Below are 72,089 nucleotides of genomic sequence, written 5' to 3' on the forward strand. Positions count from 1 at the left end.
TATGTACTACAGAATGCCTTTCATGTTTTTCCCCTTCTCATGTTTCTTATGTTCTTCTATGCAACTTTCTGGTTGAAGGTTCATTTCCCACTCAGTCCCCTCAACCTAGTTTCAGCACCCCATTCTCTTCTTTTCAGATCCCTTTGACATGGATTTATCCCTTTAATGGATTCACTAGAAAAGAATGTCTTTGCTACTGACTGCACTAGAATTTCAAGTTATCTCTGCATCACGGAAGGAGCCCAGACAGTTAGAATTTAGAGGGATGGCAGCTCAAAGGCTGAGGCCAGAACCTCATCCTAGTGCTGAAATGGTGTTCTGTTAATGTGTATCTCATGCCCCCTATTTCTTATTAATAAAGGACTAAATAAGGGGCAATCCAGTGTTTCCATTGCCAAAAGAAAATGTTCCCCTTTTAATTAATCAATGTAAATGGGCTTTTACTGGAAAATAATAGGGAAGTATTTCTAGAACCCAAGATATAATGTTACATCAGGGAATATCCTGCCCTATTTTCATTTTAAAATGGAAAATTAAAAAACAAAATGCGGAGACACTCGGTCTGGCCTGGCTGAGATAGAGCTCATTCATAAACTGTTGCAAAACAGGTGCTTGTTTTGTAAACTTGGGCCTTTTATTTCTCAGTACATTTTTGCTACAATTGATTTGCATTTAATCAAGTAGGATCTTTGATCAAGTAAATTATCTGGATGGAATGATTTGTGAAAAAAGTAATAACATAATCAAAATCCATTTTTTCTTATTTATATTTATCTTTTCTTTATGAACCAATGCAATTATCATTCAGCTGGGCACTAACATAAATATTGATTAAAACAGGAACAGCAAAAGAATACTGCTTGGTTTGGCTTCACTTCAACTTACTTCTCAGTGCCCTTCCTGATGCAAAGGTTATCTCTTTTTTCTTTTCCCAGCTGCTTTTGGTATGAGTTTTTCTCTCAAGACAATCTAATTTAAAATTGATCCAATTGGATTGATCCAAAACCACCTAATTTTCCTCTCAATGTCACATAATCTATTGCTTAATGTAGACATTTATATACTATTATATACTGTGTAAACCAAGGCATCTGACTTAATTAAAGAAAATCAGGAGGCACTAGTATTTCAAAATGCCAGCTGAGTACACTCATTTTTACCTTTTTTTTTTTCTTCTATACCCATAACAGCAACTCCTAAGAGTGAAAAAAAGATGGGACAGAAATGTCTACAGATAACTGATTGAAGTAATTTTTGGAGTGTGGGATCTATAGAACTGTGAATTATATTAGTGTCAAATTTTTCACCAGAATCAGTATATGTTAAAAGGTAATGACTCTCTACTTCTTTTTTAAACTTTTATTTAATAAATATATATTTCCAAATTACAACTTTTGGATTATAGCAGCTTTCCCCCCCATAACCTCCATCCCACCCACAACCATCCCATCTCCTTCTCCCATCGCATTCTTCATCAAGATTCATTTTCAATTATCTTTATATACAGATCAACTTAGTATATACTAAGTAAATGTTTCAACAGTTTGAACCCACACAGAGACATAAAGTATAAAGTACTGTTTGAAGACTAGTTTCACTGTTAATTCTCATAGTACAACACATTAAGGACAGAGATCCTACATGGGGAGTAAGTGCACAGTGACTCCTGTTGTTGATTTAACAATTGACACTCTTATTTATGACCTCAGAACTCACCTGAGGCTCTTGTCATGAGCTGCCAAGGCTATGGAAGCCTCTTGAGTTCACAAACTCTGACCTTATTTAGACAAGGTCATAATCGAAGTGGAAGTTCTCTCCTCCCTTCAGAGAAAGTTACCTCCTTTTTGATGGCCCGTTCTTTCCACTGGGATCTCACTCACAGAGATCTTTCATTTAGATAATTTTTTTTTTGCTACAGTGACTTGGCTTTCCATGCCTGAGAAACTCTCATGGGCATTTTAGCAGGATATGAATGCCTTAAGGGCTGATTCTGAGGCCAGAGTGCTGTTTAGGACATCTGCCATTCTGTGATGACTTTTTACTTCAAACTCTGAGGGTAAAAATTATTTAAACTTATAATTCTAACCTTATCCAATATTTAAATTTATTGTGAAGGTAAAATAAAGTTCTTTTTAGGGAGGCAACATCTTAAAATTTTACTTTTCTGAAGGTCTTTTTGAATAGGGTAATTAGAGTTGTTGAATTCTGAGAAAATGAATATAAGTAAGAAAATGGGATCAAGAAGTGGTTGAAGAAGCCCAAGAAACTGGGCTTATTCCAGTTGGAAGAGTGGAGGGAAAGTCTTGTTTCCCACAATCAGTGAACCTTGTGCTAATAAGACCATTCCCTGAACTGATCCTCATGACCAGGATGCAATGTGCTGATTGATTTATATATATATATATATATATATATATATATATATATATATTTTAAGAAAAGAATTTTGCTTGAGTGAGGACGATTATACTCTAGCCATAGGCTGCTGAGCAAAGAAGGAGGGACCGAATGGATTGTGGGGGAGGCAAGCACATTTCCCTGTGATGGGGCTGGCACCTGTGTAGTAGTAGGTTGGGCCTCTGCCATCCCATATGGGCACCAATTCAAGTCCCAGCCGCTCTACTTCAATCCGGATCCCTGCTAATGCCTGGGAAAGCAATGGAAGATGGCCCAAGTGCTTGGTCCCCTGCACCCACATTAGAGACTGGGGGAAAGCTCCTGGCTCCTGGCTCCTGGCTCCTGCCTTCAGATTGGCCCTTGAGGACATTTGGGGGAGTGAACCATCAGATAGAGGACCTCTCTCCCTGTCACTGTCTGTAACTCTGCCTCTAAAATAAATAAATAAATCTTTAAAATATAAAAAATCATTTTAAAAATAAAATAAAGTGACTTTATTTTATTGTGAAGAGACTTTCCTCTTCCTTCAGTTTATATTTGAGGTTTAGAGTTTCCCTACACAATATAACAGACACTAACCAGGTGTTTGGTTTATTCACAAGTAAAATTTAATTAATGACGATTAAATATAATTACAGCTTTGGTTTCCTGGTTGTATTAGACATATTTCAGGTGCTCAATAGCCATGTGTGGCTAGTAACTAACATACAGGACAGCAGAGATTATACAAACGTCTGTTATCACAGACATCTTGAACAGTGCTGTTAGAACATGAGCAAAATGTTGTTGTTTTCTATGAAACATTCTCATGTTTGGATGTGTTTTACCTATGACAACAATGTCTCTTTCTTCCTTACAGCTTGCAGTATAAATAGCAGATGTGGAGATTTCTCATCTTTTGTTGATATCTTATCTCTTCTTTTGGAAGTTAACTTTTTTGATAGAAAACTTCCAAGAATGACTAGACAAAGACTGTGAACTTGAACAAGATTTTAGTGAGTCAGCATTTCTTTGTGGTTATTCCTTTATCCAAAACTTTTCTTACGTGTCCCTCACGCTGGGATGTATTTCATGCTGCAAATACCTCCCACAAGCAGTATCCACCATGTAATGGTTTTCAAGGTACATAATCCGATTACACTGGTCTTGTGTGTGTGTGTGTGTGTTTAATGAGGATATGGATGGTATAAGCATGGATGTAAAACTTGGTAGTTAGCGAGTAAATGATTCAGTAGATATTGAGTTAGCTAAATTTAGAAACTGATTGCTGGGCCGGCACCATGGTTCACTTGGTTAATCCTCCACCTGCGGCACTGACATCCCATATGGGTGCCAGGTTCTAGTTCCGGTTGCTCCTCTTCCAGTCCAGCTCTCTCCTGTGGCCCAAGAGAGCAGTGGAGGATGGCCCAGGTGCTTGGGCCCCTGCACTCACATGGAAGACTGGGAAGAAGCACCTGGCTCCTGGCTTCGGATCAGCACAGTGCTTTGGCTGTAGCGGCCATTTGAGGGTGAACCAACGGAAGGAAGACCTTACTCTCTTTCTCTCTCTCTCTCTCTGTCTATAACGCTACCTGTCAAATAAATTAAAAAAAAAAAAAAAAGAAACTGATTGCTAAGATATTTTTTCCCAGAGTAGAAGGAAGCTATCTTGAGGTGCTAAGGGAATATGTATCTTGAGGTGCTAGGGGAATTTCATATGTCCAGAATACACAAGAGGAAGCTTGTAGAGTGAACTGTGTTCTTCCTTGTGTCTGTTTCTACAGGCATAAAGAAAACCTTTTGAAATAGGGAGTAATGGGAGTTCAATGTTAGAGGTTTACTAGTGTTAAGACATCAGCTAAGAATGAATGAAACAATAATATAACTATCATTTTCAGAGCACTTAATATGTGACAGATACTGCTTCAACTGTTTTTACTTGTAATATTGTTTATTATAGCCAGCATATATATGAAATAACTACTAGCATTATTCTTCATTTCACTATAAGGAAATAAAAAGGCTGACAGATTAAATAACTTTTTCTAGGGCCAGCAAGGCTATTAAATGGTCTTATACAGGTAGACCAGAGTTACAGATCAAACCAAGCAGCCAGCCCTGTAACTTAATCATGGTGAACTGACTAGAAGATGCCATCAAACATTAGCAGCTGGATCACACGTCACTACAGGTTTTGAATGTTTACCTGTTAACCAGGAAGCAAACTCAGGCAGGGCTTTTTGAGGTTTGTTGGTTGTCTTTATGAATCCCCTAAAGCTGGAAAAGATTTTAGTTATAAAAAAATCTACTTAAGGCCGGCGCCGTGGCTCAACAGGCTAATCCTCCGCCTTGCGGCACCAGCACACCCAGGTTCTAGTCCCAGTCAGGGCGCCAGATTCTGTCCCGGTTGCCCCTCTTCCAGGCCAGCTCTCTGCTGTGGCCCGGGAGTGCAGTGGAGGATGGCCCAAGTGTTTGGGCCCTGCATCCGATGGCAGACCAGGTAAGCACCTGGCTCCTGGCTTCAGATCAGCGCGGTGCACTGGCCTCAGCGCGCCAGCAGCCATTGGAGGGTGAACCAACGGCAAAGGAAGATCTTTCTCTCTGTCTCTCTCTCTCTCACTATCCACTCTGCTTGTCAAAAAATAAAAAAATAAAATAAAATAAATCTACTTAAGAGTCAGAAACTGAAAACATAATCAAGTGAAGCAGTAATCTATGAAGCAAAAGTTAGTGAAAAATGTATTCAATATTTTTAAATCTATATTAAATTAAATCTTGCCCTATATTGTCAAGAATTAGAGGTTGCTCTCATTTTTGAAGCATCATAATTTTATGAGAAAAAATAACAGGTTCATGTACTTGTTCTGTTATCCACAAACATAGAGACTGATTCTCTACTTTGACTTCCAAGAAAAAATACACAGATGAGCTTAAATATTTCTGTTGTCTTTATCTAGCTATCTATCAATCATCTATTTATCTGTCATCGATATCTGTACCTATCATCTATCTATCCATCTCCATTACCTCTATATTTATTATCTCCACCTCTGCCTTGCCTCCAACTCCATCTCTGTGTTCATACATCTCTATGTCTATCTCTATCTCTCTGCAAAACCCAGAAATCAGTATTTTTAAGGTTCCTCAGTTTATTCTCATGCATAGTGAAGCTAGACTATGGCTCTTATAAAAGCCATTCTTCAAGTGGAAGAGTTAAGGAAACAGCAGGCATATTTTCAGAAAGTAGTAATAAAAATCTATAATTGGAGTTTTAACTCTTTTGAAATTGTGGTACACAGTTGAATACCAAATATTTTGGCAGCACACTTGAAGCAAAGTGGAATTCAGAGTTATGGTGTCATTCATTTGCTTCTCTCTTCAATACTGCCTCACAGTTTGATTCAAACAGTTTACTGTTCTACAGTCTCATATATATAAAAGACAAAATATTCACACATTTCATTAGACATGTCACATTAAACATATCATTTAAACAACTTGTATCCTGCGCTGTAGCATTTCTTGTAACTGACTCAGTTTAAGATCTAGCTACCCAGGGCTTCCATTCATGTCTTTCTTTGAACATGATGTGAACTGACTTGAGCCAATTGATCATTCACTGTTGTCAAACACTTTTTGCAAGCACCGGTTCTACCATATTCACCCATTAAATGTAGATGTATGTCTTTCCCAAACTTTGCTACCAGGAAGTCTTACACCCAATTCTGCCAATTATACTAACATTTGTTAACAAAGGCACAGATTTAGTTATATAATCTTTATGTGTTGGTTACATAATCTATGTTAGTTATTAATCTATGTATTCCTTTTGCTGTCTGCAAGGTATTTTATAAAAAGTTTCACCCCAATGCAAACTTGAGGTCAGAGCCAGCCCTCTATAGGTTATGACAAGTGACAGAAACGCTACCAGTACCTACATAATCAACAGTGACTCTAAATCTTGAGGGCTATTGAGAATTGGAATGGCTGGATTTTTGGATTCTGACACATCACAATCCATTATACTGATTTCCTATGTGCTGATGCACGTGCCTTCTGAGTTAGATTTTGATAAAGATATTGAAATGTTAGAGAGACTGTTATAGGGGCAGTTCCTGAATGGAGTATTTTAATTCCTAACTTCCAGTAAAACAGGTTAAAATTAACTCACGTGTGACCCAGACACAACTGACAGTATGTATATTTGTATAATCATGAGTAAAAGCATTAAATTATACAAATTAGTATAATTCTGGAAATGCAGTTTAAAAAATTTTTATGGAGCCCCATTCTTTTTGTAACATTTATGTTTTACTTGTTTTCATCTACTCGAAAGGCAAAGTAACAGACAGAGAGAGACAGACAGACAGACAGAGACAGAGCTAGAAACAGAAATCTTTCATACTCTGGTTCACTCTCCAAATTCCTATAACAGCCAGGGCTGGGCTAGGCCAAAGCCAGGATCTTGGAACTCTATCCAGTTTTCCCACATGGGTAGCAAGGAGGGATCCAAGCACTTGAGCCATCATCAGATGCATCCTAAGATGCGTTAGTAGAAATGTGGGTCAGAAGAAGAGTAGCCTGGACTCCAACTGGCCCTCTGATATGGGACATGAACAGATCAAGCTGCAGCTTAACTTGCTATGCTCCAATACTCTTACAAAATGCCATTTAGAGGTGATTCTTGTTATTCCAATTTAGTATGACCTGTTCATTAAGAACATTAAAGATAAAAATTAGTATTTGAGTCAGGAGCCAGGAACTTCTTCAGGGTCTCCCACATGGGTGCAGGGGCCCAAGGACATGAGCCATCCTCCACTGCTGTCCCAGGTGCATCAACAGGAAGCTGGATTGGAAGTGGACCAGCTGGGACTTGAAGTGGTGCCTGTATGTGGTGTCGGCACTGCAGGCCGGGGCTTTAACCTGCTGTGCCACAGCACTGTCCCTGGCCACTTTTCCAGTGGACCTATTGAGCCCTGAATGGCTATGGCACAAGTCTGACTGGTATCATATAACCATATAATCTTATCCATATAGTTATTAAGAACCTTGTAGGGGCTGGCACCGTGGCTCACTTGGTTAATCCTCCGCCTGCAGCACCGCCATCCCATGTGGGTGCTGGGTTCTAGTATTAGTTGCTCCTCATCCAGTCCAGCTCTCTGCTGTGGCCCAGGAAGGGAGTGGAGGATGGCCCAAGTGCTTGGGCCCTGCACCCACATGGGAGACCAGGAGGAAGCATCTGGCTCCTGGCTTCAGATCGGCGCAGTGTGCTGGCTGTAGCGGCCATTTGGGGAGTGAACCAACGGAAGGAAGATCTTTCTCTTTGTCTCTCTCTCTCAATGTCTAACTCTGCCTGTCAAAAAAAAAAAATCAAGGTGACTATGTCCAAGATATGCCTATGCTATGGAAGAGAGTAGCCATAGCACTGTTCAAGAATATCTGTATATCCTCCATAAAGGACTTGTAAATGCTTAAGTGAGAGATGTGCTTTCTAGATTCTCTCATGGAACATAGTTAGGGGTTGGGTGTGTACATGTCACACATGACAAATTCATTTTGCCACTGGGATTCTTCCCAAAGCATTTAGATTCTATTTTCCACAATATGTGAGAGAAGCTCTGAAATCTCATTTTCATTAACTGTAGATCACCAAGGAATCCAAGTTTCTGTCAAGCTGCTAGAGCTACCCACAGCTGCACAAGCTAACACATTGAATCCAAAATCTCTATTGACTGTACCATATGAATAAATTCAGCTCAATATCATATTATACTCTGTCATTTTTGTTCTAAGATCCTTGAAATACGTTCTCACACATTTTCTACAGAATTTTTTAAGATATATTAGAAAACCCTTACAATTCTTGTGCTCTAGATGCTATATACTCATGGGCTGTGGGGAGTGATTCTGTCCCCTGTAGTCTGATAATATTGGACCCTAGCTAGAGATCTGGTAGCACCACGTGATGGCTGTGCTGCGTATTGAGAAGAGCAAGGCATCTTCCCACAGTGAAGTCACCCAGGTTTTTTATACAGAGGATGACTAGTGAGGTATTGGAGGGTACACAAATAACACATTTTCCACAATATTTTTATTTGAAAAGAAGAGAGACAGAAAAATATATCCTATCCAGTGTTCACTTCTCAAATGCCCACAACAGCGTGGGCTTACCATGCTCAAGTCAGGAGCTGGGAACTCAATCTAGGTCTCCCAAGCGAGTAGAGCCGTTATCTGCTGCCCACCAAGGTGTGCATTCACAGGAAGATGGAATGGAAGCACAGCCGGGACTCTGACCAACATAAGCACTATGTTTTTAGATGAAGGCATACCAAGTGGAGTCATTTTTTTTTTTTTTGACAGGCAGAGTTAGACAGTGAGTGAGAAAGAGACAAAGGTCTTCCTTTTTCCATTGGTTCATGCCCCAAATGGCCACTATGGCTGGCGCGCTGTGCCAATCCGAAGCCAGGAGCCAGGTGCTTCCTCCTGGTCTCCCATGCTGGTGCAGGGCCCAAGCACTTGGACCATCCTCCACTGCCTTCCCAGGCCACAGCCGAGAGCTGGACTGGAAGAGGAGCAACTGGGACAGAATCTGGCGCCCCAACCAGGACTAGAACCCGGGGTGTGGGCACCACAGGTGGAGGATTATCCTAGTGAGCCGCAGTCTTAACCACTGAGTCTTAACCACTCAGTGGAATGCCTTTCCCACCACTAATTTTCATTATGCATGTATTTCAAAAATTTTGCACCAAAATAAATACCTTTTAATCCATTTTCACAAACTTTTTGAAGTGACCTCAAAATGTGCTTAAAGAAGAAAAATAATCATAATTTTTATTTCTAAGTAATAGCTGAAACCTAGCCCAGAAAAGTTAAAGCCTGAATTTCCTCAAATTTTAAAGCTAAGCTACTTGCAAAAATCTGCTTGTAAAAAATAAGCCAATGAAATAGAGAAAAAGTTAGAATCAATATATTAGTTAGAGGGCTATCACATGTACTATGTCCTTTAATCCTGGCCACTCAATAGAAAGAGAAATATTCTCATTTCAGAGACAAGAAAACTGAGGTCCAGGCAGATTAAATGATCTAGCCAGGTTAGTAAGTACAGAACTCAGTTGAAAAGCTGACTTTATTCCTGTGAGGTTAGTATCCTTTCCACTTTATTATTTCTTAGTAACAGCTAAATCACGTTGAAGTACTTACTTATCACCTAAATAAAATCTATTCACAGGGAGATTCCATCAATTATTCAGGCTACTGGAACAATTAAGAGCTATGATAGGAGAGAGTTTATAATTACTTAGGTAATTCATTGATTGTCTATTTTATCTATTTTATCCAACATATTGTAGTAATTATCTGGTCCCTTTTTTCCTTTTATCTGTTTCGTGATGCAGAAAAACTCAATTTCTCCCACAATATTTATAGCCTTTTTCCTTCTGTGTCATTTTCTAATTGTAACAGGGTCAGCTTCAATTTGCCATATGGAAACTTAATTGAAAATAAGTGGATAATCCAGTCCTCTAAAAGGTCAGTTCTGTAAGGAGAGAAAAAATAGGTCAAGTTAATAATTTAGCATCATCTGAGATATACTGCATTTCTTATTTTATACACATTTATGCTAGTACTTCCCGAATGCTGTTGCTGAATTTGAGAATTGCAAAAATCATGTCTTTAAAGTGTCCTCTAAATTAAAGTGCTGAACAACTCTGGGGCTTTCTGCTTTTCTTATAGGAAGACATTAATTTAATTTTATAGTATTATTGAGAAGTATATTAGTTGAGACAGTGCAGTGTCAAGCATGAGGCCAATATCCCAAAAGAACAAAAACATAAAAAAAAAATCAAGAAAGTTCTTTGTGATTTCCCCCATTTTTGAGTTGTATGATGTTGATTTAAAAAGAATCTTACATATTCTCAAATTTTGTGATTTACAACTTCTAAAGAAATATTTTTCCAGCAATAACCACCTTGCAATAGCAAGACCCTGCATCTTGAATGTCCCCTGCTACATTCTCCTTGCCCCCTACACTCTAACAACCCCTAATGAATTTTTCTGTATTTTTTTAAGATTTATTAATTTATTTGAAAGAGTTACAGAGAGGCAGACACACACAGAGAGAGAGAGAGAGAGAGAAAGAGAGAGAGAGAGAGAGAGAGAGGGGAAGAGAGAGAGAGAGATTTTCCATCCAATGATTCACTCCCCAAATGGCTGTAATGGCCGGAGCTGGGCCAATCTGAAGCCAGGAGCCAGGAGCTTCTTCTGGGTCTCCCACGCAGATGCAGGGGCCCAAGGACTTAAGCCATTTTCCACTGCTTTCCCAGGCCATAGCAGAGAGCTGGATCTGAAGTGGAGCAACTGGGACCTGAACTGGTGGCCATATGGGATGCCAGCACTGCAGGCAGCAGCTTTACCCACTATGCCACAGTACTAGCCCCCAACTAATGAATTTTTGCAAATACACTTCCAAAAAATCCTCGGGCTTCCATAAACAGTTTTAACATTTGGAACTGGTCCAATCCCCTTTTCTTCAGAGGAGAAAATATGTGCAGGGATGCCAAAGCCTGAAACCCAGTTTTTAAAAGGCAGAAGCAAGCAGGAAACAGGGCACAGTTCTAATGCCTGAACTTTCATTCTTCGGCTCACATTACAGCAATTCTGTCATTGAGTTCCTTTTTAAACCCCAGACAAGGGTAAAGTTTGGAGTACACACGACTTCAGCATTTGCCAAAATAACTCACTTTGAAAAAAAAAGTTGTAGAGTCATCTTTCCTGAAAGATGAAAAATGTTGACCAGATGCCCATTCATTCGTAGCCGGTAAACAGCTTTGGACTCTTCAGATTTTGCTTCCTCTCAGATTTTGATACCCTTCACCATCTTAGTTAAAACTCCAGAGTAATTGTTCAATCCTAGTATTGTGATTGGGTGTGGATCAAGTGAAATTGCAGTTCATTTTTTATTTATTTATTATTATTTTTATTTGACAGGTAGAGTTATAGACAATGAGAGAGAGAGACAGAGAGAAAGGTCTTCCGTTGGTTCACCTCCCAAATGGCTGCCGTGGCTGGCGCTGCGCCCATCCGAAGCCAGGAGCCAGGTGCTTCCTCCTGGTCTTCCATGTGGGTGCAGGGGTCCAAGCACCTGGGCCATCCTTCGTTGCCCTCCTGGGCCACAGCAGAGAGCTGGACTGGAAGAGGAGCAATCAGGACTAAAACTGGCGCCCATGTGGGATGCTGGCACCACAGGTGGAGGATTAACCAAGTGAGCCACAGTGCAGGCCCCTGAAATTCATTTTTTAAAATCAACTTTATTAAAGAATAATTTGCTGGTAATAAAATGCATGCACTTATAACGTTTGATGAGTTTTGACAGTAACATGCACCAGTGACCCTCCTTATAATGATTTTTTTTTAAGATTTATTTATTTGAAGTGCAGACTTACAGAGAGGCAGAGGGAGAGAGGGAGGGAGAGAAAGAGAGAGAGAAAGGGAGAGAGGAGAGAGATTTTCTATCCGTTGGTTCACTCCCCAGAGAGAGAGAGAGAGGAGAGAGGTTTTCCATCTGCTAGTTCACTCCCCAGATGGCCACAATGGCCAGAACTTTGTGGATCTGAAGCCAGGAGCTTCTTCCAGGTCTCCCAAAGGAGTGCAGAGCCATCTTCTACTGCTTTCCCAGGCCACAGCAGAGAGCTAGATCAGAAGTGAAGCAGCTGGGACTCGAACTAGCTCCCATATGGGATGTTGGCACTGCAGGTGGTCACAGCACTAGCCCCATCCTTGTAATGATACAGAACATTTCCATCACCTCCAAGATTCCTCAGGGTTCATTTATAATTCATGTTTCCTTTTGCTCTCAAACAATGCTCAGTTTGTTCTTTGTCACTATAGGCTCACTGGCTCATTTGCATTTTCTAATAGTCTTAAGTTTTCTTGTGTCAGGTTTTTTTTTTTTTCATCCATGTTGATAGTTCTGTTTTTATGCATTGAGTAGAATTTTATTATATGGATATACCACATTTGGTTTATCCATTCAATTGTGAATGGGCACTTGGCTTATTTATTGCTTTGGGTCATCATTAATGTAGCACCTGCACAAGTACTTATGTGGAGGAATATCTCATTGCACTTCTGTAAATACTTAGCAGGAGAATGGCTGGGTTGGATAACATATGTTCTTTTAAAAAAACTATCAAATATGTTCTAAAAAAGTTTGCCATTTTATACTCCCATGAATTGTAAATGAACACTCAACCATCCTTGCCAACACTTAGTATTGTCAGTCTTTTTCATTTTAATAAGTCTAATGAATATGTATTTGTATCTAGTTATGGTTTTAATTATCATTTCCCCAGTGATTAAAATGGTTGAGCATGCTTTTAAGAATTTGCTGGCCATGTGTATATCTCCTTCTTAAAATATTTATATATTTGAAAGGCAGAGTGACAGAGAGACAGAGAGAGATCTTCCATCTACTGGTTCACTCCCCAGGTGACAACCACAGCCAGGGCTGGGTCACAGCCAGGAGCCTGGAACTCCTTCGGGTCTCCCATGTGAGCTGCAGGGACCCAAACTCTTGGGCCATCTCCTGCTGCTTTCCCAGGTGCATTAGCAATGAACTGGATCCAAAGTGGAGCAGCCAGGACTTGAACTGGTGCTCATATGGGATTCTGGCAGTGGGTGCACTCCACCACAATGCCAACATTGTACATTTCCTATTTTGAAGTACCTGTTCAAATCTATGACTGAGTTGATTGCCATATTATGAAGTTGTAATTTTTCATTAATTTGGGATAGAAGTTCTTGTCTAGGTATAGATTTTGTTACTAGCAGAAGGGTAGTTCTTACCATCTACGCCTTGGAACCATTAATGATCCTTATGGTGTATTTTGGGGAGACACTGTGTGGTTGACAAAGTAAAAAACAAATCAGAACATTAGACATTATTCCATAATTAAATTTCAAAAACAAAAAATGCATTATACATTATTTACTTTTGATAGATATTATCTTTTCCTCAAACCAGATTGTAAACTATGTATTTCCTAGTCTAAAAAACCAGTATTACAGTTAATGCACAGAGGTTTTCTTGACAATCCTGCTATTTTAAGGTCTAGTTGAACATACACATATACACATAAACACAAACATACTCAGTGGAATTAAATGACCCCCCCCCACCATATTTGTTAAGTATTTGTCTTTTTATACAAATGGATATTTTTCCCAAATGTGAAAAACCTGCTTAACAATGATCTTGCCATTAGCTCATAAAACAGCCATGACTGTTTGTTCATTAGAAAAACAAGGTAGATTCAGCTCATTCCCTTGCCTGATATGCTAAGCAATAAGGTTGAAGCCAGAAGAGCTTTTACAACTCATTGATACAGCCCTGAAAAATGGAGAATCCACTGCTAATGCTGAGAGACCCTTGAGTGCAGAACCAGGCAGTGCAGTGATAAACATCTGACATTTTCATTTGCAAGTATTCATGTTTCATTTTAGATAATGTTCCCCTATTTACTTCTTCAGCAGCAATGCATCAAATATCCTACAGTGTAATCCTTCTCTCAGCACTTATCAATGAACTATGAAATAGTATTAAATAGAATTAATTAGAAGTTTTAATGAATCATGTCTGTCCTCATTTATTATACAATGTAATTTTCAAGGAGTGATTAATTACGAGTTACAGATGAGTGAATGGTTAATGTAGTTTGTTAACCTTACTAAGGAGCGACTGTACACAGCAAGCTGCTTCTCCTCTGTTGATTAGCACATGGTTATGTACCCCCATCCGTTTAAGTGAATGGAAAGGTTTTAGTGACTTTGCAATTAATGTGCTCTGTAAGCTAAACATTTGCTCTTTTATTTTGCTTCCTGTGCATTATATGAACACTGTTGGGAGTCAGAGTTAGAATTTAGCCATCCTCATCTTGCTGTGTGTCTGCTATCAGCTGCAGATATCACGTCCACCTGAGCTGCGTGATGATTTTAAGTAGAGCCCATTTAATATAAGGTGCCTTGTTTGAAATGAGTCTCCCTGCGTATTTTCTTGAAGAATGTACCAATTTACCACATCATTACTGTCATTATCTAGAAAGTGGTACCTGACTGTCCTTCATTTTCAATTTTCCTACATAAAACTTTCAGAATCTGATTAATGGCCAAGCTGACAAACTCTAGAGGCTAAATACACAGTAATTTTGCAGGCAGGAAGCTATTGAAACTGGCATATGGGAATTCCAAAGGCATCGTTGCCTTCTGAACAGCACACTCACAAAGGACCATGGATGGTATCCTTGGGGATGAGTTGACATCTTAGAATACCTTATTCTCTGTTTCCTCATTGAAGAACCCGCAGTTATAGTGCTGTACAGGAGGGATACCTTCACAGCATACCTCTACTACGTTTCCATTTGCTAACCAAAATATACAGAGTTAGCAGCTCATTTTTGTTGTGCCAAACATGCACTGGATTTTTTTGTTATGAAGCTATGGGAGTAGATATCCCCAGGTTTAGCTAACCTAAGTAGATAGGGCAACAATATTTGTATCATGTGAGCCTTAACAATTTTCATTATTTTTATACACATTTTCTCATTAATTTTGAATAAAAATTCCACAAGTGAAGAAACTGTGATTAAAATATGTTATCTGACTTATCCAGAAATCCAAAAGCAGTGAACTGATGGATGAACATAGTATTAAAGATGCCATAAATCTTTATTGATCACTTCTATGGTCTGAATGTTTGTGTCCTCCCCAGATTCATGTGTTAGAAAGTAATTGCCAAAGTGATGGTAGCAGAGCTGGGAGCTTTGGGGAGGTGAGTGGGTCATGAAAGTAGAGGGAGGGATTAGCACCCTTACAAAAGTCCTTCCAACCATGAGAGGTCAAAATGAGAAGATGGCACCTATGAAGCACAGAGCAAATGCTCCCCAGACAATGAATCTGTTGATGCCTTGAGCTTGGATTTCTCACCCTCCAGAATTATGAGCAATACATTGCTGTTGTTTGTAAGTTGCCCAGTCTAAGGTTCTTTGTTACAGTTGCTCAAATGGACTAAGACAAGCACCTAACATGAGAAAAGTACCAACTTGTGTGGGATTGGGGAAATAGTTTGGATAAAACAAAGTCTTTCCCATCATGAATCTTAGACACCAATAGGGGAAATAGTATATAAATAAAATAATAAGTCATGTAAAGGAAATTTTCTACAGAGAAACTTGGGATGAAGGTTATTTTAGATAGGATGATCAGAGAACACATCCTTAAAGAGATGGCATATCAGAACAAAACTGACTGACAAAAAGTAATTGGTTACATGAAGAGAACATTCCTGGTAGAACAGAAAATCATGACCCTTTGGAATGTCGGAGGAAGTACAAGAAACTGACGTAGCTGGAGAGAAACGTAGCAAGAGAGAAATGAAGTTGGACAGAGAGAGATAAGATCATGTGATTCCTTTGGAGACCTGGGACAAACACTTTTAATTTACACTCAAGAGATAATGGGTACTGACAGGGCAGGGTGTTTCTAATCCAGTTCTGTCCAGAATTTTTAGGACATGAGAAATAGAAGATAATGTGCCAGAACATCAGGTAGTATTTTAGTTCTCATTTCTCATTATAAAGAAGAAAAGCAAATGAAAAAGAATTTCCCCTAGAGCCTAGAATTTGAAGCTATTAAGGTAAGAGTGTGGTGGTAATGTCCTATCTTCATATGGGCACTCAACTTTCAAGCAAGCGATGCTCCTTGAAGTCAAGGGCTATGTCTTACGTACTTTCTGTTCTGTACTGCACACAAATTAATGTCTCACTTTTCTGATCAGATCTCTCTAAAATGAACTGAACGGCCTGATATCTATTTTCTCTGCCCAGTCTAAGTCTGTAGACTCTTGTTAGGAGATGTCACAGTATTTGAAACTGTTGTAATAGCACAGAAGTGTGCAGAAAGAAGCCCTCACATAGCACTAGGCTTCACAAAGTATGTGCCATTGGTCCAGGCATCCAATTTGTGTGTAGTGAGGTATTGTTAATCCTTGAAGAAAGTATATAATAATGCACTTTTTGCAGTGTTTTTCTTTGCTTAAACTTCACCTACTTCCTCAAATAAAGCTGTAAATAACCATTGATGTTAATCTTGCAAAGCTAAAGAAAACCCATTCCTACTTCTACTGTACCAGATTCTGACAAATTCAGGTGGGGCTGCAACACCACTTTTTATTACAGGAGTAAGGTATTACCCAGGATTGTCAACACCATAAGCTCCTAGGAACCAAAATTTTCCATCAAGAAGCTTTTCAAATAATTCATTTGTAATCACAAAAGCAAAGTTGGTCTAGAATGCTACATGAAATTACATGGTGTAATCTGAAATACTAATGAATTTTTGTTGATTTCAACATGGCCTAATTTGACAGGAGGGTGGGAACTCCAGGAAATGAGTAGCTGCAAATATAGGAGCATAAGAGATGATGATAACTTATTGTTCATATTATTAGTTTTTTAAAAGTCTATAAATCTCTATTATGCATATCATAGACAAGGAGGTGGAAAAGAGAATGTTCCTAGGTTATTGAATCTGAGATAGCTTTTTTTGTCTTTGTTTTTCAGTCATTAACATTTTTCAGTCTGTACTGTCCCATATGGTAGCCACTAGCTCTATGTAGCTAGCACACACTGAATTGTGCTGTGTGTGATGGAGAAATTTAACTTCAATTAACCTAAGTCTAGAATATTATACTCAATTCTGTTATTGGAAATATTTGGACATGTTTTTAACAATGTGTTAATGCAAACCTACCTTTCCACCCCTCCATTCAACATCTTTTGAGATCTATTTTGTATCTGACTACTAAATCTTCAAGGGAGACAATGTATCTGTTGGAATTGCTCAGAATCTGGGAGGATAAACTGATGGAGAAATAAGAAATTACACACAAATGAAGCACAATTTATGAAGATAGGTTGTGAAATGAGATTCTGGTCTTGAGAAGTTTACATAGTAGTTGACAAAACTGAAAGGGAAGAAACAACATTCAGCATTATAATATATGCAAATTTAAACTATATGTTGCATTGTATAAACATACATCAAAATCATCAGATACAAAATTTAGAGTGGAAGTTTAAGGAAAAAATCACTGGTAAGCTCCTAATTTCATTTTTAGTAGACCTCATTTTTAAGTCAGCTTTAGGTTCAAAGAAAAACTGAATGGAAAATGCAGTGTTTACTCCCTGTCCTCACACACGCACAGTCTCGCCCACTATTGAGATTCCCCTCAAGAGAGTACTTAACATTTCTTACAATCGATGAACCTATACTGACATACCATCACTCAAATCCATAGTTTACATCAGGGTCTACCCTTGCCATTGTACATTCTGTGGTTTGCTTTCTAATTTCTAAAAGGTTTTATTTATTTGAAAGGCAGAAATATAGAGACAGAGAGAGTTCTTCCTTCCATTGGTTCACCTATGTTAATGTCCACAACAGCCGGGACCAGGTCAGGCCAAAATCAAGAGCTGGGAACCCAATCTGGGTCTCCAACATGGTGGCAGGATACAACCACCTGAAATATGGCTGTTTCCTCCCAGAGTGTGTGTTAGTAGGAAGCTGGAATCAGAAGTGGAGCAAGAACTGGCACCCAGGCATTTTTTTCTTTGTTTCTTTTAAGATTTGTTTATTAATTTGAAAAGCAGAGTGACTGAGGGTGGGGCATGGGGGTTAGGAAAAGAGAGAAAGAGAAAATCTTCCATCTGCTGGCTCACTCCCCAAATGGCCACATCATCCAAGTCTGGGCCTGGCTGAAGCCAGGAGCCAGGAACTTCATCCTGGTCTTCCACATGGGTGACAGAGGTCCACATACATGAGCTGTCATCCACAGCCTTCCCAAGCCCATCAGCAGGAAGCTGGGTCAGAAATGGAGTAGCTCATACTCTATATGGCATTCTAGTAAGGGATACTGGCATCACAAGTGGCATGTTAACTGCTATACCAAACACGTGTCCCTCGATGGATTTTGACAAATGCATAATGACTCATCTTCACCAACATAGTGTTAAAGAAAAACAAATTAACTTACAGTATTAAAGAACAACAATTTAACAAAGTTTATTTGAACAGGAAACGTTTTCTAGAACTGAGAAACATTCTAGAAGGAGAGGTGGCTCAGAATGCTCCACCCCACCACGTGAGCAGATTACATTTGTAGCAAGAGAAAAGGAACTGACTTACAGAAACAACCTGACTGCTGCAATTGGCATTTGCCTTATACGTTCCTATTTTGTCAGCTTTCACTCTCTGATTGGCTGAAGGTTCAGCTGCTATAATTGGCCAAGACTAAGTTGCTTGGTTACAAGTGTGTATCTTAGGTTGTGTTACTAATTACTTTCATAACAAGTGAGGGTACAATTAACTATGTATGGAGACCAATTGGGGCCAAATTTTATCATCCTAGTAGGGAGCCAGGTTTAAGCCAAACAACTCAGTTTAACAATAGTATCATTTTATAGTTTGATATACAGAATAGTTTCATTGCTCTAAAGGTCCTCTGTGCTGTGCATATTTATTTTTCTCTCTCCACCAACCCCTGATATTCTTATTTTCTCCATTTAGACATATTTTTTAACTTTAAAGCTTATGTACATCTAAAAACTTCAAATATTTCTGATGGAAATGAAGCATACATTTTGACATGTGTTAAGTTTTACATATCAAATTTTAAAATCTGTATGACAAATGTAAAATGTCTCAAAAATTTTTCATTTGATTGTATGTTGAAGAAGTAACAGTTTAACTGTAGTGAATGAGAGTTTGTCTTTAAAATTAATTCCATTTATTTCATTTTGTTTTTTCAATGTAGTTACCAAAACTTTAAATAATGTATAGCTTGCATTATACTGTGTTCTCTAGAGTTGTGATAACTCCAGGAATAACGTTAATTGGGAGATCAAGCATTTCTCAGACATTATATATAAACTGTCTCTCACTCTATTAAGTTATTATAAGTTAAAAATTTAAGAAATTTTTCCAAGAAAATGTAATTAAGTATTGATTAAGATGAAATATTCATAGATCAATGTGTGGAGTCAGTGAGGCAATACAGGAAAATGCAACATTTGAACCATAAATGTACAACGTGAGTCCCCTGTTTTGTCTGATTATCCGTGGGTCCTATGACCCCTCTCTGCCCGTAACATCACCCCTCATAGTGTCCTTGGGTCTTTGGTGCTTATTCTCCTCCATATGGGCCCTTAATTTAATAACAAATGCCAGAATTTCCCCAAGAAATGAAATTAGACAGATATGAACTAGTTTATTTTTATCCCAAGCTGGACATGTTTTCTTTCTGCCCTGTCATCCACTAAATGTGATATCCGAAGGAAGGAGGAAGAAAAGACGCTGCAAAAGGTTTTTAGAGTGAGAACAAGTGGAAGATTATACACCTGCACTCTATCTCTTCTTTAGGTCTTAGATTCACTGATGCTGAAAGGGCGAAATAGTACTTAAAAGTGCTCTATTGGCAGGTGCTCTCATTCAATCCATAATTCTCTCATATCTGTCCTTTAACAATGCTGGGGTGTGGAGGGAGAGGCAGGAATGGAGTACTTAGAAGGGTTCTTTTCATGCCTGCGAAGCTCTCTCCCAGTTCTTGGATCCTGCATATGATGTGCAGAAGGACAAGAGGAAGTGTTGACTGAATTCTGAATGGCACATTATTGCTGTGTTCCAGCACACATTCTCAGACCAGCTTTGTTTTGGTCTCTAAATCAGATGATTTTCATTAGATATCTGAATTAATCTGAATAATTAAAATTATAAACTTATTTGTAAGGAGCACAGAAGTTCAGCTTCTTATAAATAGAAAGATAGGACATGATATTTCTAAGAGCTGAGAAGGATGTCTGACAAATGTCATTTAGTATCTATCACCCTCTTTCCTGTCTCAGTGGAAAGATGGTGTGGATTTCTTTAACTTTCAGTGTCTAGTTTTAAGAAATTAAATAGCTGAAGAATTGTGAAGAACATTTGAAGAGTGAAGTAATTGTCACTCTTATTTTAAAGATCCATTAAGTTGAAGAATCACTCCCTGTTCATCCAATGCCCCATGCTAATTCTCACTTGGTGACAGTTCCTTCTGTCTGGAGTAGTCTTCCCACCCAGCACTGACAACTCCTCATCTAACTCCTTTTCATCCTTCAAGTCTTAGTTTAAGTGCCATGTTCTCAGGGAAGCTGCATATAGTATAGTATAATATGAGGGGTCTTCAAAAGGCTCACTTAAGATGCATATGATAAAAAATGCAGCAATTTAAAAAATTTTGCACCAAAATAAACATCTTTTAATTCTATTTTCCCATGAACCTTTCAAAATATTCTCCTGTAAAGTCAGAATTAGTAATTAGGATTCTAATTTCCTCTTTTTAAGATTATTTATTTGAGGCCGGCGCCACGGCTCAATAGGCTAATCCTCCTCCTGCGGCGCCAGCACACCGGGTTCTAGTCCCGGTTGGGGCGCTGGATTCTGTCCTGGTTGCCTCTCTTCCAGGCCAGCTTTCTGCTATGGCCTGGGAGTGCAGTGGAGGATGGCCCAAGTGCTTGGGCCCTGCACCGGCATGGGAGACCAGGAGAAGCACCTGGCTCCTAGCTTTGGATCAGTGCGATGCACCGGCCACAGCGGCCATTGGAGGGTGAACCAACAGCAAAGGAAGAGCTTTCTCTCTGTCCCTCTCTCTCTCACTGTCCACTCTGCCTGTCCAAAAAAATTATTTATTTGAAAGGCAGTGTGTGTGTGTGTGTGAGAGAGAGAGAGAGAGAGAGAGAGAGAGCCAGAGCCAGAGAGAGAGGTGGGAGGGGAGAGAGAGAAAGAAAGAGATGAGATCCTTCATCCACTGGTTCATTCTCAAATGGCCAGCAGCCAGGAACTCCATCCTGGTCTCCTGAATGGGCTGTAGGGACTCAAGTACGTAAGCCATCACCCTCTGCTTCCCAGGCACATTAGTAGGGAGCTGAATCAGAAGCAGAGTTGCTAGGGCTTGAAGCAGCACTCCAGTATGGGATGCAGACATCCCAAGTACAGCTTAACCCAGTGTGCCGGAACACCGTCCTTGGAATTTTCATTTTTAAAACTAGTGAAGGCAGGACAGTAAGGTGCTGGGAGAAAGTGCTAATGGTTGAATCATCTATATATACATACCACTCTTTGGTATAACCCGAAGGTGTCTCTAAACTGCATTTACATGTTGTGCTACATATCTTCATAGCACAGGATACACGTATAATTATCTGCTCAATACTGTTCTCAGGGGCAAGATTACAGTGAAAAGCAAGAAGGCTGTCAGTTCAGAACAAAATTAAGCTACATGAGAGAAAATATTAGTCTGAAGTTAATTCCTAATGCCTAGCAAAGTTCCTGGAATATGTTAGGCACTGAATAGATATTTATTGAATGAATAAATAAATGCAAGAATGAAGAGGTTATATGTCTTGTTCATCAGCAATACTTTACTATAAAGGATATTTGGGGGAAATAGACCATAGCCTATTTATACGGAAAGACAGAACTCAGGCCAGCGTTGTGGCGCAGTGGGTTAAAGCCCTGGCCTAAAGTGCCAGCATCCAATATGGGCGCTGGTTCTAGTCCCGGCTGCTCCTCTTCCTACCCAGCTCTCTGCTGTGGCCTGGGATAGCAGCAGAAGATGGCCCAAGTCCTTGGGCCCCTCACCTACGTGGGAGACCCAGAAGAAGCTCTAGGCTCCTGGCTTCGAATCAGCGCAGCTCCGGCCATTGCGGCCAACTGGGGAGTGAACCAGTGGATGGAAGACCTCTCTCTGTCTCTACCTCTCTCTGTAAATCTGTCTTTCAAATAAATAAAATAAATCTTAAAATAGCCGCGGCTCAACAGGCTAATCCTCCGCCTTGCGGCACCGGCACACCGGGTTCTAGTCCCGGTCGGGGCACCGATCCTGTCCCGGTTGCCCCTCTTCCAGGCCAGCTCTCTGCTGTGGCCAGGGAGTGCAGTGGAGGATGGCCCGAGTGTTTGGGCTCTGCACCCCATGGGAGACCAGGATAAGCACCTGGCTCCTGCCATCAGAACAGCGCGATGCGCCGGCCGCAGCACGCTACCGCGGCGGCCATTAGAGGGTGAACCAACGGCAAAGGAAGACCTTTCTCTCTGTCTCTCTCTCTCTCTCACTGTCCACTCTGCCTGTCAAAAATAAAAAAAATAAAAATAAAAATAAAATAAAAATAAAAATAAAAAATGTTCCCTTCTACTGAGGCAAAATTATGTATAGTTTAATGGGGTAGTATAACCATGAGGTTACACAGAATGAACCTAATTCTCATTTCTTGATGGAAAGTCCCAGACATTTAAAGAGATTTTGTGCTTCTAAATCTTCTCCTTTCTCTTTACTCAACAGAATTGTGATAATCTTCCCAGTACTGGAACCTGCACATAGAAGCAATGTCCACCTATCCATATTCCCATAATCACTAGGATGTTTCTGTCTTCAGGAATCTCTGTTACTTTGGGTTAAGTTTCAGAAAAGCAGAGAGCTAGAAAATCACATATGGTGATCTTTGAAATGGAAAGAAGCTTAGAAAAAAGAAATCTAAATATTTGTTCTTGGAAGTCCTCACATGAGGTGACTTTGTTAAAAAGTCAAGAGTTTTTAAAAAAAAAAGGAAATTTACTTTTCTTCAATCTATACCAGTGTTTGGGAAGGAAATTCATTTTTACATTCTACCTCATAGTGGCTCTGACTCACCCATCAGAGCTGTGAATACAGGACTTACAGTAGCAGAAGACAGAACAGATAGACTATGTGCATATTTTTTAAAAAATTAATAGATTAATCTTTGTTTCCCTGATTGCATGACTTGGTTCTGAGATACTACTGAGTCTTGCTCATTTTTATTCTGTGGATGCATTGTTGACCTTCAGTGTCTGTTCCCACAGGCTTTGAATGATGATGACCCTGTCAGCAATACCACCTTGGCTACCTGACTGACACCTTTGCTAAGCACTGGGTCAGAGGTCTTATTAATAAGCTCTCCTATTATTTCATTAATAGCTTGTTCTCATTAAACAACTCCCATCATTTCAAGGTATAGGGGTTTCTCATGGAAATAAGAACAACATTTTCAGTGCTCATAGAAAACTTATCCAAGTTGGACAATTTCATACAAGTTACTTTTTTTTTCTTTTTAACTGAGTTTAAATCATCATTCTTACCCTGGAGGTAATTATCAGTGTGAAAGCTGTCAAAATCTTTGCTTTTCCAACTTTCAGTTTTCAGAAACTGTGGTCTTCCACTGAGGGTATTTTTGAACAGTCAGTTCAAATGTAGAGCCTTACAGCTGTTAGGAATGCAGAGGATTGGGTGGAAATGGGACTTATTCCTCAGACTTCCACTTCCTAGTTCACTGAAAGCCTCAGAGATGCTCTCTCAAGGCTGACAGCAGCAGGGGTTGTTACAGTGAGTGAGGAAGAGCACATGAGCACGCAGAGACCTTGAGCTAAACCCAAAGCGGGTCTCAAATTGAGAAATGACATTGATGTCTTTCTTGCTATGACTAAATGAAGCTCTAAAATTTTATTATTTCCAATTCATTATCTATGTTCATGCCCATTTTATTACAGCCATATTCTAGGTAATTGTCAAATTCCAATTTGGTTTCATTTTTAAGCTGGGAGCAGGGGAGGTCTATACGAAACTTCAGCCTAACAAAAGGTACTTGGAAAAAGCAAAGCCTGACTTTTACTGAATGGTATGGTCTATGGATAAGGGAGAAAGTATGGAGAATTAAAAAAATTTCCAAACAAATTCTCTGATGAATCATGCGACAGTGGACAGTCATAACATTATCAATAAAGATATCACAATCTTAGATGTGCTTCTCAGAATGTGACCCGAAGGGCTTGCACCTGTATCACTGTGGGAGTTTGTTAGACATTCAGATTTCTAGATTCACGTCAGATAGAGCTGAGAAAGGATTCATTAAACATATCCCTGAAAATTATACATCGTACAAACTTTTAAAATCTATTTTGGAAGGCAGAGTTACAGAGAGAGGGGGATACACACACACACATACAAAGACACATGCACGCATACAGAGAGAGAGAGAGAAAGAGAGAGAGAGAGAGTAAGAAAGAGAGAGAGAGGAATCTTCCATCCACTGGTTCACTCCCCAAATGGCCACAATGGCTGAAGGTGTACCAGGCTGCAGCCCAGGAGCCCAGAACTTCTTCTGGGTCTCCCATGTGTTTACAGGGACCCAAGCACTTGGGCCATCTTCCACTGCTTTCCCAGGTGCATTAGCAGGAAGCTGGATTGGAAGTGAAGCAGCTGAGTCTCCAACTGGCATCCCTATGGGATGCCAGAATCCCAGGTGGCTGCTTAACCCACTACATCACAAAGCTGACCTCCATGCAACTTTGTAAATGAAATTTGTAACACCCTTTATAGTTGATCATCTACTAAATCTTTCCTTCTTCATATTTGATTTCCAATTATTTCAGGAAATGCTGTGTTCCAGCTCCCCTGACACACACATGCCCCAAAGTTCCCACAAGGCTGTTATGCAGAAAATAATGCAGATGTCAGTTGCTTCCCTCGAGCCAGCTTGAGACACAATTGACAAAAGACATGCACCCTGGGATTTAGAGAGGATGTTGCATTTTGGCCTGATGAAATCATAGAGTGTAGTTCCTGACCCAGATCAGCAGCACAGCATCTAGGATCTATTCTTCCTACTCTCATGTTCTTCAAGTTCAAGTATTTTCCACTTACTTTGCAGTCCACCCCATTTCCATTGCATCTTATTGTTGTTTATGCCTTTCTGTTTCTTGAAAAATGAAAAGAACAATTGCTGACTGAAGTAGTAAAGCTCCCATAAAATGGAGACTTTATTGATTTTTCACCCTCAGAACCATAACTCTGACTTGTGATTCAACACTGTTGTCTAAGAGTCACATCTGTTTCTATATTAGCATATTTCAGCATTTGAGTTCCTAGCAATTTATAAGTCACCCAGAAGAACTTAACATGTCTAAACTTGTCCTCTTGAAAACTGATTTAAAAAGAGCTAAACCCAACCACTTCCCTAAGTCTGAGTCATCCTACTCTGCAACACAAAATCTGCCTTTGTGTGAGCAATGAAGTCAGGATTAGAGATCTGTCCATTTGTTCAAAAACTATCTGCCCAAAGTCCACCATCAACTTTTAGAGGTATTCCTTGGAATTACGATAGCATCATAATTTATCAAGTCTCTGTAATTGTGCAGATAAATAGAGGAAATGCCACAGAAGTCTTTTCATGTATCAGGTTTACTTTTTGCTACCTTGGGATACACAGGAAATGAGGCAGAGGACTGGTCAATTTCAACATGGCTGCAAGGCACAGAACACTAGTTTATAAACTCTTGGAAGAAGTGAGCACTTGTCTTCATAATTCCCAACATATCTGGCATATCATTGGTGTTCAGTAAGCATTTGTTGGACAATGCTTAATCTAGAGAGCACCAAGAAGGAAGCTGAAATTATTTCAGGTGCTTGCCTAAGGCCAATTCACTTCCTATCTTGTTTTTTCTTGTTAGAACTCAGTTGCTTTTGACCAAATTTTATTGCTCGTTTACAAGTTGGTTTATTGTCCTGATGTTCCTTCTTCTGTGTCCTATGTGTTTAAGTTAAGATTTCCTGAGTTTGTTTCCCCCCTACAATCATCTCCTGGAGATAAGGGAAAAAGAGCAGATACCAGTCTATGTGTATTGTGGCAGTGGTGGTAGGGAGAGAGTTCTCAAAATACCATTTATGATCAACTTACCAAGTAAAAAGAATTAGAAATAAATCATAGTATGCTGAGATTTAAATATTGTATATGTTTTGATTTAGCATGCATAGGAATAGAGACAGTAATAATTTTGTTCAAATCAGCATATACAAGTACAGAATTCTTTAACATTTCATTATTATTCATATTTGCCTAATTAAGTTAAAGAAAACAGTCCATTTATTAGAAGCTAATTTTAATTAAAAAGAGAGAGAGAGAGAGATGCACCCACTCCAAGCTGCTGATTCTTTCATCAAACCCAAAATGGACAGAGCAATTCTGTGGCCAAAGCCAGGATCCAGAAATGCAATCCAAGTCTCCCATGTGGGTAGTGGAGACTCAATTACTTGATCCATCATCTCTGCCTACTCGGGTGTACATGAGCAGAAAGCTGGAATCTGAAGCTGGAATCAGGAATCCAACCCAGGTACTCTGATTAGGGTTGCAGGCATCCTAACCACTAGTATAAGTATCTTCTCCATAGTTGCTAAATAAACCAATAAAAATGATGCCCCACTTCCAATGAAACAATGATGAGTTGACTGATTAGGAGCAATGGGAATGTGTGCTGAACTGTACACATTCCACAGACTTATCCCCTAAGGATAAAGCTAAAAACTTGCCATGGGACTCCAAATTCCATTAAGTTAGGTGACATTATGCCATCTTATGCGTTAAAGTGATCATATTAAGTGTGTAGTTGATCATATAGATAGGATTAAGAGTCAAAGAGATCACATAAATAAGACCAAATGTCTGGTAATGACAACAGATAGAATTAAAAAGGAGAAAATGTTCCAACATGGGAAGCAGTCCACACAGCAGGCTCATAGAACGATAAATGCCCACAACAAAAGCCCTAAACAGCACTCTGACCTCAGAATCAGCCCTTAAGGCATTTGGATCTGGCTAAAAAGCCCATGAGAGCAATTCAGGCATGGAAAGCCAAGATACTGTGGCAAAAAAATCATCTACATGAAGGATCTATGTGAGTGAGACCCCAGTGGAAAGACAGGGCCATCAAAGAAGGATGTACTTTCCTCTGAAGATAGGAGAGAACTTCCACTTTGCTTACGGCCCTGTCTTAATATTGATGGAGTTTGTGGACTCAAAAAAGCTTCTATAGCCCTGGCAGCTCATGTCAAGAGCCTTGGGTGGTCACTGGTGTCATAAATTAGTGTGTCAATTGTTAAATCAACAACAGGAGTCACTGTGCACTTACTCGACATATAGGAACTCTGTCCTTAATGAGTTGTACTGTGAGAATTAACTGTAAACTTGTTTTCAAACAGTACTTTATACTTTGTGTGTCTGTGTGCATGCAAACTGTGGAAATCTTTACTTACTATAGAGTTGGTCTTCTGTATATAAAATTAATTAAAAATAAATCTTAGTGAAAAATGGGATGGGAGAGGGAGTAGGAGGTGGGACAGGAGTGGGGGTGGGACGGTGGGTATGGGGGGGAAGAATCACTATATTTCTAAAGCTGTACCTTTGAAATTTGTATTCATTAAATAAAAGATTTCTTTTTTTTTATTTTACAGGTAGAGTTATATACAGTGAGAGAAAAAGAGAGGTCTTCCTTCCGTTGGTTCACCCCCCAAATGGCCAAAATGGCTGGCACTGCACCAATCCGAAGCCAGGATCCAGGTGCCTCTCCCTGGTGCAGGGAGCCCAAGCACTTGGGCCATCCTCCACTGCCCTCATAGGTCACAGCGGAGAGCTGGACTGGAAGAGGAGCAACCAGGACTAACCAAGTGAGCCATGGCACTGGCCCCTAATTTGGGGAGTGAACCAATGGAAGGAAAACCTTTCTCTCTGTCTCTCTCTCTCTCACTGTCAATGACTCTACCTGTCAAATAAAAAATAAAAAAGGGGGGAGCAAAGGGAAGTGGGCATAGAAGGGAAAGAAGGGAAGGGCATTGAGTAGCATCATCTCAGTATGACTCCCTGTTGGGAAGGAACTGAAGGAAATTGTTGCAGACAGCACCACCCTCACAGAGAATGCACTGAGACCCCAATAACCCTTCTGTCTTGGAAAGGGCAGCAAAGTATGATTGGATCAATTGAGTCAAAAATGGCCAAAAGGACAGTCCTCACCCCTAAGTCATCCTGCTGTTATCTTCATTTTTGTATGAGGGAGAAAATGAATGCCAAGAACCCGCAATTATCCTGGTCTAGTTTAGACTGGCAGAGAATGTAAATTAGGTCTATTTCTGACATGTCCTCCTTTGTGAACAACAACAGCAAGAACAATCAGTAGATTATTTAACCAACTAGTTATTTTGTTGTAGACATTGTGGCAATCTTTAGAGGGATAATCTCATTTTCTCCCCTATATATTGAGAAGGAGGTGCTATTTTTACCCCATCCAGAGGAGGAAACTGAGGCCTAGAGGGAGGTTAAGTAACTTGCGCAAGGTTATACAACTTAACTGCTGACATCAATATTCTATTTTAGGTACTGCTGAGTTCTGAGGGTAAACACTTAACTCTTGTCCAGCACTGCCTTCCAATAGATCCTCCCTCCTTCATTTATTAAATCTCAAGTTTTGTGTGTATTATTTGAAGAAGGGAGCATGAAGAACTGGAATGGATCATTCGTTTCCAGAAGTTGCTTTAGGAGCCATCTGAAGTCAATCTATCCTGCAGGAGGATATCTCAGACTGTAGATCCTAGAGGAGAGGGGCTAACCCATGCACAATCTTAGACATGCCAGATTTTGAAAGTAAGTGTAGAGTATAGCCCACCCCTGATCTTATCAGTGCCCTTTAGTTCCCACATGGAGAAAGAAATCTTCACAACCACTCCAATTTAAGTGGAGACACACGAGGAGATTGAAGAATGAAACAGTATGCTCATTGTATTATCCTTCTCAGATTTCCCTGACTCAGATAGTTTTTGATTCATGCTAGAGTGGGATCAATGGGAAATTGAGTTCTTCAATGACTTATAAACTTCAGGGTGCTTTGTATTAACATTCAACCTGTAGGATCCTTGCTGAGGAATTGCAGGTAATAATTTTGTTTTTATTCTGAGAGTTCTTGCTCTTATAACAGGACCCTGTATATAAGATGGTTCTAGAGTCTTACCTACTTGAAAACTTTCCATACCTTCAAATTTTATTTAAAATTCTTGCCAAGAAAAAACTAAGACAAAATTTTTATTTAAAATTTCTTGGCAAGAAAAAATTGTCTTGCCAATACAGAAATCTCCTTTTGCCAATCCTTCATAAACTCCACGCTTGGTGCTATGCAGAGTTATTTTCAAGCCCCCAAATGTGACCTACTCTCTTACCCTCTGGACCTGGATGCATACTGGACCTTCTGTCCCAGAAATGATTCCCACTTCTTTACATGGCCAACTCCACTGAACTCCATCTAAAACACCAACTTGTATGTGTTCCCTTCTGGGTCAGTTCTCTAAATCATCTTCCTCAGACTGCATGAAAAGTATGAGCTACAGTTTTCACTTATGCCTGCAGCCCAACAGGTGATCTAGAGCTCAGGGCTGCAATCTAACCATCCTTCTTGCACTTGCTGAGTCAACTTCAAGGAACTTATTGATTTCTCTGTACCACAATGAGACATGTAAGATAGCATATGAGTACTATCATATTCAAAGATTAGGATAAAGGTTTAATAACAATATAAGTAAAGGACTTAGCATATAGCCCTTGACTCATTCTAAATTCTCGATAAATGTTAACTAGTAATCAAAGATAAGCAACATTACATCATTTTGGCATATTGAGTGTCATATTTCTCACTAAACTGAACAGTTTGAGCTCAGGAATTGATCTTTTGTCTTTATTTTCCCTTGTGTGCAGTGCATAGTAGCTTTGTTATTAATACTTAGTTAAATGAGTTTGAAAATCCAAGATCATGAAGATGATAGAGAATGAACAAGATGCTCATACCTAAATACAGCAGAGCAATCACTTGCTCATTGTGTAAAATATGACAAGGGTATAAAATTCTCCAAGACTTTATACCTGCTTGAAGTTTGACTCGCACTAACTCTAGGCCACATCTAAAATTGTAAGAGTAAAAGTGACCTCTTTATTAAAACCTTATAAATCCCTATGATGTGGAAGCCGAAGCTTCATATCAGAGTCTCTAGTTGGAAGCAGATTACCACTCCTGCTCCCTGTGAGATTGTTTGTGCTCCCACCAACCTGCAGAAAGTAGCTAAGGGCCCAGGGTATGTAAGCCACCTCATAAATTTGTGGTAGACAAGAGTTCATTATAGATAACAAAGGCAACTCCTATCAGGGAAATTCCAAGGGTTTTTGAAGCTCTGTGCCAGGAACCAGGGATGAAGACCAGATATATTTTTATCATATCACCATCTGAGACATGTGTGCCAAATTGAGTTGAGTTGGCTACCTCCAGGTTCCCATTAGTCACTTTATAAAAATTAAATGAAATGATCTGCAATTCTAGGATCAAAGTGCTCCCACTGGAAGTAATGTTCTTTAAGGTCTTCCCTGAATATTCATTTAAAATACAGCTTAAATACCCCCCAGTTGAAAGCTAGTATTTAAGGCTTTTTTTAATTACAGGAGATAGGAAATGAATTCCACCACCCCAGATGAGCATTTAAGGTTTAAGTGTATTTACTACTAACATTTTTATTTCATCTTTGAAGTTGCTATTGTAGGGATACCAGGAATTCTGATGATCCAGTCTCTGAGTGAATAGACTGCCCTTCCAGCCAGAGCAAGTGCTGCATATTTTGAGTTTTATCAAGAGGAGCACACAGGAGCATTAAGCATTTCTTTGTACAACTCACCTGTGTCATTTTTAACTATGAAAAGTGAATAAGACGATCTAGATGTACAGTTACTAAGCTTCAGTGAGTAGATTACTTTGTTTAGAAAAGGAAATTCTGTAAGAAAAAGCTTTGTCACTGTATGGAAGAAACATTTTAGTTCGATAATTACACACAAACTCACACACACATACGCAAGCAGGCTTCAGAAAATTCATGTAAAATGTGCATTATCTTTTAACTCAACTTTTCCATGAATTTTTGTTTTTAATGTATATTTATTTATTTATGACAGAGAGAAAGAGAGAGAGAGAATTCCCACCCCTTATCCACTTCCTCAAATGCTTGCAACTGCCTCCTGGCCAGGACCAGGTCCAGAAGCCGGGACCTCACCCTTCCATGTAAGTGGCAGGAAACCGTCACATGAGCTATCACCCTTGTCCCCAGGGTGTGCCTTAGCAGGAAGCTAGAATCAGGGCCCAGGGATGAGCATTCCAATGTGAGATGTGGGTTTCCTAATCAGTGTAACCACTTAGCATAACCACTAAGCCAAATGTCCCTCCCTCCATGAAGTTTTTGGAGCCATCTCATATAAATGTACATATAGGAGTTTACTTAAAAAACTTCAAGGAGAATGGAATTAAAAGATAAGTTATTTTGCCAGAAAAATAGTTTGAAATTCATGCATCCATGGGAAGCACATTTAATGAAAAACCATGCATAAGTTTTTAAAACATTTCTTACCTAAATGTATTTATTTAAAAATTCTGTGCTTACACAAACTTTTCAGAGTATCATCACATTTGTGCATATATATTAATGTATATATCTTAATTTATAAGTAGTCAGAGAGCTTTATCTATAAAGGAACAAATGGTAAATATTTTAGGCCTGTGACAGTGACTCAACTCTGCCATTGCAAGGCAATAGCAATACATAAACTTTACACAAAGAAATGATTATAGTTGTGCCCTAATGAAACTCTTTGTGGACCCTGAAATGTGAATTGTAAATAATTACTTTCATGCGTCACAAAATAATATTCTTCTTTTGATTTTTTTCAAAACTATTTAAAGCTATGAAGAAGATTCATCTCTCAATTCATACAAAAAGAGTCAACAACCATAGTCTGCTGACCCTTGCCACAGCCCAGTAAGATTAACCTAGTGAACCCTGCTCAGGTAGTATCATATAAGGAAACCCATGCTAGCTGAGGACTCGAATATGTGAGCTTTCTGAATCCTGTTGGATGTTAAAAGACATCCTCATAAATTCTATCTTCCCTTCACCTCTCCAGCCTCCCCCCTCCCTTCTCCTCTCTCTCCTTCCTGTGTCTCTATCTCATTCCTGAAAGACAAGACAGGTTTAATGGAAAATGTGCCCCAGTTACTTCCAACATTGACTGCTCATGCTATTAATATCAAGGTAACATAGCTGGTGACAGTTCCTTTCATTGATTCATAATTCATGTCCCTGTTAAAGGTATCTGATCCAATGAGTTACACATATTTCACTGTGAATATGCTAATGTTGTCAGTTTAAATCAAAATAAAACCACAACTTATTTCTTCCCTGATTGGGGAATTAAGAGAGAAAATGCCTCTGTTAGGGTTGAGGGGTGGGAAATTCCATAGGCCTGGAAAATACCTCCAATCCTGTAAAAAACAACAAACCGCCTCTTTGAGATTCTGCCCAAGTCAATGGTTAGGTATCCTACAGCAACCTGCCAGTATTTCTTATGTACAAGCTGTGTGGAGTTTCTAGATATAGCTTTCTTAGCAAATACATTTCAGGAAGTGGTTTTTTTTTTTTTTAATTTTTTTAAAACTCTGTTTAAGTGAATAGGTTCATCAATCAGAAGGCCCAAAGGCAGGTAGGAAAAAAAGGGACCGCAATTTTTTCATTGTTATTAAAGAAGGAGAAATAATATCTGAGGCCTGAAGCTCAATTTGTGAAGAGCCTGATCCACGGGACTCTTGTTAAAGGTAGGCTTCTGCTGCGACACTTCAAAAGATCATCTTTATTGCAGAACAATTGCCTGACCCAGTTTCCTGGTCAGCAACATGCTTTTGTTGAAACTTCAGGAGCTGATGAAAAAGCTCTGCAAAGTTAGCATGTGGACTTTCATCCTTGGCTCTCGGGAGGGGAAGTATGAAAAGGTTTCTAGGTCCCTTGGATTTAGCACTGCCAGGTCTCCTGGCACAGACGCAAAGAATTAAACAAAAGATATGAACATGTCTTAAAAGGCAGTATCTAGTTTCTTGCCAAATGCACTTGCTATTAGGGTGTGTAAAACACGGAAGTCTTTCTATATTCAGAGTCTCTTGCCTATCAAAACATTTTGATATTGTAATAAAAACGTACTTGTAAAACAAATTTTGCCAGTTGAGAAAGGACTTTCTGCCTCCTTGTAAAAAAGATACTCTTCCATCCAGCTTTAAGTCTCCTTGAGAAACCACAATTCTTGGTGCATAAGCATCTAAACAATATTTAATTTGGAATTCCGACATGCATCATAAAACTAGCATAAAGAGCAACAATATATGTTTTAATGATTTTGAAGGGGAAAACACATTTCCACAAATGGCTCTAAGTTAAGTTCCACTCATTGCTTGCTGGAAAACACTACATCTTTAGGCAAAAAGCACTTTAGCTTTTTATTTTAAACATCTGTATACTTATCTTTATCAGAAAGAAGAATCTTTCAAAACCACTATTCAATTTTAGAAGTTATTCTTCTAGTTTGATCTTTTTTCCCCTTAGGTTCACTTTGGAGAATGCCACCTTAATTCATCTTTAGCCTTACTTGTTTCTTGGGGATGCTGTAATAAGTGCCCAAAACTGGATGGCCTAAAACAACAGAAATCTACACTCTCTCTCCCTGGAGGCTGAAAGTCCAAAATGAAGACATTGACAGGGCAATGCTTTTTCTGACAGCTGTTGGGGAGCATCTTCTTGCCATTCCCACCCTTCAGCAATTTCTGGAAACCCTTCGTGTTTCTTCACTTGCAGATGGATCACTACACCCACATGGCTGTCTTCTCCCTGAACATCTTTGTGTTGCCTCCCATATATATATATATATATATATATATATATATATATATATAGTCTCTGTGTCAAATTTCCCCTTTCTATAAATATGCCAGTCATAGGGGGCACTCAAGTACCTAATTTTAACTTAGTTATTTTTATAAAGGCTCTATTTCCAAATAAGATCATATTCTGAGGTTATTGGGGATCAGGACTGTAACATTATTTTTAGAGGGACACATTCCAGCCCATAGCAATTGATTGCTATGCATTTAATGTGAATGATAGTAATTATAGAGTGCAGTTGAAAAAATTCAGTAGCACTAAAGAAGTTGGGTGATCTCTAATTCATTTCTGCTCACCTTAGGCCTTCACAGCTTGGAATGTCTGCCAGCAAATGTAGCCTTGTTCCACCCATCCTAGGTTAACTGTAGGAAGGGGCAAGTCTGAATTTCCCTATGATAGGACATTTTCTGAAAGTTCCTAATGAACTGGACACTCATTTGGACTCTGTTAGAATTCACTGCAAGAGTCTCCTGATTCCACCAATCACAGTGACTCTATAAATAAGGTAGCACCAATGCAACAGAAAAGTCCAAATTGCCCTTGCAACTCCTGTAAGGTAGCATTACTCCTGGCTGCTACTGTGGCAACAGTAGACACCATGGCTCACAGACCCATTAAGCCCTTGGCATTTGGATGCTGGGAAGATGTGTTTCACACAGAGATAGATGTTAAAGCCTAGAGCAGTGATTCTCAACCTGAATCACCCCTAGAGATCTAAAAAGTCCTGGTTCCTGGTGCTAACCCCCAAAGTCATGACTGAATTTACTGCCCTGCAGTCAGCACACCAGTATCTTAGAAGCTCAACATGTATTACTAATGCATAGCCAAAGGTGAGAACAGTAGATCTTACTCAGGGCTCCTCAAACATTAATGCAGGTAGGAATCATTTGGAGATCTTGAAAAAAATGCAGATTCAGACTTTGCAGGTCTGGGGTGGGGCCTGAGATTCTGCATTTCCAACAAGAGCCTAGAGAGGCCAGTGTGGTCCACCCACGAATGATATTTCATGTAGCCAGAGAACTAGTTCTCAAACTTGACTGCACAGTGAAATAATCAGAAGAGCTATTGAGTTACTTTCACTGCCAAAGGTTCTGATTTTGTTGGTCAGGAGTGCTGCATAAGCATCAGAACTTCTGAAAACTTTCCACATGACTCTGAAATACAGGTCAGGTTGAGAGCCACAGTTATTGAGAAAAGGCAGAAGCAATCTTCATTTGTTTCTTGCACCCCAACGATGTGAGAAGTGTCATTATCAATAAGATATAACTCTACTCCTGCTAGAGACATTGGTGTACCTACACTCAGCAAGGATGGGTCACACCAGTTACTTGTTGTCCCATCGACAGTCAACTCTCTTTATCTGGAGGGTGTTGGTTCCAGGATCCCTTAAAGCAAATATTTGTGAGAATAGCCATTTCACTTAGTAGTTAATATGCTCATACTTATGGGATACACCTGCATCCTATATTGGAGTACTTGGTTTTTAATCTTGTTCTCCAGTTTCAGTTTCTTGCTAATGCATGCCCTAGGAGGCAGTAGTTTATAGCACAAGTGGTTATGTCCCTACCATGCATATGAAAGACCCAGACTGTGCTCCCAGGTCCTATCTTCAGCCTTACCCAGCCCTGGCTGTTCTGGGCATTTGGGAAATGAATCTGTGGATAGGAGGTCTCTCTGTGTCCGCTTTTAAGTCTTGATCTCTCTCCTTTTCAAATAAAATAAACAAATACAACTTTAAAAAAATTTTATTTGAAAGGCAGAGTTACAAAGAGAGGGGGGAGAGAGAGAAAGAGAGAGAGAAAGAGATTCCCCCATCTGCTGTTTCACTCCCCAAATGGCAGCAATGGCAGGAGCTGGGTCAGGCTAGACCAGGAGCCAAGAACTTCCTGAGTCTCCCACATGGGTACAGGGGCCCAAGGATTTGAGCCATCTTCCACTGTTTTCCCAGGTGCATTTACAAGGAGCTGCATTAGAAGTGGAGCTGCTAGAATATTGAACTGGCAACCATGTAGGATGCCAGCACTTCAGATGGCAGCTTTACCAGCTATGCTACAATGCTGGCCCCCAAAATACAACTATTTAAAAGTTTATGTTGACTATATTAGCAATTACAGCACAGTGGCCACTTGGCTCACATAGTGGTTTTTTTGTTTGTTTAATCAGTTCCAAATACTCCAAAGGATTTCACATGGAGATTAATTTTCCTTTGATAAACTAGCAAAACTGAGCAGCAAAGTGATGATCATCAGCAATGTGTTTCCATCTTCCCTTACCAATGTTTGCCCTCTCCTGATATGGCACACTTGGATTATGTGCTCACCTCTTACTTGTATTTGAAGTTGGATCTCCAATCTCAATTTTCAAGTTGTAATATCCCAATAGTCTAAATTGAGACAAGATATACTCCTAATACAAACTCATTCCCAACCAACCTTTAAACCATCTCTGTGTTTTGCAATGTTTAAATTTTGTTTAAGTTTATAACTACAACTCTTTTTTTCATATTAAGATCAATGCAGGTTCTATCAAAAGTTTATTGAAAAATGGAGTTAAAAGGTAAGTTGGGGTGGATGTTGTAGCAAAGCAGGTTAAATCGTCTCTTGGGATGCCAACATCCCATATGGGAATGCTGGTTTGAGTCCCAGCTGTTCCGTTTCCTGTCCCTGCTACTGCACCTGTGAAGGCAGCAGAAGATGGCCCCAGTACTTAGGTCCCTGCCACCCATGTGGGAGACCTGAAGGGAGTTCCCAGCTCATGGCTTCAGCCTGGTCCAGCCTTGGCTATTCCTATTTGGGGAGTGAACCAACAGATGGACGATTTCTTTCTCTCTCTCTCTCTCTCTCTCTCTCTCTGCCTTTCAAAGAGATAAATATTTGAAAGGAATTTCATCTAACCAGCTCCCCTAACATTGAAATAGTGGCGATAGGGACCATCTACAAACATGAGGCACTCAGGCATACTCTGCTACCTTGCTGCAGTGAGCACAAGTTTGTGAGGTACGACCCTCACAGAGGAGAATCAAAGAGTAAAGATCTTGGAACTTGGAAATGACACAGTAGACTGGAACAAAAGCAATTGAAAGATAGATGGTCTTTATTGCTATTGCTGTTTATTGGTTTGGCTGGACAGTTGCTTTATAAAAAAGAAGAGGTGGTCCCAGGAGGGACCGTGAGAACTAGAGAAAGCTAGACAGCCCCAGCAACAGTGAAAAATAAGCCAAAAAAGAGACCGTCTTTGTTTCCTTCTTTGATCCATGCAAGCACTGACTAGTCTTATATGAGAGCCTCCCTCTTGAAGCTAAAAATAACATTTGCAAGATCTTATTTTTGACTAGACTCAGAGGCAGAAGCTCCCGACCTTCTTTAGAGATACTGAGAATTTGCAGATTCTGCCAGCCCTTGCAGGCCCCGAGTAGAAAGGCCCAGGAGTAAGTCTAGGAGCAGCCTCTACTCCCCCCGCCACCTTTTTTTTTTTTTTTTCAGAAGTGGAGAATACCTTGCTAGGTAACTGTGATGCATCCTGAAATCAGTTTACACGTCCTGTCCCCAGTTCTCCTTGATCTATAATAGGAATGTCTTTGTTCTATAGCAGGCAAAATCCGACATGAGTCGAGACAGACTGCTTGGTGGGGAAGCCCTGTTGGTCATTCCTACCAGTGACTCAAACCACATAATTCCTTTACTGTTCACCCACAGTATCAGCCACAACGTCTGTGGCCGTGCACTTCTCACAAAGGTATGGTGTTTGTAGTCATCATCCACTTCCAAGATTTTTTGGCTGCTAGGGACTGCAAGAGACATTCTGCTGCATCCCTAGCAGCAGAAAAGAACTCACCTCATCAGCGTTTACCACCGTGCTCTGTGCATCATTATCCTTGTGTTAAATATGAAGAAACGGAAACAGAAAGTGAGGGCTTTTTTTTTTTTAAACAAAATTGTTCATTCTTTAAAAGGCCAGATTTGAATCTATGTCTCTTAGTTCCCAGAGCATCTTCATTTCCCTACAAGAAGCTGCTATCTTTAAATAGGCAGGGCCAGAACTCACATTCTAAACACAGCTATGAAGCAACAGAGCTAGGACTTGAGCCCAATCTTTCTGACTCCAGCACCTAAAACCTTAAGCACATCAATACTAGGGTTTCTGACTCTTCCCAAGCGGTGGTTATCAATCTGGAGTCCAGTTCTATCCTGAGGAGAGTGTTGTATCAACTCATAACTGCTGAGAGAAAACAGGAAAAATTATTGGTCCTTTCTGATTAAAATGAATTCTCCTGGCATACAGGTGTCCCGGAGTGCAGAACACAGGTGATGGAAGGAGTCAGGAGCCTTTGTGGTGGCTGCATCCCAGAGCTCAGGTGCTCTGAATGGAACTGGGATGGTGCAACTCAGGGGATTCACAGGGTCTAATGCCTGGTGGATAGGCATAGACAGGGCATCCCAGTGCAGCGAAGTGGAAGAGCTGGGGTCCAGTAATATCAGAAACCAAGAATTGATGGAAAGAACAGGGTTAAAGCAGAACTGATGACAACAACTGAAGTTGAAGACAACATCCGATATATTGTGAAATTAGCATCCTGGCCTGTAGTTTATGAACAAAGACACTAGAATTGAGAGAGTTTAGATACCTTGCCCAGTGCCACAGAATCAGGATGTAACAGAACAAGAGTCACACCCTAAGAGCCTACAACAGCAAGATGAGGGCAAGAAACTTCTTTGAGTGAGAAGGTTCAGAGAAATCTAGGCTCTCAGGAAATTTACCAGGGGTCAGTGACAGCAGAGGGGCTAGTTGCCTTTAGCGTGGCTGACAGGGGAAATGCTCAAAATTCAGGGCCCCTAGTCATATCGTGAAAGAGAACACTTGATTTTAAATGAAGCCATTTCACTTTCATAATATGAAGAGAAGGAAAACAAAACAGTAGATTGAACACTTTATCTTCAGGGAAATGCAAAAATTGTTGCAGGCAAAGGGTTGAAGGAAGATAGATGGGAAGAGAAAGGGGGAGGATGAAAGGAAGGAAGAAATGGGCAGTAAAGAAAGAAAAGGATGGAAGGAGAGAGAAAATAAGGGAAGGAGGCAGAATGGAATGAAATCAAAGAGAAACATGAAGGGCATGAGATCCATCACAAATTAGAGCCCTCAGCAGCGAAGCCATAGACAGCTGTCACTGAAGATTATTTTCAGATAATGAAATTAAATATACCCAATCTTCTGTACCCCTGTAGATCATGAGTTCTGGGAGATCATGGTCTACAATGTAATTTTGATAATTCTCCAAGGACACAGAACAATACTGTGCATACAGTGGGTATTGCATAAATAAAAGGTTGACATTGATTGATAGTCTCTTCCCTAAAGGAAATTGATCTCCAATTCAAATCTCTAACATAACACTGAGCAAGGTTAATCTTCATATCCCCACAGATAGAGACTAATGGGATGGGTCTAAGTAGGCAGAAGTGCATCAGGAAACCAAATTGGAAAATGATAGCTATTGTCACCTGGGGAATTGCCAAAAGTGCATGCCACTCTTGGCTCCCAACTTCAATGTCTGAACATTTTTTTCCCCAGAGGTATCAATAGATTGGTGAAAGAACATGAATAAAAATGAAACATGCATGTAAGACTTTAATAAATTATTGGAAACAGTTATTAGCAAGTTTAGTCACGAACAACTCAGTTGTTTGCTTTTGGAAAATGATAGCTGCTGAAATTCTTAAGGTAATGGAAAGACAGTTACTACTCCATACTCTCAGGCCAGGCCCAAGACGATATGCTACCATACATACCAACATGTATTAAACAAACTTGCCTTAGCAAAATGGCTCAGGTACTTAGTAAACAAACATCTATTAGCAAGGTGACCCAAGAAGTTCATTCATATAACCTGTTCTATAAATTTGAAGTCCTAACTCTCTGACCTTTCAAGTGCTTCTGAATATTTTAGCCAGTGCACATACCCTAAATGCTATTAATTTTACCACTGAGAATCTATATCTTATACCCATTATGCTCACTACAAGTTACCAGTGCTCCATAGAAATATCTTTTCTGACATTCATTATACTGATTTACTAGAGTGGCAGTGTGGATAAGAACTATGAATGAAAAGCATGCCTTTGATACTTATTATCTCTCAAGTGTGGTCTTTCTTATTCAATACAAGATGACCACCCCTGAAGTGTAAATTCCTATTTATAACAACTGGCTGCCTCTTAGCAGTAAGACTAGCTCAAACATTTCTGTTATACTACCTATGTGATGATTATTCAAAGTTTATGAAAACCATAGTAACATAAATGATGAACCGTATTTGCTTATTTTTTTAAAAGATATACATTTTTATTTATTTGAAAGGTAGAATGGGAGAGAAGGAGAGACAGGGAGAGAAAGAGATCTTCCATCTACTGCTTCATTCCCCAAATGACCTCAAAGGCTGGGGCTGAGCCAGGTTGAAGCCAGGAGACTGGTACCAGCCAGATCCCACATGAGTGACAGGGGCCCAATTACTTGGGCCACCCTCTGCTGCCTTTCCAGGCACATAGCAGGGAACTGGATCAGAAGCAGAGCAGCAAGTACTTGAACTGGAGCTCTGACATGGGCTGCCAATGTGGTAGGCAGTGGCTTAACCTGCTGTGTCATGAAACCAACCCTTAGACTGATCTGAATGGGATATGCCTCTTGTTAGGAAGATTATGATAGTGTAAAATGAAACTACTGAAACTGCCAATGTTCACAAAAATGAACCCAGTACTCACTGAATGATTAAATTGGCTGAGGCCAGCTGCCTTACATTGCTAAGCAATTTTGAACTTTATCCAGAAGGCAAATAGAGGCAATAAAACAATTTAAGCAAGTGATTATATTTTTTCATTGCCTTTTAATAAAGAAGTTAGGTAGGAGAAAAATAGATGAATCTCATGCTTACGTCTCATTTTCTAGAAATTTTATTTTTAGCAAATACATACAAATAATACATATTTATGTGGTACTATGTGATATTTCAATATACACACATACATATGTATACATATTACAATGTTTAAAATAGAGCACACATATCCATTTCCTCAAACATATATCATTTCTCTGTGCTGAAATTATTTAAAATTCTTTCTTCTAGCTTTTATTTATAGAAATATATATAATAGATTGTATCTTCAACCTACTGTGCAATAGATACCAGAACTTTCTTCTCATATCTAACTATAACTTAGTACCCACCATAGTAGCCATCAGTAAGAAGATGGGTTGGAAACTGGAGTTTATTGAATCCATCTGAAGATGACTGGGTTCTGAGGTAGAGAAAGTAGTAGATGTGAGAAAGTTCTAATGGACACTACTTGGGCATTAATTATATCTGAAGTGTTGACTATAGTGATGAAAGACTTGATACCTAGCAATGCTTGTGACAAAGAATTCAGGAGGGACTAGGAATGAAGGTAATGAGTTCAATATTGAGTATGGCGAGATTAGGATGTGTACCACCTACGAAAGTGAAAACATTTATCAGAAAGCTAGAAATAGTGGTTGGTCTTCTGTAAAGAAATAGGGGCTAGAGATGGGGCTGGAGTTTCTTGCATGTAGATCATGATGAAAGCTAGTACTGAATCTATCTGGAGACTGTATTATGTGCAAAGCAAGAAGCAAAAGGTATTGTGGATAGAATTCTGGTGAATTTCAACAACGTAAACTGAGAAAGTGGGTGAGGGTGGTGATGGATAATTTGTTGTAAAAGTAGGAAGGGAACCAAAAACAAACAATAATCTCTTTTATATAAACTTCATATTACAATTTATTCTGCTGTAGTAGAATCCTTGCCATCCCAAACTACAAACTGATCTACTTAAAATATTCAATGTTGCACAGAAAAAGTATTGACCTTGACTTTGTCCTTTTCTGTAAGACTCCATCAAAATAGCCTTTTCTATAGTTAAAGCATTACCTATAATATTAATCAAATTATATGACTATATCAGAGGTTAAATTAATGAGGAAAGCCTTCAGAAATGATAATAATTTTCATGATGCAGTGAGGCAACCTATTTTACTTTAATTAAAAACAGATAATGACAGAGGAGTGTAAAAGAAAAAAATCTCAGCTACAATCATGTGTTCAGTAGTACAAAGAATGAAGGAAATTTTGCTTGGCATATACAGATGGTTAAAGTGACAAGGTTAGACTGAGAGGGATTCGGTATATTGCTTCTTTAATTCAGAGTCCTATTTGCATGCATTGGTATAGGTTGGAAAGTACCAGCGTCTCATGATGAGCTTGGGAATTTCTAGTGATCTCCCTGCAATTTCCTAACAGTGTCCATACAATGAGATGCCTGCCATGTGGATAAAAGTGAATAGCAAGGCATGCTGGGACAGAAATACTTGGAGTCACTCTGTCAGCCCAGCTGTCCTCAATCTGTGAAGAGTCTCTCGCCCTCTGGGCTCTTGAACACAACAACCAAAGGCCATCAGTTCATGGATCCCATGTTCATTTCATCCAGTAAAGGAGTTGCTTCATCCACAGGGCAGCAAAACAATATGAAATTAGAGGAGGGAATCAAATCAATAGTCAGTCCAGCAGGAGACAGTGTGTGTTCTCCTTTGAGCGGTTAGCAGGTGCACTGAGTGAATACAGATAAGTTGATAAATGGCTGATTCGATAGACTGGTAGCAAACACATGCTTTGCCAGAGATGACTTTTTAAGTCACCATACATCAAACAGACAGTGTCAGCCTTTGAGGATAAACCTGTGAAGCCTTGTTGTGCTCTTTGAACTACCTCTGAGACCCAGAGACTGAAAAGGGGCCCGAGTGTTCCTCTGAATCCATTGGGAGGATTGAAAGCTTCAAAGAGGAGTGCCATCATATCCAAGGGGAAATACATTGATTGAAGGAACCAGTGTGAAATCGTCTTTAATAATTACCAGAAAGCTGGAATCGACTGGTGTTTTGCTGAGCTATATTTTATCTTTATTGGATTAACTGTGACACAGTAGGTTATGTCAAAGGGAATCTGCATGAATATTAAAAGTAAATGTGGTGTGAATAATAGATAACTTACATTAGATGCACCACCATGCAGTAATTTTTATTCACCTACATAATTAGATTAAAACAAATCTGCTGAATAAAATACATTGTCTTACTATAATCTGGTTTGAAAACACCCAAAAGTTATGGCCATAAGGATGTTTGCTGGTGCTTTATGTATAAATACATAATTCAACCTAGGAAATATTTTGCAAAATATTTTTGGTAGTTACCGGAGTGTATGTTTATGAATATTAAAAGGCTAGACTCAATAAGAAATATCCTTAAGGTCAAATAATACCCAACAATACCGACACCAAAGTAAAGCCATCAACATGCAACTTTTATGTTTATCTCTGGGAAATTATGAGGAAAGGTAAATTACTGAGGAAAATTAACCTCTGGGAAGCCCTTATCCATAACTTGAAAGCCCACTGTGATTATTTTCATGTGTCTGTTTTCATTTATCTATTTCAAGCTGCAAGATAAACTCATTTTTGAGGTAAGCCATATTATTACTCTTGTAGGCTGCGGAAGGTCTGCATTAATATTTTCCTGGTAAATCTCAAAGCCTGCCTGCCTTTAAGCTGGTGTCTCCCCACCTCCCAACTTGTCTCATCAGCTACTGCTGAAGAAATTCAGCTAACATTTGTTGTAACAAGAGATGGGTTCCAACATGGTCTAATTCCATCCAAGTGTGGATGCTGGAGACTCCATTATCCATATGTCTCTCTGCTCTTAGTCCCAGGAGACTTCTGAATATACTTAGTCATTGACAAAGACAGTGTCCAGGTAGGGAACTTTTAATGTGGCTCAGAAAAGTCTCTGGAAGGAATGGTCATCACTTCTGCTGGTGACACAAAGGCGATGTGCTGGCAGATACGAGTGGAGGGCTCCCCCCAGAGGACCACATGGCTCATCAAGCAGATGACAGGTGGGGCTTACTCTAGGGTTGATGGATGTGCTGTGGCTCCTCTCTGGTCCCCCATAGCTCACTGGTACTGGCAAAAGATGGTGTTGGACATCTATTTTCTCTCCCCTGTGCATTTCCTTTCACAGCCCAATACTCCTTGGTTGGGTAGCCTCATTCCCTTATCTGCCCAGTCAGTTCTGGCCTACTCATTTGATTCCAGCCCATGATTAATAATGCTCTCTTTCCCTGTCGAGAAGGATCCATTTGGACCCTAACTTATACGGCTACCTTAATCCTGCCCAGGCATAATGGAGTGGACATTTTCCACCTCTCCAGCTTTCTTCTGCAATCTGCTATTGTAGTATAAACTTGACTTCTTGCTTCTGATAGAGCCTTATGCTTAGATTCTTAAGAATTTTTTTTTTCTCCACAAAATCAGCTTTTGCAAATGAAACAAATTTGGCCATCAAAGTCTGTTTGTCAGTTTCTGAGGCTGGTACCCCAAATTTGGAAACCCAACACAAGACATTAACTGCTTTGTTTTCTCTTAAAGGTCCTGCCACTCTAATTTTCCTTGAGGTGATGTGCATGATTGACTATGGAAAGTACCCTATATGGGAAAGTCCAGAAAAGAAAGCCCAAGGGTTTTTAATATAGTTACTTCCTCACCATCCTCCCATTCTCCTCACCCTACCTGCCTAGTATAAATTGTGTGGAAAACCCAATGAGAGCCATTTATTATTATTCACTAACATTGAGTAGTTACAAACACAGGTTATCTTGTGTACTTGCCATAATCCCTTAGGATGGGTATTGTTATCATTCATCAACAGATGTGGTGAGGGATACATACAGAAGTTAAGGCAGCCATACAAATTTACAAAACTTTTAAGTGCTTGAGCCAAAATTTGATTTCATAGCTCATGCACTTAAAAGGAGCTCTGAAAGACACAAGACTTGCAAATGTGTGACTTCCCAGCTTAATCAAAACACTGTCTAACGTTCTATTCCTGAGAAAGAGGAGGGTACACTGGTAAATCTCATCAGAAACCCTTTGCCAAGAGCAGCTTCCAAGGGAGCCCTTGGCCCTTTGGCCCTGTCCTCTGATAGAATGAGCCAGAGCCCTGTCAAAGAAACACCCCCACCCCCCTGCCACTAATTATTCACTTCCATGTGATTTTCAGCTCCCAGGCAAGTTTTCTGCATGCAAAGAGTAGAATGAAGGCAAGGGGACTCTTTGGCTAAAAGCAGCTGCACTTCTCTGCAGAAGGCAGGGTGCAATCGCAGCACCTGAGCTCCACCTACCGTGCTTCCCTCAGGTTGCCTTAAATCAAGGAGCCCAGCTGACCCGGGGCCCAGAAGGGGTCTGCTCCCCAAGTGCCAGCAGGTGACTCTGAGGACCCCAGCTCCATGAACAGGCCATCAAAGAGACTGTCGAGATCTGACAGGCTGTGCTCTCTCAGTTTTTCACAAGATGTGAAGGAGTTGAAGGGAATAACAACAAATGTAATTTGGAGGTATGTCTGTAACACGATGGACAAAAAACAATACAATCGGTTCTAGAAATCTAATTCAACGTGTTTGTGCATCAGAGTAGAGAGCATTTCTTTTACTGGTCTCCCATAGGGGGGTTGACAAGCATGCGTACAAAGAATAACCAGCCATTATAAGTGTAAAGTGCTTTAGGACAAAGCAACCACACCAAAATTATTCCAGTGATCTCTAATTTCTATCGTACAGTGTATGTGTGGACTTATACTGATATAATGGAATTGATATGTCAAAAGCAAGGATTTTTTTTTCCTGATGGACTTAGGTGTTCTGCTGTGATGAATGAGGTCAGGTCTGGACAGGCAGCATTTATCAGAATTAACACAGATGTTTCCACATGTGGTGTTTGGGTTGCAGTTCTCACGGGTGGCTTTTATTGTTCCCTCCTCAGCATTTCACTGTCACAGCAGATGTTTCCTAAGTGTGTGCCCCTCGTATACCTTTATATTCCCTTGCAGAATGACAGTGGGCTGGGGTCTCCCATGGGGTTACAGCCAGTGAATTTTGTATAAAAATTTTTGTCTTGATCAATGTAATGTATGCATGTAGCAGAAAATCAAATAGAATAGACCGCCTTACAAAATAAAGTGAAAGTCTGTCAGCTCACCACTTGCGGCTCCACTCTCCAAGGACAGTCATGGTTAACTATTTATGTGTCTAGCGCTTCTGAGCATTAGACATGGATCTGAAGAATATTTTAGCACTAATTCTTGGCATACAAACTTGAGTTATGATTAGTTTCACTTCCTGATACCCTTAAAAATGATGCTCTTTGCTGTCGCCCCCCACACCCATTTCCCCTTCTCTCAACTTCTGATAGTTATATCATCGAGTGCCTGGAATAGTTGCTTCGGCAACTACAAATGAAATCCAGAGTCCCTCATTATGTGTTTCCTACACATTTGGAAATACTTCTTGAATCCTACATTTGTAAAAGAAGTGTCTTAAGTGCCCTTCTCCTTCCCTTTCCCTCCCAATCTATTTCAAGCATTTAGTTTTAACTGTTGCTTTCACCACAGGTTGTTTATATAAGTTACAAGCACTAGATATCTCAACAAGATTATAACCCTAGAAATAGAGTTCCTTGTGAAGTCAAGGTTCCTGCCACAATTCCTTTTCTTTGTTTGCAGTTTCTGTGTCACACCCCTGCTGTTGTTTGTGCCACAGTGTTCCTATAATCAAATCCTGTAATCAAAATCAAAGTCACTGGTGAAATTTCTCCTTTATTGACCTGTATATAAATTCAAATAATTCTATATTTTGGTTTGTTTTGACTCACAGAATTTTTCCTGATTTCTTATTGACTTTAAAAAAATAAATTATATCCCTTTATGGTGCACCCAGTGTTTTCCCAGCTCTTTGAATGCTTTTATTTGGTGTGCATCCTCATCTTTGAAGACATTTTACTTGGACCCCACTAACCTCATATTCTGATTTGGAATCATTGTTTTGCAAACATGTCACCTGTATTCTCTTATGATTTCCTCTTATTGGATTCATAAGGAGTCCCCCCTTTTGGGTGCTGGAGTATATGTCCTAGACTGGTTTTGCTTTGTTCAGAATTTGTGTGTGTGTGTGTGTGTGTGATTTAATGCATCCTGATTAGTGTTTGCTGACTCTTATTACAAAGATTTCTAGCTCTCCTTAGTCCTGAATTTTTTTCCTGTTATTTCTTTAATATTTTCCTCCTCTACATTCTCTGCTTTCTCTCTCTCTCTCTGGATAACATGATATATGGATATTTGAACTCCTGGACTGACGTTCTAGATCTTCCCCCAACCTCCTTCAGTATCTTCTTTCCTTTTCTTTTTGCTCCACATTGCGGAATCTTCCAAATTTTATTTAAATTTGTTATGGCAGTCATGTTTATAATTTCCAGGAATTACCCATGTCTCCTCTTTTTGCTCATAGCAAGATCATGACACACCATTTTGACTTTCTAAGAATATCAATTGTATTTTGTTCAAAAAGTATGGGTTTTTTTTAAGATTTATTGATTTATTTGAAGGATAGAATTACAGAGAGAGGGAGAGAGAAGTCTTCCATGTGCTAGTTCTCTCCCCATATGACACAACAGCCAGGGCTGGGCCAGGCTGAAGCCAAGAGCTTCTTTCAAGTCTCCATGTGGGTATAGGGCCCCAGCACTTGGGCCATCTTCCATCGCTTTCCCAAGCATTTAGCAGGAAGTGGAGCAGGCAGAACTCAAACTAGCACACTTATGGGATGATGGCATTGCAGCCAGTGGCATAACCCTTTGAGTCACAATGCTGGCTCCAAAAAGTTGTTTTTTAATTGAAATGTTTACAGATAATTATAGTTCACATGCAATGCTAAGAAATAACACAAAGAAACTCTAAGCATATTTTTCTAGTTCCCCTCACCACAGCCATTTGTGAAACTATAGTAAAATATCACCACCAGGATATTGAAAATTGAGTTATCTTATTCAAATTTCCCTAGTTTTATACACAGTGGTGTGTGTGTATGTGTGTGTGTGTGTCTTTAGTTCTATATAATTTCATCGCATGTGTAGGTTTGTGTATCCATGACCATCATCAAGATATTAAACAGTTATATCATCACAAGTATATCCCTCATGGTGCATTTGAACAAACTTCTTACCTTCCTTCCCAAACAAAAGTACCTGAGCCATCACCAGAGTGCAGGAAGTTGGAATTCCAAGTGAAGCCAGGACTTAAACCTAGGCACTCTGATAGGGGATACAGGTGTGCCAAGTGGCATCCTAACCACTGAGCCATATGCCTGCCTCAGTTGCTGAGTTTTGAGGGTTCTTTACATTTTCCATATATTAATCTCTTCTTGGGTATGTGGTTTACAAACATTTTATCCCAATCTATAATTTGCTTTTTTAAAAAAAAAAAGATTTATTTATTTATTTGAAAGGCAGAGTTACAAAGAGGCAGAGGCAGAGGCAGAGAGAAAGGTCTTTCATCCACTGGTTCAACTCCCCAGGTGGCCGCAATGGCTGGAGCTGGGCTGATCTGAAGCCAGGAGCCAGGAGCTTCTTCCGGATCTGCCACACAGATGTAGAGGTCCAAGGACTTGGGCCATCTTCTACTGCTTTCCCACGCCATAGCAGAGAGCTGGATCAGAAGTGGAACAGCCAGGACTCGAACTGGCACCCATATGGGATGCTGGCACCACAGGCAGTCACTTGATCTGTTACACCATGGCCCCGGCCCCTATAATTTGCTTTTTATATAAGCTTTTGGAGGGAAAAAGTTTTAAATATTAATAATGCCCAGTTTATCAATTGTTCACTTTTCCCTTTCTCCATGTTTTTTTCATCTTAGAAATCTTTACATATTCCTAGATCTCCCAGTTTTATACTATGTTGTATTTTCTGAACATTTTATAGATTTTATATTTTACAGTTAAATCCATTTTGAGTTAATTTTTGTTTAAAGCATGCAATTTCATTAAAGGTTCTTTCACAGGAGCTAGGAGATATGGATTGTCCAGTGGCTCTAGTGCCATTTGACAGAGAAGCCATCTTTTAGCAAATTACTTTGAATCCTTACCAAAACCAGTTAGGAAAATTTGTGTGGATCTATTTCAAGGTGTACTATTCTGTCTCTTACATCCGTGGGTCTCTCCCTCTGTCAGCGTAATACTGTTTTGATTGCTACAGCTGTTGAGTAGACTTAATATGTGATGAGCAACTCCCCTAACTTTATTATTCATTGTAAAGGCTATTTTTGCTAGTTTAGGGCTTGTGCCTTCCTATATGAATTTTAGTATACTCTTGTTTATGTCCATAGAAACATTTTTTGGAGGATTTTGATAGGAATTGCATCAAACTGATAGGTCAGTTTGGGAAAAATTGACATCTTTACTAGTTTAAGTCTTCCAATTCATAAACACTGCATATCTCTCCACTTATAAAATGCTGATGAAAGAAATTAAAGCATTTTATAATTGCCAACATACATAATCTACCTATCTATATATATAGTTAAGTACATGACCATTTTATTTTCTTTGAAGTAATTGTAAATGGTACTGTGCTTTTTATTTCTTGTTCATTTTTTAACTATAAAAATCATCACTTGTTTTTGTGATGTTATTGTGATATGGATGAACTTTTTAGTTCTTGGTGTTCTTTTATAGATTCTGTGGGAATTTTGTGTGTAGACAATCATTATGTCATATGCAAGTGAAACAACTTTATCTCTTCTATTCCAATATATGTCTTTTACTGCATTTAATTGACTCATTTTAATAGCTAGGACTTCCAACACTATTCTGAATAAGAGTGGTAGGAATGGACACCCTTGACTTATACTTAATCTTAGGGAGAAAGTATTCAGTCACTATTAAGTATAATATGAGTCTTAGGGGTTTTTTTGGTGCATGCTGCTTATCAAGGCAAGGTAATTACCCCATTCTTAATTTGCTGATTTTGTCATTAATGTATGTTCAATTTTGTAGATTTTTTGTCTTAATTGATGTGACCAAATGCATTTTCTTGATTAGCTTGTTGATATAGTCTATTATGCTGATTAAGTTTTAAATGATGAGCAGTCTTGCTTACCTGGAGTAAATCCAATTGGCCATGGTATACAATTATTTTGTATATTGTTTGACTCAGTTTACTAGTATTTTGGTAAGGATTTTTGTACCTAAGTTCAGAATTGGTTATTATGGTGTGTGGTCTCTATATTGTACTGTCTTGGGGTTGGTATTAGGGTAAGGCAGGACAGGCAAACAGAGATCTGCCATCCATTGGGTCACATCCCAAATACCTGCAACAACACGAGCTGGGATAGGCCAAAACAGAGCCAGGAATTCAATCTAGGTCTCCCATGAGGGTGGTATGGGCCCAAATGCTTGAGCTACTCCTACAGCCTCCAAGAGAGTACAATAGTAGCAAGCTGGAATCAGGTGTAGAACTGGGACTCAAACCTAGGCACTCTAATGTGGGACATAGGTACCACAATCAGCACCTTAACCATTGCGCCAAGCACTTGCTCTTGTATTCCTATGTCTTAATCATCACAGAGTAATCTATAGTCTCTACTTCCAATTACTGTCTATAACCAACTATGATCTGAAGGCCACATCTATTATGCAACATTATTCTGGAACGCTATGTTGTCTAAAGTTTCATGTTGCAGAGCTATAGTTAGCCAAGAAATAAGACTTCTCAATTGTGACCTTGAATACCACAGATTATAAAACATTACATGAATGAAACCTTGTAAACCATATCCTTAGACCATCTTGTCTTTTTAGAAAGTGGGGAAGAGATTTGTTTCCAATGCAAAACTATGTGCATCTCAGTGAAGAATCTGCCTTATATAATTGAGTGTATTATATTAGATTTTCCTGAAGCCTATCCTGGGACAAGAATGCAGGCCATACATTGAGGGAGTGTTCTTGATGATATATCCTTTAAAGGAGGGAGTGAAACTGGATAAAGAAGGGGTAAGAACTGAACAAGGATGTTGTCTGTCATTCATAAGGACTCTGGAGCAAAAATTGTACCACAGAGTTGTATTTCCCTGAGGCAAGGGCTGACCTTTTGTACTCTCCTGTCATTCAGCCATTGGCTATGGCCCTCTTTGGGACAGAGCATGATACTTAGAACCTTGTCAAACAAAATCGGTTCCTGCAGAGTAGAAAGCTGTCTGGGAGCTGTTACAACCCACATGCTCAGCAGCCTGTTGAAGGGCATTTAGGTGTGGCATCAAAACAATGTCTAACACCATCTGAACTCAGACTCATTTGTTTCTCAAATTCCATACCCTTCATCCAGGCTCCAGGGGCAGTTACTCCAGAATTCTATGGTCAAAATCCCAGGCAAATTTTCACTAGGAGGATTCGTGTGTCAAACTGCAGGACTTGCTGTCACACTTGGATCTTACACCATAATAGATGTCATTTCCATCCTCTGTCACCCATTCCTACCTGATCTCATTCATCTGCTGTTCTGAGTGACTTTCCAGTGGAGCGGTTCAGATCTCACCACTAATGGGTCACAAGCCTTTGGAAGGTCATGGTTTTTGTACTTGCCCACTTACAGTTAAAAGTGAGCAAGTTAAAAGAGTACCAAATGATGCTCTCATATTACCAGACATATTTCCTCTTCTCCATGATTTAGGAGCATTTCTACTATTTATGATGATCAGAGACAGTTCATTCCTTTTTTGTGATTACTTCTTTCTTAATACAAGGAGCTCAGAGTCATCAGGCAGGTGCCTTAACAATAAATCAAGCAAGACTTTGTGTTCTCTAATGATAAGGTGTCTCCCCATCTGAGAATGGGGACCATCAGGCTTAACAATCTGAAGCTGTGGGATGAGAAGCATAAATTCCCCCAAGAAGGTGGGTGTAATAAAGAGCAGGACCACCTCTAGTGTCCACCTGTTGATTTCCAGAACCATGGATTCTACCTACTTTGGAATCAGTCTCACATAATAGACCCCTCCATTTGTGCCTTGGCACTCCGAGATCCAGAGAAATTCAGATGCAGCACTGGGGATATTAGGAGCATGAGTGTCTTAGACTAGAAACCCATAAAAAGATTCTGAGGGGCCAGCATTGTAGTGTAGCAGGTAAAGCCACCACCTGCAATACCAGCATCCCATATGGGATTCAACTGCTTGGATCCCTGAACCCACATGGCAGTCCTGGATGAAGCTCTTGGCTCCTGGCTTTGGCCTGGCCTGGCCCAGCACTAGCCATTGCAGACATCTGGGGAGTGAACCAGCTGATGGAAGATCTCTCTCTCTCTCTCTCTTTCTCTCTCTCTCTCTCCCCCTGTGTGTGTGTGTGTGTATCTTTCTCTTTCTTTATCTCTCCCTCTCTCTCTGTAGCTCTGCCCTTCAAATAAACAAATAAATCTCTAAAAAACATTCTGAGACAAGGTTTGACTATAAGAAGCTTGTTTGTGTAGTGATTGCAGGACTCTCTCATAGAGGAGTGGGGAAATAAAACAGGGAAGAGGAGAAAAATGATACATATGTATTAAGGAATAGGTTACTACTTTGGCAACCCTGACCCAATCCCAAGACAGACTTATGGAAAGACTGTGGAAGATATCTCTGAATTTCCCACTGGGAGAGGACAGGGAGCCATAGTGTTGTTCTCCAACTCCCATGCATACTTTATTGAGGGACATTCTGTAATTCCATTTTGCTCTGTGAGTGGGAGAGAAAGGCCCTCAGGGTAAGAGTTGCAGTCATCCCAGCAAGACACTATTGGCACAGGAATGATGAATGCGAAGGGTGGAAGCTTGGAGAGCACCTGCTAAAGTAGGTACCCTAAATACAATGAACTTGAGTTTCTTCCCTTCTGTAGCAAAGGAGTTTGTACGAGAGATTTAGTTTGGGTTAGTTAGAGAGAAGAAAGTGTTAAAAGACAAACTGAGACCAGTTTAAATTGACAAAGTTTACTTTGACAAGAAAAAGGTTTTAGAACAGAAAATTGTTCTTAGTGCCCTATCCCACATGTGCAGGTTATATTTATAGCTAGAGAAAAGGAAGTGATATACAGAGACATCCTGATTGGCTGAAGTTTGCTTTTGCTGTGTATGGTCATGTTTTGGCAACTTTCAGCCTCTGGTTGGCTGGTAATTCTGCTGTCATGATTGGCTGAGACTCAATTGCTGGGTTACAAGTGTAAATCTCTAGGTTAGTTTATAACCTAACCAGTTAGGATACAGTTCCCTAAGTAGGGAGGCTACTTTGAACCAAATTTTATCACTCAAGTATGAAATTTGGTTTAGGTCAAACATCAATTTAAAATGTTGTATTTCTTGTACATGGGATTGTGCAGACATTTGTATACCATTGCATTCATAGTTCACTTTGCTATGGGAAAATCAATTCAGACTGTCGCTACATTCACCACAGAGCCATGAGGAGAATAAGTGGTCTGGAGAAGCCATAATATGGCTCCCAGTGGGCTTCATTTCTTCCCCATGTAAGAAGGCAAATACCTAATTTGAAAGAGTTTAGTTTCTTCTAATGCTAATGTAAAACGCATTAAAGTTCTGGGGTAAGAGGAACTATAAAATGACACCATAAAATTTGACAGATCTCAATTTACTGGTAAAGGAGTACAAATGGCAAGCATCAGAACTGCATTAGCCAAAACCCTGTAATTACAGATATTTAATAAAATTAATGTAGTGGCCAATAACGTGAAATTTTAAAAGCACATGTAAGGATCAAATAAAATGGAATAGAATCAGAGTGCATTTTAGACTTTTAAGGAAATAATAGACTAATGATTTCTGCAGCAACTTTATGACAAAGCAACCCCAGACCTCATAGATGCTCTGCACTGAGTCCGGAATGCTAAGGCACACCCACAATGTGCTTTGTTTGAGGGAATGAAGGTAATTGTAACTTTCTTATTTGAGATGGATAATCACAAAGAGTTTCACCAAAAGAGAATAATGTGGTGCAGTGTAATGAATATAAGACTTGGCCAGAGGAATCCAATTTTTGGATATATTTTCAGCATTTACATAAGTAGGAAAAATTGAGGAAGTCCCTAAACCACAGAGTATATTCCTGAGAGAAGCAAGGATATATTTCTGTAAACATTGTTGCAGGATTATATTAATTGAGATAATATACTCTTACATAAAAGTACTATGTAAATCACATATATTCAGCATGATGAAGGCCTTAGTGTATGTTTCAATGATAAAAGTGGAGAGTTAAGACAATTAACCAGCTACAACATATAAATTCATACTACACAATTAGAAAGCTGAGATGGATAGTAATGGTGATTTTGTGTGGATTATTGATAACAGAAAATTTTTTAACTATGGTGATAGAGACTTCTAGTGCTTGCTTGTTATTTATCAGGTTCCCTGATTTGGATCTATGGGAGAATTTTCCATGTAGCCTTGGAAATGGAAAGAGCTATGTGACAAATTCTAGGCCAATGGGCTGTCAGTGATGTGTGGCATTCCAGGGCTGAAGCTTGACTTGCCAGTGGACATCATGCAGAATTCTCCCCTGCGCAGGTGACAGGAGGACCTAGTTGAGATGGTGGGAACAAAGGTCCATGCAGCCTGTGTCACTGAGTTCCTAAATGGAGGAGCATTACCCTGGCGAGTCACCTGGCCCCACAATGGAGTCTACACAAACGGATAATAAACTATGATGCATTGAGTTTGTTTAATTGATTTACTGCCACACCATAACTCAGCCAACCCTGAGTCCTGTAATCACGGAGATTATTGTCAAGGTCTACCGTACTCCTACTTATGACTCAGCCACAGAGTTCTCCATATGTTTACCTTTGAGCATCTGTATCTCATGAATGCTGCTTGTCAATAAAACCATTTTACTACTACTCAGATGCTTCGATTCACTAACTTGTCTTTAGGCTGTATCTCTACACTGCTAGAAAATTTGTTTTCAGTAAATTCAGTAAATAGTAAAAAAGGTACTGTCATTCTCTCACAGATGTGTTTCCACAGACACAGGGTCACTACCAAATTTTTCTATATTCCAAAGTTTATTTTATATTGCATATTAAGTAAGTATATAATACATTTGAATTGCAATGTAGTTTCTAATATATGAAGATGGACATGACTTTGTTATTACATATGTATTATCTCACATTTATTTAAAAGAATTTGGTATACAAATGATGAATTATTGGGGCCTGCACTGTGGTATAGTAAGCTAAGCCTCTACCTGCAGCACTGACATCCTCTATGGGCACCAGTTCATGTCCCAGCTGTTCCACTTCTGATCCAGCTCTCTGTAATGGACCGGGAAAGCAGTAGAGGATGGCCCAAGTGCTTGGGCCCCTGCACCTGTGTGGGAGTCCCATAAAAAGCTCCTAGCACCTAGCTGTGGATCAGCCCTGCTCTGGCTATTGCGCCCACTGGGGGAGTTAACCAGTGGATGGAAGACCTTTCTCTCTGTCTGTCTGTCTGTCTGTCTCTCTCTCTCTCTCTCTGTAACTCTCCATCTCAAATAAATAAATAAAATCTTTCAAAAAGAGAAATTATTCTCCAATTTCCTTAACTGGCCTTATTCCACAGCAAAAGACATTGCTGTGAAATAATCCCAAATGGATTGGTATCAAACACAATGGTATTGAACCTATCCTTTTTTAAATATCATAAAATATGCATTATAGGTTAGTAAAATAAGCAACCAGAAAGAAATACACAAAACCTCCATAGCTTTGGGTTCATTTCTTATGTTCTATTACCATGTCTATATGATGATAATTGGGGAATTGTTGGCCATTCCAAACACACTATATCAGAAGAGACAGGTAACACTGAAGAAGGACGCTTGTAAAGGGATGATGAGAACATTGCAAATGGCTTTCAGTTAATTAGAAAACAGAAAATAGAGGCTTCAAAAGTAAAACCTTAAAGAATATATCATTTTAAACAACAATGAATTATCAAGCATACATTTGATGTTTGATTTATCTTTTTAATTTTTGTGGATTTATTTATCAATATAAAGAGAACAGACTTCATAGGTATAATTCTGAGAATATACTGATACTTCCCTCCTCCTTCCTTCCATCTTCCTCCTCCTTCCTTTCTTTTTCTTTTCATTTCTTTGCGAAAACATACTTTCAATTTACTTCATAATCACAGGCTTAATGCACCTCTAAATAAAAAGTTCTACAAGTAAAAAGTAGAAAGACCACTGTTCTGCAGGAATATAGACAAGGGTTATAAATTAGAATCAGATCACAAGATGTCGATTTTGCTTATATACATCAAGTTTTCTTTTTGTACCCTGTATGTTAGCTACTACAAATCAGAGAAAACATATGATATTCATTTTTGGGGGTCTGGTTTATTTCACTAAGCAAAAACGTCTCCAGTTGCATCCATTTTGTTGCAAAAGACAGAATTTCATTCTTGTTTATGGCCGAGTAGTATCTTTTTAGAGAAGTGACTGGAACAGAATAGCCGATATCTATAGTGGAGAGGGACCACAAGGAAAGTTTCTGAAAGGGACACTATTCACTGCATGACTTTGGAACTGCTATTTAAATAAAAGGCCAAGATTGTTGGTTTGGTGGTTTGGAGTTTTGCTTTTGTCCCTAGTTATGATAAAGGTTAACAGAGGGGTGGTCAGAACCTGGTACCTGGACGAGCAGTGGTGCATCTGGGAACTTTTTACAGTAGCAGCTCAGCCCTATTCCAACCTGCTCGACCAGCAACTCGGGTTGGGACACAACAATCTGATAAGCCCTGTGTGATGTCCTAAAGTTTGAGAAACACCGGATGAAGGGTTTTTCCTTAGAAATATGCAAACACACACACTCTAATCTGTTAAATGTAAACATAATATTCAAGGATCAGACAGAAATACAGCACCTGTAAGACCTATATGTTTTACTTTCTCAGGTCAAGATCTGACACCCTAAATTTTAGAATGGAGCCAGTTTTTATGTTTAAGTGATAAACTCTTGAAAATACGAGATTTATATTTAAAGTGCTGACATAATCTTAAGGCTAGCACTGCAAATGGTGGTGCTATAATTAAGCTTCGATCTCCTTTGGAAAAAAAAAAGAGATGAAAACGTGAAGAAGGAGGTTACTGTTCAATGAACTGCTCTGTCATTTGCCGCAGTGATTCTTAATTGTGTCTCATTACGGCAAGATGATCATTACTCTACTTGTCTGTCTGATTTAGAGACCACTAAAAGTGTCTTGTAACACGCAGCGTCTCCCTTGCAACAGTCCTTTGGCTCTCACCCTCATTACTCAGAATCTGTCCAATTATTTGTCATTAAAGTAATAAAAAGGACTGCAGCAGAAAATGTGGGAGGTAACTGTTGGAGGTCTGCCCGGGGAGGAAGGAAAAAATGCAAACTGTTTTCAAGGCACTGGGAAGGTGACATCGTTAATTAAGTGTTAGGGAATATGCAAATAAGTCCCACTCTCAAGAGACGGTAATAAAACTGAGAAAACATTATTATCACTGCGAGTAAGGGAAGGCCCACGTTACCCCATCTGGAAGACTGTGTCATTTTCTGCTAGGAACTCACACAAGATGGGGAGGGAACTGGGAAAGAGTTGAAGGTGGAATTGTTTGGGGCCAATGAGCATACTCAGGCTGTTAAGAGTTCAGAATTAAGGTGTCAACATGGAGGGCCAGTGGATTACAACTTTTAATGAGGGGTGTTTGTCTAATCTCAGGATTTGCACACCCAATTTCCTCTGCAAAATGAGAGAACTCATCAGTGGGCAGTGTTTTTGTAGGTTAAAGGAAGGGGAGAGGAAAAGAGGGGGGTCTGGCAGCTGGCATAGTAGGCATCTTGGGTGTTGTTTTAAAGGTGGTAATGAAGCAAAGCACTTAGGGGAACATGGACATTTGCTTATTTTTTAAAAATATACCAAGCAGAAGCAGAAGCCTCTAGGCTCTTGCTCAAGCTGAAGCTTCTGCCTGGAAAGCCTTTTCTCCAGTTCTCTCTCTCACTCTCTTTCCTCTCTTCTTTAAAGATTTATTCATTTATTTGAAAGACAGAGTTACATAGAGGCAGAGAGAGAGGAAAAAGAGAAAGTCTTCCATCTGCTGGTTCACTCCCCCAAATGGCAGCAGTGGCCAGAGCTGGGCCAATCTGAAGCCAGCAGCCAGGAGCTTTTTCCAGGTCTTCCATGCCGGTGCAGGGGCCCCAAGGACTTGGGCCATCTTCTACTACCTTTTCGGGCTGTAGCAGAGAGCTGGATCAGAAGTGGGGCAGCTGGGACTTGAACCAGCACCCATATGGGATGCCAGCACAGCAGGTGGAAGTTCTACCCACTATGCCTCACTCTTCTCCCTCTCTTAACTGAACCAACTCATTCCTTAACTTTCAAAGTTCAAAGTGTCACTGTTCAGGAAACCTGTTCCTGATTCCCATCCCAGACAAGTAAAATAAAACAAAAATAGTGAGCTTGCTTGACAAACACAGCTCCAAGGCAAATTCTCTTGCTTTCATAGTTCATCTAAGTTACAGATTTTTATGAAACCTTCCTAAATGGGAATATTGGATCCATACCTAACCATAGGCTTTCCCAGATACTTTGATTTGATCACATCGGAAATTAATGCCTTCCTCAATAACATGCAGAAACTGTCATCTTGCAAATTGCATTAATTAGAAACTGCTGTGGGCCCGGAGCTGTGGTTAACGCCCTGGCCTGAAGCACCAGCATCCCATACCGGCACTGGTTTGAGACCCAGCTGCTTCACTTCCTATCCAGCTCTCTGCTATGGCCTGGGAAAGCAGCAGAAGATGGCCCAAGTGCTTGGGCCCCTGCACCCATGTGGGAGACCCAGAGGAAGCTCCTGGCTCCTGGCTTCGGATTGATGTAGCTCCGTCCGTTGCAGCCAATTGGGGAGTGAATCATTGGATGGATGATCTCTCTCTCTCTCTCTCTCTCTCTCTGCTTCTCCTCTCTCTGTGTAAACTCTGACTTTCGAATACATAAATAAATCTTAAAAAAAAAAAAAGAAACTGCTGCTTAGCAAACCATCCCAAAAGTTAGGACTGTAAAATAATAAGGGTTTATTATTTATTCCAGAGTTTGTGTCTTGGTTGTATTCACCCATGAACTTTGATTGCCCGGAAGATTTACTAGGTAACTCTGCTGTTGAACTTCCTCAGGTATTTGAGTGCCTGCTGGTTTGAAACGGCCAGAGAAACACCTTGGCATGGACAAATGAGCTTCCTTCCTTCATGGGCTCTCTGATCCTCCAGTAGGCTGGCACAGGCTTATTCACAGGCTAGTGAAAGGGTTCTTAGAGAGAGTGGAAGCAGAGAAATCCTCTTGAGGCATATTTTGCACTCCAGATATGCTGAGAATTGCCTAAATCATCAAGTGCTGGTTCATGCCTCAATTTATCTCTTTCCTTTTGTATTTTATTAAAAGTAGCAAAAAAAGGGATCATACCATGTCTTTAATGGTTTGCTTGGAAATCTCCTCAGTTAGCTATTCCAGGTTGTTGCTGCAAAGTCCTATGTTCCACACACTGCAGGACGGACTTCAGCTAAGTGTGCTGTTTGTATGTGACCAGGATTGTGCTTTCTCCGTGTGCTGATATGCTCTCATTCCCCCTCTGAGTCCTCACTGGCAAAGGCCGTGACATCCATGTTTCCACGGTCTATCCAAGGCAAACGAGGCCTGTTTCCACATGCACCTTAAACTTCTTACAGCCTCCACCCACTACCCAAATTCAAAGCCACTTCTGAATTTTTAGTTACTTGAGTTACAACAACCTACTCCCAGTTCTGAAATCTGTATTACTTTCCTGAGGTTATTGTAACAAATTATCACAAACCTGGTGGCTTAAAGCGATAGAAATGTATTCTCTCACAGTTATGGATGATAGCAATTTAATCTCTGGAATGTATTCTATTATTCTAAGAGAATAGATCTCTCTGGAGGCTAGAAGTTAAAAAATCTAGTTATGTCATGTTCCCTCGAGGATTTGCGGGGGAGAACCGATCTTTGTTTCTCTTAGCTTGTGGTGGCTCTGGACGTTTCTTCGTTTGTGGCCACATCACTCTGACCCTCCTCCATGGTTGCATCATCTCCTTGTCTTCTGTCTCTTATAAGGGCACTTTTCATTGAATTCAGTACACACCCAGACAAATCCAGGATCATTTCTCTTCTCACCTCAAGATCTTAATTAGATTGGCAAGCCATTGTTTTTCCAAATAAAGTGACATTCAGAAATTCTGTGGACTAGGATGCGAACACATCTTTCTCAGGGCTACCCATCATCCCAGAACACCTGCCATCACCTCATTGCCGTGATGACTCAGCTCTGATGCTGGTAATAGCTTTTATCTTCCCTTGATGCAGATGGAAAGCAGAGGCCTGGCAAAATGATAAACAACAGGATGCAAACCAAGACTGCAAAGCATAGCAATTTTGTTTCCCATTCCATGTCCTTTCCTATTCTTGGCCTATTTCACTCAATGGCTTGAATTCGGAAATTACATGAGGAAGCATGCTTTAGAGCACTTTAGTGACAGATTCTGAGAACTAAAAACAAGGGCAGTGAATGACTCTGGAATCATCAAATTTTGTTGCCCATGCCTCAGCCCTCACCAATCCACATGACTTTCTTTTTAGTAGTCTTAGCTATCTTTTGTTGCATAACAAACCAAGCCAAACTTAATGTCTTAAACAAAAATGTATTGAATATTACTATCTTAGGGTTGGCTATACATTGTATTTGACTTACTATCCGTCAGATGGCAGTTAATACTGGCTGCTGTCTGAGAGTTCAACCAGGCTGTGTCTGGGGAGTCATGTTTCTACACAGCATGAGCATGTCTTGCAGTGTTTTGGGATCTCGTACAGCATGGTGACTTGATTCAAAGAAGGAGCTTCTCAAGAGAAGGAAGCAAAAAGCTGACTTCTCTAATGACAGAAATGTTTACATTATCAGTTCAGCAGTATTGTTTGAGTCAAAAAAGTCAGAAGACCAATTCAGACTTAAAGGGAAGGAGAAATGAATTCCAGTTTCTAATGGAAGAGTGTCATGAACCTAAAAAGATTAGAGAAATTGTGATAGCTTCTTTGGAGACTGGTTACCTCAGTCTTTCTATCTCCATTGCACCAGGAGGGCTACCATTATGGTTGCAAAAGTATATTTGGCTGAATGGGATTTGGTCATTGAAATACAACCCCTTTGTTGATTACCAAGACATTTGCTTGGCTGTAGAGAGTCTAGATCTATTCAGCAAAATTGTTGCTTTTTCCACATTTGCTCTTTCTCTGTTAGAATTTCCTCACCTGCAGAAGAAAGAGAATATATCTTGCCTTTTATTATTCTTGCAGTGTTATGGGGGTCAAATGAAATGTGTGTGAGGCTACTATGGAAAATATAGAGTACTGTGTAAATGCAGTTTTTCCTATAAAGTGTGCTCACTTCCACCTACTTTTGTTGACTCCAATCCTTGTCTTCATTTGGGAATCTGACATATCTATGGCCATGAAACCCAAGCTCAAAGAAGTCACTCTCCCAGGAACTATTCTAAATAGAGGAAATAGTGATAATAGCCATATTTTTTGTGTGATGAGAAGAGCTTAATGTTGTAATACAGATCATCAGGTATTATCACTTCTGTATCACATTTGCTGGACCCTCTCAACTATCAAACATGAGGTGCTAAGAATCAGTCCTAGTTACTGCACTACTCTATATGTTTTCCCAAACCCTCCAGGAGGGAGGAAGAATAGTACCTGATCACTGTAAGTGGGTGCAATGAATGGTCAAAAAATAAGGTAAACAATAGACAAATTATCAAGTGCATACTGACATTATATAAAACACTGGTATTTTTCTTTGCTGCAATCTGTTGAACCATATCATTCTAATGACAAAATAATGAATCACAGTCCATTTATGAAATTTTCGTGTATTTAATACCAACCTTCTCTTACATCTCCTCAGTACCTTGATCATGAAAACATGTGCACACAAAAGGTGGGGTTAAATGCATCCAATTTCCCATTTGTAATAGCTAATGCATATGCTTTATAGACTGATGCCTGCAAGAATAGTTTTTACAATGATTTTGCCAAACAAAAAGGATTCATCTGCAGAGTGGCCATGTCATGCGTTTTGTGGTAGAATGAACAAAGGTGCTAACAGATAGCTACATTTACCCTTGGGGAGTAGGGAAAAAATTCATCCATTGTTCAGCATAATATTAATACAACATGATAGGAAAGGGCCTGATATATTGTAGTAGTGTACTTACTTCTATTACTACTAAGAAGCTGTTACTTACTATTTGCTGCAGCTTGTGACGAATGCCCTCTCTATCTATATAATCCTCATGCTAAGTAGTCCTTCAAGGTAGATATCTGTGTCCCATGCCAGAGCCAGGAGCCAGGAGATTCTTCCAGATCTCCCACATGGGTAGCAGGGGCCCAGATGCTTGGGCCAACTCCCTGTGCTTTCCCAGACACATTAGCAGGATGCTAGATGAGAATTGGAGCAGCCAGGCCTATAACCGGCACCCTTATGGGGTGTTGGAGCTGCAGGCAGTGGCTTAATTTGCTGCGCCACAGTGCTGGCCCCATAGCAAGTTTTATGTGTTTAGAATAAAGTGGAAAACCCAGGTAATCCTAATTTCTAACACTTTGAGGTATACTAGCTACTGACAAAAGAGCCAACCTCTGTTTCCCTTCTCAAGACTTTGAAATAAAATTTGAAACTTACTAAGGTAGTGTAGCAGAAAATGTGATGCACTTCTCAACCAGTTTCCTTTTCCTTATGGTGTACAGCTCTCAGCCTCCCACATGGTTGAAATTTGCCATTTGGTCTTCTGGGCACCAGTGATATCTGCCAAGTTCAGGTCTAATCTGTCGATGCCTCCCATGCATTCCTCAGCAGGTTCACACAGAGGATTTATAGGGTGGAAGAGCTGTAAGATGGAGAGAACCATATTCCAAACATGTTAGCTTGGGATGCCCTGAAATGAATAGCCTCATAAAGAGACTTCAGTGCAAGTAGTTTTTGTGGACAGGGGTCACAGCCAGAGAAGGAGGAAGCAGAGATGGAGATCCAGTGGAAGAAGGAAGCAATGACATGGGGGAGCCTTTCAGGATGCTGCTGTGGGCAAAGGGAGTATAGTGCCCAAGATCCCTTGAGAGGTCTGTGGGATATTCCCATGAGCGTCTGTCTGAAGGTTGGAAGATGGGAAATTTTGTGCTTCAGCTCTCATCTCTCAAGGCAAAGGGCTACCTTCAGCAGTGTGAATCCCCCTGCCTATCCAAGCTAGGGTTGAGTGAACTCCTCCCATGGAGCCTAAGACACCCCTCGGAGAAGACAAGGAAGAAGAGCACATGGAGCTAAAAGTGAGATGCTGCCAGCAAAAATTATTCCACTTGTCACAGTTGGAAGCCAGAGACCAGTCCAGAGGGGATGTGGGTTGGAGCCCGCAATATGCTTGCTGAAAGAGGGTGGACCAGAGCACACTGCGATCTTCCCCTCATCAGCCCAATCCACAACGGCCTCTAACCTCATCAGTAACGGTGCCTATAGGTTGCTAAATCCCTTAATCTGATTTGTAGAGGCTACTTTTGTCTTTTTAAAGCTGATGACTCTCCTTAAAAACTCCCATACTAAAACAGGCTAAGACTCATTTTATTTTCCTCAATATTTCTTTCCTATTTACTTTTCTTTACTAAAGCTTTCAAAAGACATTATTTGGGCCATTTCAACTTTTTATTTGTAAAATGTCACAAAAGCAAAAGTATTGTATACATTTCAATTACTCTACACTGAAATTTTCATTTTTTTTCAAATAACCAAGTTTTTTTAGTAATTCAAAGAAGACTGACAAAATAGTTTTATATAATATATATTATGGGAAATATAAAGTGGTGGACTTTTCTATAATTAATTTGAAAATACATACCCAAAACATTCTAAAAGTTCTTGTTTATGTTCTTGGATTCTGAAGATATTTCATTAATGTATTTATTTGGATATTGCCTTTTCCAGGAAAGTACTTAGAATTATTCCTTTGAGCCTTCCAGTAAGCATTTCCTAAGGAAATAGCCATAAATCCAGACAAAGATTAAGGCACAAGGAAATAATGCAGCATTATTTATAATAGCATAGAACTGGAAATGAACTGAATGTCCCACAATTGGAGATTCATTAAATTATGGCACATCCATATAATGGATTATTATGTGTTTATCATAATTCATGACTTCAAAAATATTTAATGTCCTTGGGAAGTGTTCATGCATAATATTAAGTGATAAACTTAGATATTTGAATATGTCATACAACATGAAACACAAAATATAAATGCACAAATTAACAATTGAAAAAATATGTGAAAATATGAAAACATTACAACTACATCAATATTATACTAACAATAGAATTAAGGCTAATTTAATTCTATCGCTTTGCTTAGTTTCCTAAATTTGTAATCATGAGAATATATTTCCTTTACTATTATAAAATTATTAAACTACCTTAAATTGCATTTCCCAAGTGTATGTTATGTGTAATGATGGGTTTACTCTGGGTGCACTACAGGTGTGTTGGAATAGTTGCCCTAAGACACATGGGATTTTTCGCTAGCACACCTTGCAACTAGTGAGGAAGGTTGGTTAGGTTGTGTCACCTGTGGCACTGAATGAGGGCAAAGGTACTTAAATAGGAATTTGATTGTATCATACCACAGTTCCCCTACTGCCTCCAGACCAGAGCTCTAGAACCCTAGGATGGCACCCTTGGCCTTTTCTTTTACAGCTCTTATGTCCCTTTACGTCTTATGCTCACAGCATTCCCACCACAGTGATTTCCTAGCAGTTTTGTGAGTGCATGGGTGCTATCCCAATGCCTGTCTGGAGAGAGAGCCATTTTTTTCTGTGTAGAAGCATGAGAGAGGGAGGCAAGAAAAGCCAAGATGCAGACGGCATAGCCTGAGAAGACAACAGACCTCCCAGATTTCTCTACCCAAAGGGCAAGGGTGAAGAGCACTTACCCATCACTTTCAATTTTCTGTTGGTGAAGGTTTGCCTCTGGGGCAGTAACTTCCTTGCATGTCTGAAGTACACACACACACACACCAAATCTCCTTGACTAATTCCTGTTTGCCTTTCAGGATTCATTTCATGGTTTCTTTAGCAATCCTCACACCAAACTCTGAAGGCTCTCTTAGGCACCCCCTACTTCAAGCACCTGTAGCACAATATTCTCCTATAACAAAAATAGTATTGGTCAATCATCCTTTAACTATTGGTTTTCTAAGCCTTTTCTCCACCTGGCACTACAGGGACAGGGGGCAGGTGTGTTTTGCTTTGTTTTATTTTGTCTTTTCCTTTTTTGTATTCCTGACTGTAGTCTTTATCCACACAGGATCTGGCAATAATAAACACCTAATAGATAGACGTCAGCTGAATGAATTTTGCAGATAGTCATATTCTTTTAACCAAGTGTAAACATTATGGCAATTTCCATTCTATTATCTTCAGGTGCATGACTGAACCATTGCTCCTCCCTGGAGGCACTTCTCTGATACCTCTGCTTCTATTCCAAATCTCATTGAAGTCTCATAGCAGAAATAAGAGTTACGTGCAGGCCTGGACCATCTTTGTGTACCAAATAGACAAAACCCTAAACCCTACAGAGACCTTAAACAGTAATAGTAACGGTACTAGCTGTTCCAATCTGCCCTCCTTTCTAGCTTTACTTGCACACATATCTTTCTTCCTACCTGACTAAATTTGCTTTCTCTATTAGACTTGGCCTCTAACCTCCTCAGTAATGGTAACTGTAGGTCACTAAATCCCTTATTCTGATTTGTAGAGGCTACTTTTGTCTTTTTGAAATTTAAAAACTCCCATTCTAAAACAGGCTAAGGTTTGTTTTATCTTCCTCAACATGCCTTACCCATTTAATGTTATTTACTTAAGACTTTCAAAAGATATTTTTGTACCATTTCAACTTTTTATTTGTAAAATGTCATAAAAGCAAAAGTATCATGTACATGATACTAGTTTTTACCAACAGTTATTCAGTCACATTGTTAGCATAATGTAGGTATCTTTCTGGAGATTTTTAACAAAGTCATCTTGTTCCCCTTCTCCACTGTACAGCATTTAATCTCTTGAACTATCTGGAAAATATAGCTAAAATATTAACATGAAAAGACAACAAATCAATAGCTTTTCCAGAATATCCATGGGTGTTGTTCTGAGTCTACACTTTGAACTATACTTTAGATAGGTTTTTGGTTAGTCCATGTTTCCTCTGTGCAGACAGAGGCAGGACTAGTGCCGCTATCACTGTAACCTCAGACAACTGAGAGGCAGTCCTTTCTGACTTTTAAATGGATAGCTGGGAGCATCAGACAGTCTCAGGGTCTTTGAGCAGATCATACCCACACTGGAACCATTGAACAGTACCAATTTTCTTAAGTCATTACACGTTCTTTGCCCATAAACAAATTGATACAAAAGACATTCAGTAGCAAAGAGGTCAGCAAAGTGGTTCTGTAAGGGAACAGATAGTATATGTTTTAGAAGTTATGGGCCACATGGTCAGTTGCATCTACCAACTCTGTGGTTGTAGTGCAAAAGTAGCCAGAATTGTGTAAATAAATGGGAGGATCTGTGTTCCAATAAAACTTTATCTGTAAGAACAGATGCTAGGCAGTACTTTGCCAATCTCTGGTCTATACAAGTAAGTAGTGTTCTCAAAAAACAAAACAAAACAAAACAAACAACTAAGAAGTTGCAAGCAACACTACTCCTTTCAGTAATTAAACCCTTATTTACCAGGCTGATCTTAGCATGACTGTTTTTATCAAAACCAACATATAAAATTAACTTGACCCCCTGATCCAGGATAAAGTAGTCACCAAAATGCAGCACCAGGGCCACTAGATTTAGGTTTTGATTTAATTTTTCTAGCAATACCCAGCAACCCACAGCAAAGTGTATGCTAAGTAAGGAAATCTAATTATGTTCAAATAATCAGAATCTGTATATTTTGATTAAAAGTAACAGGAAAAAGCTAATTTGATTTCCTGATGTGATACACAAAGACAAACTTCCTGTGGTGGAGACTCCCTGGTAATCCTGCTTAAAGACGGCACCACTCCAATTTGACATCTGCGTCAAAAAGGAAATAATCCTCTCAGAAAACAAAAGCAGCAGAGTGTATATGTGCCCACTTCCACCTTCTCTTGTCCAGGTTATATCTTGCTGAAACTGTATTTGTACTGATTAAGGGTTCACAAGTTTATAAGTTATTTTCAGAGAAATCAGGATAGCAGTTACTATGCAACCTCACAAGGAAAATAGCTGTTTTTGATTCAGGGTTTAGTTTCACTTGAAGCAAAGAAAATTAAACTATGGATCAGAGGAACTTGAGTGTATGAAAAAAAAAAATACATCAAAGCCTGGTAGACCCGCAATAAGAGAGTGTTTGTAGACTCAGTTATTCAGAAGCAAACCCCAACCATGCCAGGTGCTCCCACTGGTTGAAAGTCATTGGAATCAGTCCTATTTGTGATTTTTTTCCAAAACAGCAATAAGGAAGAATTGACCTTTTATATCACCCCATATTGATAACCACTTTGGGGGGTAGCTTACTTTAAATAGAAATAGTGCATTGCACTTTATTGGTGAGATTAAATTTTGGATTTGTATTCTAAGCTAAGGGTTTTTAAACTTTTGTGCTAGAGATATTTTTGGCAGTTTGATGATAACTATGGATCGTGTATTAGAATAAGGTTTTAAAAATTATAAAGTCAAGGACATAAGAGATGCGTGTGAATAGAAGGAAAACCAAATTTACTGAAATACGATAGAAGCTTTTAGCATCTTTTTTCATCTGCTGTCTACATTTGTTCAGCTCTCCCTTTTCACTTCCTATTCATTTATTTTCTTTGTTCTCTGAATAAACAGAGATTTGACAACCAAAACACAAACTTTTAAAGGCACAAAATCCTCTGCCTTTCTACAATTCTAAGATGCTCTGAAGCAAAACACCAGGAATAGAAGAGTGCTGAGGAATTCAGCAAGCTGAAAAAAACACCAAACTTCTTCCACCTAATCCGTGTCTAAGTGAAAAGTGGACTGAGCTCAGGGTCTTGGCAACAAATGTATCTATGTGCTGGAGACAGCAGGCTTTGTTTTCTGACTGTAGCATCACTTTTCTATGCACCCTTCGTACCTCAGCTTAGGTAATTCACCACTTCTTCTGGGAACCCTCATTGACTCCCAGGATTCTGGGCAAGGTTGCCATCGACTATATGCCAACTTCACATCAAACATCAGAGAACTCATCAGGACATTTAATACTTTCTTGTTTACCTGTCAACATATTTCTCCTTTACCTTGGTTTCTTCCCAGTGCTTGAACTCCTATGACAACACCTGACTCCAGCTTCCACTAATGCAGACCTTGGAAGGGAGCACTGAAGGCTCAAGTGATTAAGTTCTGGCTGTCCTTTTGTGTGTCTGAAGCATGGATTGAGTTCCCAGCTGCTGGATTGGGCCCAGCCCAGCTTTGGCCATTGTGATCCTTCATTTGAGGAAAGAAGTGGCAGTTGGGAGCTCTATCTCTGTCTATCTCTCACTCTCCCTCTTAAATAAATAAACAAACAAATAAATAACTTTTTTTTTACATTAGAGAGTAAATCTGGGATTATTCATGTGCCCCAGTGTGATCACCAGAAGGCAGCAGAAGATGGATGAGCATGGTGTACTGTGTGGTGAGAAGGATCTCACTGGCTATTGCTGCCTTTGGAGATGGAAGAGGAGGTCACAGGTCAAGGAATGCAGCAGCCTGTGTAAGCTGAGGAGTCCAGGAAACAGCCCTACCCAGAACCTGCAGAAAGGACCACAAAGCTGTTGACACCTTGATTTAGCTCAGTGAGACCCATGGTAGGCTTCTGACCTGCAGAACTGCGAGGGCACAAAATGATGTTGTTAAAGCCACTAAGTATGGAGTATTTGGTTTCAACAACCATAAAGAATGAATACACTGGGAATCATCAATTTGCAAATCCCTGTTAAATCAGAAATGGGTGGGACAAAAGGGAGATGGAGAGAGAGAGTGAGTGAGAGAGAGAGAGAAAGAGACTTCAGACTACAGGCAACATAGAAGGAAGGATTACAGAACAAAAGTCATAGCCTCTAACTAGGTAGAATAAATGTGCACCTGGGCTCAGATCCCCCACTGGGGCTGAGCTCTCCTATGTCCCACCTATGATCAGTGACAGAGATCCCGGAAAAGAACAGAGGTAATGGCTAATGTGTCCCCAGATGACCCAAACCCTGGCAGGTGGCCAGCTTAATAAGGTGTTAATGAGTAGACAGATAAATCTGGACAGCTATAAAAAGAAATAATGGCAGTGAGAAAGGGAAATGAATGGGAAAGTTGGGAAAGTTCTAAGATTCGCACCTTACATTTCATTGAGCTATGTTCTTCAATTTTGTTCAAAATTTCAAAGCACAAATGTCTGATGTTTAAGAAATAGCCAGACTGGGCCACAATTACAAAAGTCAAAGAGAAAGGAAAACCGAGGTTCAATTCTTGGAGCGTAATTGTGTTTAAAATGTTTAAGGTAGATCCACTTTTTATTTACAAAAGCAGAGACAAGTAAAAAAGGAGCCTAAAACTATGATAAGAAAAGGTGCTAAAAACCAGTCATGAAAATTATTGTTTCCACAATTGTTTGTGCATTCAAACAATGTTCCTGAAATTCTAAGACTTAAGAAACATCATTTCTCCATCTTTTTTCTTCCTCTTGAAAAAGGAAATAATTCAAGTTACCCAATAAAATGGAACCCCTTTTATTCTCTCTCACACATCTCAAAGAGCAAATCTGTGAGTGCATTAATGGGACGGCCTCCTCTTCAATTTTACCTTCAGACATTTTTACATAGGATCCTGGATAATACGTTTGCTCTTAAGAGCAATCTTCCTATTTCTCCCTGCTTCCAATTAGAACATTCTTCTTCATTTTATGAAAGTGTTCCTCTGGTTCAAAGCATAACTTTCCGTGCCAGGAGAGTAATGTTTATTCTTAATGCTACCTTTCAGTGATTCCACGAGAGAGCTATGCCGTGCCATCCTGAGATTCTTGGTACTGATCAGAGCAAAGCCCTGGAACCATAAGCTTTCCATCAGGGTCAAATCCTGAAAATAAAAGAAAAAAGAGCCTCCCTGCTACTTTCTGAAGTGCGCTGGAGCCTTTTCCTGGTTAGTCTTGCAGATATAAATTGCCTCCCTTTGAGCACTCTTTAATTTCCTATCCTCATATTCAACAGGAAGAGGGACGGGAGAAGGTTAACTGAAGAAGGTTAACCCACACCCAATATGCATTACCCATTGCCCTTTTCTGATTTCAAATTAAGTATATAATTAGTAAAAAAGGAAATCCATGCCTGCTGGTGATGAAAAATTAGGAAATCAATAGGTGGTTGCCTCAGCAGAGACTCATGGGAATTTTGGGTCGTCATGTGGGGCTGCCAGTTATAATATCTGAAACAGCAACTCAGGCATCTTCTTCAGGCCTCAAAGCACTGAGCAGATGCCCCACTTCTGGGCTGCCTGGCTCTGAAGATTTGCAAAGGAGAAATGAAAAGATGAAATTGATCTGCTAAAATGTTGGTAACAACCTAGAAGCAATAGCATTACCTTTAGTACGCTCTGAAAGCTTGCAGAAGAAAAGATTTGTGAACATTTTGAAAATATTCAAAGAAAATATTTAAAAGAAAATATTCTGATTCTCCCCTCCCCAACCATGACAAATTATCCATTTCTCCCATTGTCTACCGCTTGGTACACCAAAAAAAAGCAGTTTAAGAAGCTGTTACATGGCTGCCCTCTTAGGTGCTGGAGGATATATAGCACTTTTTACCCTTAATTGTGTGTTGCCTTGATTTTATGGTCTGCCTGCACAACCCAGCATCATTTTAGTGCTGTTTGGGGGATGCATACATTTATTGATGTGCACAGCTTTCTGTGTTCATAAACTCCTACACATGGGGACTTGAATCAACCTTTTTGTGTAAATTTCTTCAGTGACACTACTCTCTTCTAAACATTGGTAACCTACAGCCAACTAAAGAAATAAACAGCTGGGTTTGTATATTTGTATTCCTCCTATTCCCCATGTTGGAAGATGCTGTGCAGTGCACAGATTCAGCACTACATAAATAAACCATTGTTGGATCCATTCACTTAGGTTTATGAACAGCAGAATGCCAGAATTGTTTTGTTCCAATTCAAGCCTCGATTATTGCTTTTAGGGAAGTACACTATTTAATTAGCGCCATTGGATCCCCCTGCCCCAGATGGATGTAATGTCTCATGTAGCAATTAGTATTTTGGAATTGTGCTGTAATTTGTGCTGTACAAAATTAACCTAGCTTGAGATCACAGGTGTTCTTTTGAGATATTTTTAACCCGGTTTCTTTAAAGTTAAACATAACTGCGGTTTCTTTCAAAAAGCCTAGCAAGAAAGACTCTTCCTTCAGATCTCTCTGAGTGCTTCACGCAGAGGTTTCAGAGGGAGCTGGATTTGGATTCTGATCTCGGTTCACTCTGCGTGACTCTCTGAGCCCCAATTCCAGCACTGACAAAAGAGGATTATTCATGCCTACATTTTAGGGTTGTTGTGAGGATTGAATGTGATAACAAGGACATTTTTTAAAGTTTGTGGAAAATGGAGTAAAAAAGGTACAATTTTTTTTAAACTAAAATACCCTAGAGGAGCTTCTTGTGAAGGAAAAGGTTTATTTGGGTTTACAATTTGGAGGCTCGCAGTTCAGGATCAGGCAGCCCCGTTAGTCCAGCATCTGCTGGAGTCTGACCGTGGTGGAGCAGCATGCAAAGGAACCACGCCATGGTGAGCCAGGAAGCACACAGAGAAGCTAGAGCAAGCCCAGCTCAAACAGCCCCCTTCTGAGGGCACAACCCCAGTGACCTGCAGACCTCCCACCAGACACACTTCTCAGACTCCATAGTTAGACCATGTCCCCACCCTCAGC

Source organism: Lepus europaeus, chromosome 12, assembly GCF_033115175.1.
Source record: "Lepus europaeus isolate LE1 chromosome 12, mLepTim1.pri, whole genome shotgun sequence".
Lineage (NCBI taxonomy): Eukaryota > Metazoa > Chordata > Mammalia > Lagomorpha > Leporidae > Lepus > Lepus europaeus.